This window comes from Anguilla rostrata, unplaced genomic scaffold, assembly GCF_018555375.3.
Source record: "Anguilla rostrata isolate EN2019 unplaced genomic scaffold, ASM1855537v3 scaf0955, whole genome shotgun sequence".
Classification (NCBI taxonomy): Eukaryota; Metazoa; Chordata; class Actinopteri; order Anguilliformes; family Anguillidae; genus Anguilla; species Anguilla rostrata.
The window spans coordinates 1-70,620 of NW_026986318.1; the positions used below are offsets into that span (position 1 = coordinate 1).

A 70,620-nucleotide genomic window follows, 5' to 3' on the forward strand; every position below is an offset into this window, starting at 1 on the left:
ATCCTGTGTCATGCTAACAGCCATTGTAAAGGCTATGTTAGAAAAACACAGACAATATTTTGAGACACAGCTCAAGGCTTGCCCGTTTGCAAGCCAAAGTTAAACTAGCCCAAACCGCTGCCTCACTGCACCAGGCCAGACAGGATCAGCTCAAGGCTAAAATGGCGGAGCTGGAGGATGGGAGCAGGTGGTGCAACCTTCACATTGTTAACCTACCAGAGAATTCCGAAGAATCCGACCCGGTTGGTTTTCTTACCAATTCCCTCAAAGAGTGATTCCCCTCTCTGGCTGACTGGACTATACAAGTAATGAGGGCTCACCGTTTCTATGGCGGCTGATCAAAAACAACAGACAGGCCTGGAACATTGATTAATAATCTGCTGGGGTACACGGATCGACAGCATATTTCACAAGCCGCCAGGAAATCACCAGTGAAGTTTAACGGGATAGTAATAAGCTTTTATCCTGACTTCAGCGATTACACAGCACAGCGGCACAGAGCCTTCTCTTCTCTGCTGGCAGTAACCTGTGATCGTGGTCTCCATACGCTCCTAATATACCCAGCCACGCTCAAGCTCACTCACAATGGTGCACAGCACCCTCAAGTATCCAGCTTAGGCAAGTCAGTTCATCAAATGTCTTTCCTGCTAGAGCTGCTCCAGTCAACTGTAAGAGCTGGTATAGTGAAGCGGAAAGATATGGGAGCAACAACAGCTCAGCAGCGAAGCGGTACGCCACACAAGCTCACAAAATGGGGTGCTGAAGCTTGTAGCGTGTAAAAATCATCTTTCCATGGTTGCAATACTCACTACAGAGTTCCAAACTACCTCTGGAAACAACATCAGAACAAAAACTGCTCGTCAAGAGCTTCATTAAATGGGTTTCCATGGCCAAGCAGCGGTACACAAGCCTAAGATCATGATGTGCAATGCCAAGCGTCAGCTGGAGTGGTGTAAAACACACTGCCATTAGACTCTGGAGCAGTGGAAATGAATTCTCTGGAGTGATGAATCACACTTCTCTACCTGGCAGTCTGACGGACGAATCTGGGCTTGGTGGAATGCATAGTTCCAACTGTATAGTATGAAGGAGGAGGAATCATGGTCTGGGGCTGTTTTTCATGGTTTGGGCTAGACCCCTTAGTTCCTCTGAAGGGAAATCTTACAGCATAATGCTACAGCATATAATGCCATTCAAGAAAATTGTGTGCTTCAACTTTGTGGCAACAGCTTGGGGAAAGCCCTTTCCTGTTTCAGCATGACACTGTTCCAGTGCACAAAGCAAGGCACATAAAGAAATGGTTTGCTGAGTTTGGTGGGGAAGAGTTTGTCTGGCTGGCACAGAGCCCTGACCTCCACTCCATCAAACACCTTTGAGTGAATTAGAAAGCCTTATGCCCAACATCAGCACCCAACCTCACTAATGCTCTTGCAGCTGAATGGAAGCAAATCCCCGCAGCCATGTTCCAAAATCTACTAGAAAGCCTTCCCAGAAGAGTGGAGGCAGTTACAGAAGCAAAGGGGGGTCCAACTCCATATTAATGCCCATGGTTTTGGAATGAGATGTTGAACAAGGGTGTGATGTTCAGGTGTCCACACACTTTTTGAAATGTAGTGTATGAGCATACCCCAGTCAATACGCTGATCTGCAAACTCGTATTCACACAATCATTGAGGTTACAGGCTTTGAAAATGCAATCAGCAAATTTGTTTTCTTCCTTGTGACAAAATTCAGACATACACAACCATACTCAGGAATTATTTTTTGTTAAGGTCACACAGTACACAGCACTACTCACCCCAGTATCCGCAGTTTACAGTTTGGACTCATCAGTCCAGCACAGAGGAGCTCCACTCCTGAATCTCCCAGGTCATTGTAGCTGAAGTCCAGATCTCTCAGGGGTGAGTTTGATGACTGGAGAGCTGAGGCCACAATATCACAGGACTTATCTGTGAGTTTACAGCTGTTCAGTCTGCAAAGAATAGTTCATATATTATATTATAATTATATTAGGTATACATAAAACAAATGGTAAATGATACAAATGATAATGTTCAGTGATGAAGAGTGAAATTAAGGATTTTAAAGTTGATGATGCACTGAGGAAGATGTCTGTGCTACACTCTCCAGCTGCAGCACTTTGGACCTGAGAATCAGAAGTCCTGTTGAACTGAGCTCTGGCAGTTCTACAGATGTAATTCTGACCCAAATGGCCCCTTTTCTTATTCTGAAAATTCATAGAATTGAGGCTAAGTGCTCATCTACCTTTTCTATGATCTTTTCTCTGGGCTTATCCTATTCCAAAAGTGTGGCTGTCATCTTTCAGAGTGGTCAGTCAGTTAGTTTGCAATGTTGTGGGATGTTTGACACAGCTACCACCAAAAGTAATGATGTAAAAGAGAACACACATCATTCAGAGTGGACAGTGTGTTTGCTTCTTTACTTTAGGTTTTCTGTGACAAACTTCCCACAGCACTGCAACCTAACACACAGCTAAAGGCCGAGTCACTTTAAATAAGATTATCCATACATCCATCCATCCATCTAGGCACTGAGCAGACACTCATCCAGATGCATTTTTTATACACATAGCAACTACATTGCATCCATTTATACAGCTGGATATATACTGAAGCAATGCAGGTTTCCCACCCAGGAATAGAGCCTGTGACCTTTAGGTTACAAGACCAGTTCCATAGCTATTATACTACACTGCCACCCTATCACAGTAGACACTTACAGGAGAACATGCAACAGATACAGAACTGTTAGACTTAGTCATAAGGGCACACCAGTCATACAAAGCCCCTTATTTACTGCCAGCTGGGCTGCTAGTTCTCCTGCGCCTGTAGGGGCAGTATAGCTACCATGCAGCACCCCTGTCATTATAGGAGGGGGGTCTGTTGGTGATGGTGGTAGGTACTAGAGTTCTGGTCAGGTCAGACTTTATTTTGTCAAATGTATAATAGTGTGGATTGTGGGAAATGTTCTCTGGATAGCATTTAAGGGGAAGCTCAAGCAATTTACGTGCATGTACACATACGTGCAACACATGGCACACTTATACACTGACTAGGGTGTGCATCTCTGCAAGAACCAATCACTGTATTGGTGCCATAAATAAACTTCTCTTTCATCATCTTGTGTTGAAAATCCAACTATGGGGAATGACAGCCGGTCATGACCTCTGCAGAGTGTCTCATCATTGCACCAAGTCTGGCTCTGACAGACAGGCGTGTGTCCAATGCTAAAGGAGGCTACCGCCCTCCTGGAAGAGCACACTGCTTATTCCTGTATTTTAATGTGAGGACACAGCAGTACTGCTACAGACAAGGGCTACAGACATTAGCCAAGTGCTACAGACTCCAGTTCAAAGTGAAACCCCCCATTTCAACAGAGTCATTTACTCTCAAACCCGAGAGAGCACTGCCCATGTTTAAGAAGAAGAAATGTCTTGCCTCTTACAAAAAGGGGCGATACGTTTGATTCCCAAAAAATGAACCCAACAAAACCTTTATTATCCTTAATTCCAGGTCCCAAAGAAGGACGGTTCTCTACTTCCTATCTTTAATCTCAGTGTTAAACATTTGAGGAAATATAATTTCAAAATGTTAACAACATGTTCAATGTCAGGACGACTGGTTTTAATTAGGGATGAAAATTTTGTGCAATTCTTTTAATCGATTGTCGGCACCCATTCATTTAATGATAAACTGATTCGCTTCTACATGGCCTATAAAAAGAATGACTCAAAACAGACTTACCAATTAATGAGCTGTAACTATCAGACAGGTTTTATTAAGACATGCTCAAACAATCATTTAAACAGGATTGTGTATTAAGGCCAAAACTACAAGGAGCAAAATCATAAAAACACAGATTCACAGACTGAGAAATCTGTTCAGGAGAGGAGGGACCGCTAAGGGCTGGCTGAACTGCCACTGTGATGGTGACAAAAGATATTTCTTATTAATTCTGCTTATTAATGCAAATGATTTATACTGCTTATTAATGCTGATTATTCATACTGCTTATTAATGCTGCTCATTTATGCTGCTTATTAAAGCTGCTTATTTATGGTGCTTATTAATTCTGCTTATTAATGCTTAACTTTGTAATAAACTAATAGGCTTAACTTAATACTAAAGCATTTTTGTTAAGGAGTATGAGCATGTCTACATGCTTTGGGGTCAGTCTGGTGTGCATTCTGCTGAAGGTGAGACCAGCAGTTGAGAAGACGCAGACGCGCTCAGATGGCACTGATGTTCCAGGAATGGACCAATAACGTTTCACTAATGCTGCCAGTCAAGGGAACCGTGACTCTCTAATTTAACATTTTACAAACGTCTCTTTAATTTGAAATCTAATCACCAACATTAGGTTATTCATTTAAATAGTTTATTGAAAGTTTACTATTTAATCTATAGAAATATAGTCAATCAACATTCTTATTAAGAATTAACACTTAATTGATTAACATAACATCCCAGTTTCACATCAATGAATCTGAAAGATTCCTTCTTCCACGTAGGCATTTATCCCCCTCACAAAACATTTCTCCACTTCGCCCATCGTGGTGTTTGCTTCAAATACACAGTTCCACCCTTCGGCTTTTCCCTGAGTCCACGAGTGTTCTGTCCTTGTGTCGTCGCTTCTGCCGTACCCCGTGATTCAGATAAGCGTATATTCACTTGATTTGTTTCTGCTGTTGCTAGTTAGAGAACATAGTTGTGTGTAATTTAGATAATCTTTTTTTAAACTTGTCTTAACTGTTGCTAGTCAGGAAACATAGTTGTGCGTTAGCTGAGAATCTGTGTAGTTGACTCTCTGTTGTTAGTTAAACGCGTTAGTAAAACTGTGTGTGGGGGTTGGTGTTGGTGTTAAATTGCCTGGTATTGTTGAGCTAATTTCGAGTAGCTTCATCTGGTGCTTATCTGCCCTAATGAAGGTAATGCAAGCACTTAATTGTCACCCGATATTTATAGCTCCAGCGGAGGCATAGGCAGCCTCGTCGTCAGTTTATCATGTTTATAAACCCCATTCCCTTGTGCGCGCTGCCTCGCCCCAAATGGTCTACTCACCGCAGGCGCAATTTATCTAACCTGATCTACCCACCCTTATCCACACCTCAGGAATTCACTGTCACAGGTGGACTATGGAACTGCCAGTCAGCTGTCCAGAAAGCTGACTTCATTACTGCCTTTGCCAAGACAAAGTCTCTTGACTTCTTGGCTCTCACAGAAACTTGGATCACTCCCGACAACACCGCCACCCCAGTTGCACTGTCTGCGGGATACTCCTTCTCGCACACTCCCAGGGCCTCTGGCCAAGGCGGGGGTACCGGTTTGCTCATTTCCTTGGCCTGGAAGTTCTGTGTCCTCCCCAGTCCTAACCCTACTTCCTCCTCCTTTGAATCTCATGCGATTACTGTAACTCATCCCTCAAAATTTCACATTATAGTTCTGTACCGTCCTCCAGGTCCACTCGGCTCTTTCTTAGACGAGCTGGACACTCTCCTGAGCTCCCTCCCTGAGGATGGCACTCCTCCTTTTCTATTGGGAGACTTCAACCTCCCACCAGAGACCTCCCAACTGTCCAGGGTTGCCTCACTCCTCCAGTCTTTCGCCCTATCCCTGTCCTCTCCCCCCCCCCACACACAAGGCTGGTAACCAACTAGACCTTGTATTCACCAGAAGCTGCTCCATTCCCCAACTTACAGTGACTCCCCCCCATGTCTCAGACTACTTCTTTCTTTCTTTCTCCCTCTCCTATTTACTCCCCCTCAATTCATCCAACAGCTCACCCACAGTAACTTTCAGGGGAAATCTCTCTACTCTGTCACAATCCTCCCTCATCTCCACTGCTCTGTCTACACCCCCCCCCCGCGTCTTTCTCTAACCTGCCAGTTGATCTTGCCACCTCCACCCTCAACTCCTGCCTCTCCCAGTCCCTCGACTCACTTTGTCCCCTTGTCTCCAAACCAGCACGCTCCTCACCCCCCTGCCCATGGCTGACTGAGTCACTACGCTCCAGCAGAACATCACTGCGGGCTGCAGAGAGGAAGTGGAGGAAATCCCGATCCTCTGATGACCTGACCGCATACCATACCCTGCTGGCAACTTTCACATCTGCCCTCACGGCTGCGAAAGCCTCTTTTTACCAATCCAAGATCAGTGCATGTCTCTCTAATCCACGCAAACTATTCTCCACCTTCTCTTCCCTCCTCATTCCTCCTCCACCCCCACCTCCCTCTTCCCTCTCCGCAGATGACTTTCTGGCCGCCTTTGAAGGAAAGGTGGCTACAATCCGGAACTCCTTCGCCCATCCAGTGAGCCCCCCAATCCCCCGGGACAAACCCACAGCCACACTGACCTCCTTTGAGATGCTGGAGGATTCCGATGTTCTACAACTCATCACCTCTCATCGTGCAACCACCTGTCCACTTGACCCCATCCCTTCTACAGTTCTCCAATCCATTTCCAGCGAGTTCCTTCCCTATCTGTCCTCCATTGTTAATTCCTCTCTTTCCTCTGGTCATGTTCCCTCTGATTTTAAGATGGCTCGTGTTACCCCACTTCTCAAAAAACCCACCTCAGACCCCTCGCTTCCTATCTTGCAGATAGGTCCTACCAGGTCACCTGGAAGGGGTCTGCCTCTGCTTCTCATCCCCTTGTTACTGGAGTGCCGCAGGGATCTGTACTGGGTCCTCTGCTGTTCTCCTTATACACCAGATCTCTTGGTTCAGTTATCAATTCACATGGCTTCTCCTACCATTGTTATGCAGATGACACACAACTCTTCTTCTCTTTCCCCCCCTCGGCCACACAGGTCAATGATAAGATATCTTCCTGCCTGGCTGACATCTCCACCTGGATGGCCAGCCACCATCTGAAGCTCAACCTCAACAAAACTGAGCTGCTCTTCTTCCCGTGCCTGAGGCTAGTGCGAGCAGCAACGCTGTCTGGAGAGTCTCTCCAGACAGCGTTGCTGCTCGCACTAGCCTCAGCAAAATGAGTCAGTGACCTCCATACGCTCTCAGTGCATCTCTCATGCACAATATTCTCCCCCAGGATGGAAAGGCTTTTTCTTAAGCTCAATACAGCCTTTATGCCTAAAAGCATCACTCCTCTCACATGTGAGGAGTTGGAGCTTGCTGCTTTTCACCCACCACCTTTCTCCTCTGAAGAGGAGCATAGGCTGCATATGCTGTGTCCTGTGTGTGTTCTCCACACGTTTATGGCAAACAAGACTAAGGCTTTTAGAAAGAGCGACCAGATCTTAAGTCACATGGGCCTCTGCCTGCAAAAGGAAAGCATCTCTATGCAGCGGCTGTCCCATTGGCTTGTGGAAGCTACTGTTATGGCATATGATTCAAAGAGGATAACACCCCCCTTGGGCCTGAGGGCTCAATCTACGAGGGGCATGGCTGCATTGTGGGCCCAATTCCATGGGGTCTCTGTGGAGGGGTGGGCGTGGTTTGAGCGTCGGCTGCAGAGAGAGAGTGTGAGAGGAGCGGCTCTCGGATCCTTCGTCACGACTGTCAGCTGGAGGTAATCAGCGCCGATAATTGTTAATTGTTTAATTGCGCTGATTGCCTCTGATTGCTTTCAACAGTGAGCCTGGGGTTTTTAAAAGGAAGACCGGAAGCTGGAGAGAGGAGGGCTGATGACAAGACGGCTGCGGAACCGTCGTGTTTGCGTAAATATTTTCTGTAAAAACGCATCTGTAAATAAAAGAGCACGGCAGTGCTGATTAAGGAAACAACTGTCTCCCGTGAGTGTGTGTTTAAACAGGAGGGGTGGCACTCACTTGCCACAGTCTCCTTGCAGGAAATTTATTCAGCCGCAGGCTGGGTTTCTCCAGATACTGTTGTTAGGTTCCACTGTCTGAGGCCGGTAGCCCACTCAGTTCTGGGGGTGAGCTCTGTGTGAGGTGCACACATCTCCCCTCATCTGCTATGGGTTTTAGTACCCATAGGACCCAGGATCCACCAAGACTGCCCTGCTTGCCACGCATGAGAAGTGAATATGAAGAGTAGTAGCACTGCTGTCACGGTTGAGGAGGGTGGGACGCAATTGCGGACCGAGGGGATCTAAAAGTTAACCCGGAGGGATAACCACCAAATCGCTGAGCGATAGAAAGGGAAGGGGAAAAACCAAATAAAGAGCGAAGTAATCGCTCTGTCCACTCACTGAAACTTCTGTCAGCGGGCTCAGAAAACTAAAAGAAATGAAACACCGCCGCAGCGTAGCTGCCCAAAAAGAAAACCCCCACTAGAAAAACAGAGTGGGGTCACTTACAAAAGAAAAAGGATATTCGCAGCCGGGCGGGTAGAAAACAAAAAGAAAACTAAAGAGACGAGGGCAAAATGTCCTCCACAGCGCAGAGAGATAAACAACTCGAGAAGAAACTAAACGGTGATCAAATCTGGCAGATAGGATCAACACGGTAACTTCTGCCGATTCTCACACCCCTACACACTAAGAGTCTGACAAACAATGAGTCTGCGCCGAACCCCAGAAATCAGGGGCTACATATAGGCCTCCTACACCTGACCCTCATCAGGGACAATTAGCTCAGACAAATGCCTGTGAGGTGCCTTCACCTCACCATAGTACTCACACACCTGCCCCTCGTCAGGGTAAATTAACTCGCAGAAATCAGAGAGAGAGGTGCCACCACCTCACAACTGCAGTGTCCCATATGTTCTTCCAGGAGGGCAGTAGTCTCCTGTAACACTGAATGCGATACTGGCTGTCAGAGCCACACTTGGTACAATTGGATGACCGGATGTAATTCCCCATACGTGGATCTCTCTACTCTGTTTCAGAGAACCGGGGTAGCGACAGTAACTTAAGGTTTTGGGGTAACACCCTTACTGAGGTACTCACCGGGCATATTGTTAGATTCACTAGCAGGATATGCAGCTCTTCATGGATGGCTGCTAGGGTCAGTCAAATGTTATTTAATAGAATAATACAGAAGTCATGCCTTGTGATATTTATATAGTCTCGCTACCCAAATGGGGTAAATCTTAATTAGGTTAATCCCAGGGGTTGGTTGTAGATTCCTGGATGAGCAGGACATGTACCTCCTAGGATTGAAGATCTTAATGTCAGAGAACACTTTGATGAATGCCTGGCAGCAGTAGCTAGTCTCTCTCCCCAGGAGCCAAATACAGGGTAATATAAAAAACTGAATATTTGGATTTGACTTCTCCTTAGAATTAAAACACTTGTTTATGACAGAAGGGATCCTTATGTACGTTGTACCCCATTTCTGTGAAATTGTACTGCAGCATTTTTTAATAATTGCACTTCAAACCTTCTATGTAATCCAATGGAGGCCAACTGAAAAAAGTGAAATTTGGTACTGGAATTTTTCCTCAGAATTACATAGTTAGGAGTGCGATTATTTGAAATTTAAAGCGGTGGGAACCTAATCTGGGAAGGAACTGGACCTGTCGTTGAGGACCGGACTGAACTGGACATTCTGATTCGGGTCCGGGTCTGTGTCCGCAACTGGAACGAGTTTCAGACTAGTCACCACAGCTCTACGTGTCTTCCTACCCCTAAAGCCTTTGTATTGCAATAACAAACTTGCCTGAGTAATAAATAAACCTACAGAATTAAAAGAAACTGTTTTAAACTAGCTGGTCAGAATCTTACATCTGAGAAACGCTATAAGCTATGGGTAGCCAACTCTCTTATTTGCATGGTGCAAATAAACGTGAACAAAAGAGGCCATCAGTATATTATTTCCCAAAAAAGATCACCCATCGCAGAGTGGGCTTGCCAAACTGTCCCCTAAATGTATGTAAGGGATTTAAACATTCATGGGGGAAGTTTTACAGTGAAGATATATGGAAGTCAGGGTTTCCCCCAGAAAAGTTGTTAGGCCCGGTGGCAAGTATCTTTTGACGAGGGCCCGTGTCTTTTTTGATGGGGGCCCGGCGAGGGCCAGCGACAGACTGATGGCAGCATTAAGGTAGGGCCCTACAGTTTCTGTGATAACAGAATCACGGACGGAATCGCGGCATTGAGAATGTAAAAAAGCTATAACACAGATTCCATAGGGTCCTACATTAAGTCAGTGCTAAAAGCTGACTGGAGATTTGAAAATAAATTTGTTATAAATAAGTCATTTATTCAACACACATTTTCAAAAATCAACAAAAACAACTATTTACAGCATAGCATAGTCTTACAAAGAATCCGACAACAATGTACAGACTTGGAATGCTGTGTTTTCAACAACAACAAAATAAATTAAATAAAAATAAATAATATCAAAGTTTTTGCACTCTACAAAAAACTTAAAAAAAGTCCTGATTGGCTACTGAATCTTACAACAAAGCCTTGGGATGCTGGGCACATTTAAATAGGGATGGGAATCGAGAACCGGTTCCAAGTTTTCGATGTTTTTATGACAGCTGCGGATTGCAAAACAATGACGTAACGCCTTGGGGAAGGCACGCACACAGGCAGCCTCTCTCAGGTGTTTGTTTTGAATGGCAGCTGTCACAACAAATTTGATCCGGGCTGCCAGCCTTGATACATTCTGTTGCGATAAAGAAGTCACTTGGCCCTGTGTTTTGTAATCTTACCATTTTACAATGTCATGCAAACTTTGTGTCAGATCAATGAGTCAAATATTTCGAATTGCCTCATGGAACACATTGAAATTCATGTACAAAACTGCTGCTGAGTAACTACAGGAGGCATATTTCTCCAGAAAACATGTTTATACTTGCTTCTGAACTTAATTTGAGTACATGTACAAGTTATTGTATATTTGCTACGTACAATAAATACTGCATGTAAAATACATGTTGTACATACATACATAGAGAACTTCTTTATCCCCATGGGGACATTTCCCTTGCAGCATGTTACATTCACATTTACGAACACACACTTATACCAAGAAACATACTATCATTCACGCAACAGAAAGGCTGGGCAGCGAAATACACACATACCAATACAAATTGGACATATACACGCCTATTCAATCAATCTTGACTGTGAGAGAATCATCCACACATATGTTTGGCCTGTCCATGTACTGCATGCTTATACACACAGGGCCAAGTGACTTGAAAGGATTGAGGAAATATTGGGTAGCATTGCTTTGAAATACATTTTCTGGAATTTCGGTGAGGCAAGATAGCCTATATTGTTTGTAGTACCGTAACTTGGCGCCATTTTGATATCAATACTTTTAATGGCAGGCCTGGACTGGTCTTGTATGTGTGAGTAACTTGGCATTTATGTTACATTACATTACATTACAGGCATTTGGCAGACGCTCTTATCCAGAGCGACGTACAACAAAGTGAACAAGTATGACGAAAACCCTAGAGAGAAGTACCGGTCCAAGTACAGGGAACAACCGCATAGTTCAACTTGGACCCTGATGGTTGAACTGATTAACACTAACAACGAGAACGGCAACAACGCAATCTATGGAAAAATAAAAATAAAAATAAATAAAAATACAAGTAGTCGTTAAGACAGTGTGTTGAAAACGTGTTTTTTATGAGATATCATTTCTTTTTGCAAAGCGTTTTATTATGAGAGTGAGAAATGCGAAGTGACCCTGTAAGAAAGGGTTGTGGATTATGGCTATCCTTGTGTGAATTTGTACAGTCTGATGACCGTGTACCGTTTAGCAGTTTCGGTTTGCTATATATGTAAAACAGTGGCTGTGACAAAGAGTGCGGTGGTGTAAGTGTAAACGCATCAGAAACGCAGGTGAAATATGGCCAGTGTATGTACCCACGGATTTGACGGCCATCCAACGAGCCTTGATTGAGAAAAGAATCAGCAAACCCGTAGAATTAGAGCTCCCTAGGTCGCAACTTGTGTACCCGGCTGTCCTGCTCCGTTGTCTGTTATTTCGTGGAAATGCACTTTTAGTGTTTGTAAAGTTTATAAGGCATTTTGATAGGCTTATCTGCAGGTGGGAATCCTGTTCGCTGTTTTGCTAAGCTAGAACCGGAAAACTTGACAGTGGAGAATAGGAGTAGACGCATATGTCCCAGCAGGCTTTGCATATGAGAAAATAACAACAGTGTGAGAGAAATTAGGATGAAATTATGAATTGTCGTAGTTGAAACAATACGTTTTTAGCAGAATGGGCATGTAGGTGAAGGTTGACATGGTCACAGACTATAGTGCGAAGTAAATGAAGTGACCATGAGTGAGCTTAGTTTCCTTATCGAACGGTATATATAACAGTCGGTATAAAGCATTAGCCGTTAAAGTGAAGGGTTAAGTAACGTATGAAATCTGTTGCACTAATGTGCTTTTCTCATGTTCAGTAGTAGTACTTATAATTATGAGTGAGTCATGATTTTAAATGTAATATTTAATGGGGAGTTGCAGAACGTACATACGTAGTAATTGTTTGTATGTGGCTAGATAGAGAACAGGGCGAGGTAACATGAATGTAGAAACGTGGCGTTTGCTGATAAGAAGGTTTAGTACGGTAGCCAAGTGAAGAAATATAGTTAGTAGAAATGGCACAGTGGTGAACTGGTGTAACTTTTTAATAAAAGGAATACATTTGCCGTCATGAAATGCATATGGGTGGCCGTGAGTGAGTTTTGGTAAAGCAAATATAAGCGTAAGAAAACGTTAGTGTAAAAGAGGAAATTATCTGCCTGAGGGCGATGCGGGATTCAATCCTTCAACCGGAGGTTTACCAGTCTGTGACTTTGTTAGTGCAGCACCATGACATAGCTATGCAATGCGTGAAATATCATTAGCAGACCTGTCCGTGGTTTTAAATAAGAACACAGGCCAGTAAGCACAGAAGAGCTCCCGTTGAATCCATATGGCTTTGCAATATTGTAGCCGGTTAATAACTGAACGTGCAGACGTTACGTCATAATGCAGTGTATACGCTTGGTGAACGGCGGGTAGATATGGTGCAAAAGCAATAATTGAGAAGTAGTAGACAATTATTAGTGAGGGTAAAAGCAGGTTAAAGAAACATGTGCCTAGGTGGGCTTGAACCTAGGGCCCCATGTTCCCAAGACTGTAACCTTACCCACTAGGCCACAGGCAGATTACCTGTTTGAACTGGAAATGTTTCAGAGTAAAAAAGTATGGGTATTTTGCGTGTGTATGCAAGTTTTTGATTGGGTCGTGTAGGTGAAGATTTGGCTGGTGTCGGTAAAATGTCCAATGGGGAGACATGTTATTAGTGGGATAGGCGGCAGGAAAAATAAGAATGAGAAGAAGAAGAAGAAGAGGAAGAAGAAAGAGAAAGAGAAGAAGAATAAGAAGAAGAAGAAGAAGAAGAAGAAGGAGCAAACGCAAAATCCCCTTAGTTTGGGGCTTTATTGTGTGGACATTTGGCGAAGTTGTTTATGAAATCTGTCTGTTGAAATGGGGTCAGAATGTACAGAATTTAATGTTTTTAAGGGCTGAGTGTCTGTGGCTGTTGTGGTTATTTCTGTGGGGAACCCTGAAAAGTGCCAAACTCTCGGTGCTGTATAGGTATAGGGCATGCCCCCGCCAAGGCGTAACTTGGCGGGATGGCATACCTGCCATCCCAATTACTTTCACTAGGAACTAGAGTCTGAAGTTGGAATCAGTCACTGCATGACTCACTCGTTCACTAGGAACTGAAGTCAGTGAACAAGAGTCTGAAGTTGGAATCAGACGCTGCATGACTCATTACATTACATTACATTCATTTGGCAGACGCTTTTATCCAAAGCGACGTACAAAAAAGTGCATTTCATGGTCGTAGACAACTGCTGAACACAGGTTCAGTAAGGTACAATACTTATTTTGAGCAGCTATTTCTAGCCGAGAACAATGAACACTATTCTGGCCTAACATCTGCAAAGCCAACTAGGCAGAAGAATAAGCTACAGTATTAGGACAAATACAAATTACCAAGAAGTGCAGGGATGGGGCAACATGTAACAAGTGACAGGAAAAGGGGTTTTTATTTATTTATTTATTTATTTTTTATTATTATTATACAGCGTGGTGGTGGTTAGTCTAGGTATAGTCTGAAGAGATGAGTCTTCAGGCCACGGCGGAAGATGGATAGTGAGGGGAAGGTTCGGAGAGGGACGGGGAGTTCGTTCCACCACTGGGGAGCTAGGGTGGAGAAGCTCTGTGATCCCTTTGGGCGGGTAGGAGGGGTTACAAGGCACCATGCTGCAGCAGAGCGGAGTGGTCGAGCAGGCACATAGAATTGAGTCATGTCCTGCAAGTAGATGGGGGCTGTCCTGTTGGCAGCAGTGTTGGCAAGGGTCAGGGCTTTGAACCGGATCCTGGCAGCGACCGGTAGCCAGTGAAGTGATCGCAGCAGAGGAGTGACGTGGGAGAATTTGGGGAGGTTGTAGATGAGTCGGGCAGCGGCATTCTGAATCATTTGTAGTGGCTGTATGGCACAAGCTTGCAGGCTTGCAAGGAGAGAGTTGCAGTAATCAAGGCGAGAGGTCACCGTAGCCTGGACGAGCAGCTGGGTGGAGTGCGTCGTCAGGTATGGTCGAATCCTCCTGATGTGGTACAGGAGGAATCTGCAGGACCGTGATGTTGCCTTGATGTGCTCCTTGAGGTCCAGTTGGTCATCCAGGACCACCCCCAAGCTCTTGGCAGAGTGAGAGGCAGTCACTGTGGTGCCATCAACCGTGATTGAGAGTTCACAAAGCAAGGAAGTCTTGCACGGGAAGAAGAGCAGCTCAGTTTTGTTCAGGTTGAGCTTCAGATGGTGGCTGGCCATCCAGGTGGAGATGTCAGCCAGGCAGGAAGAGATCTTATCATTGACCTGTGTGGCTGAGGGGGGGAAAGAAAAGAAGAGTTGTGTGTCATCTGCATAACAATGATAGGAAAAGCCATGTGAATTAATGACTGAACCAAGAGATCTGGTGTATAAGGAGAACAGTAGAGGACCCAGTACAGATCCCTGCGGCACTCCCGTAACAAGTGGATGAGAAGCAGAGGCAGACCCCTTCCAGGTGACCTGGTAGGTCCTATCTGCAAGATAGGAAGCGAGCCAAGACAGGGCAGTCCCAGCAATTCCCATCCCAGCCAAGGTGGAGAGGAGTATTTTATGGTTGACCGTGTCAAAAGCTGCAGACAGGTCAAGAAGGATCAGGGCAGAGGAGAGGCGTGAGGCTCTTGCAGTGGCAAGTGCCTCCGTCACAGCTAGGAGCGCAGTCTCTGTTGAGTGCCCGGATCGGAAGCCAGACTGGTGAGGGTCTAGCAGGTTGTTCTGATGGAGAAAAGAGGTTAATTGTTTAAGAACTGCTCGTTCAAGGGTTTTGGACAGAAAACTCTCGTTCTCGTTTGTGGAAGTCCATCCATCCATTATCTATACCTGCTTATCCTAGTCAGGGTCACAAGGCGAGAGGCAGGAATACACCCTGGACAGGTCGCCTGTCATGGTCCTGTGTTTCCTGTCTGCGTTTTCCTTGTTAGGCCGCCAGATGGCGGCACTTCTGTGTTGTGTCCTGCTCCCCCTGTGTTAATTGTATGATTGTTTCCAATTGTTCAATCATTGTTTTCAATTGTCTCGTTTTCCCTTCCCTCTCTGTGGCCTGATTGTTCATGGTGCCCTCCTGTGTCTCGTCAGCGTGTGTTCTATTTAAGTTTCCCCCTCCCTTGACTCAGGTGCTGGATCCTTGTGGTTATGTGGTAAAGTCTGGTTGTTGCGCGCCCTGTTCATGTCCCTACTCCATGTGCTCCTGCTATGTCCTGGTTTCCTAGTGTTTTTGTATTTTCTTGATTTCCTTTGTTCCTGCGTTTGTAGTTTTCCTTCGTTGTAGAAGGTCGCCCTGCGAGGCTTTTTGTTCCCTGTTGTTCCCTTTGTGTCAAGTAAAGTCTTTTTGTTCTTCATTTGGAGTTTTGCATTTTTTTCCACCCTCTGCGTTTGGGTCCTACCCCCCACGCATCGCAACATCGCCAAACTATCACAAGGCACACACAACATTCACTCACCATTCACACGCAGTCGGAGTACCCGGAGGAAACCCACATGAACGCGGGAGAACATGCAAACTTCACACGGAAAGGCCCAGGCCAGGATTCAAACCCAGGACCTTCTTGCTGTGAGGCGACAGTGCTACCAGCAGAATAAAATGTCATTTTATTCACAATCCTTTCAGAAACACCACAATCCTGCAACACACACATGTGTGTGATGAAGGAGTAAAACTCACCTTCATTAAAAGGTCAGTGTGTGAAAGAGTGTGGGGTAAATGTATGGATTTCATTATTAAGTTCATAGCAGGTAAATGGAGATGGATGAAGACTGCAATGTGTGACAGGCCTGAAACATTTTACTACGCAGGTCAATGTTTTACCATATCAATCAGACAGTCTGTATCCAGTTCTCACCGGTGACCTATTACAACAGGGACAGGGATTGTTTGACATTAGTACTTTCTTTTATTGATCTATTATCCCTTGTAGTTAGTTTGTTTTAAAAACGATTACTTTCAGAAAGGTCTTGAAAATGAATGGGAGTGAATTGGGAGCTGGACAACCAGGAGGAACGGCGATGCCGTTAACGGTTAACAGGGACAGCATATGTTGCTAGTATTCACACTATCCAAATACAATGGGGTAAGCTCCACAAAATTACTTGTGAAATATCCATTTAATTATCCTAGTACCTAATTCATTTCATATGAGGATTGTGGGTATGCATCAGAAGTTCTTTGTGTGTTCTTTTTCTTTATTTATCAATCTGTTGGGGATAATCACGTGACCTACTGGGAAGATGGCTGCCTAGTGATTTTACTCCTTGCCCTCTCTCCTCTTCATTTAACTGTTTTCATTACAACTTAACTGTTCACTCCCAGTAGAGTTTATTGGTGCTGTTGACCAATATATAAAATATGTCCATTTCTTCAAAAACAAAGACTCTTTCAGGCAAGACTCACCTGGAAAGGGACATGATGAGGAATCGTGCTATCAGCCATTGTAGAGGCTGTGTTAGAAAAACACAGAATATTTTGAGACACAGCTCTCCCGGATCAAGGGCGAAACCCGGTTAATACGAGCTGAAATCTCTCAATATTCGCTCGGCATGAAAGAGCTACAGACTGAATTTGGCTGTTTGCAAGCCAAAGTTAAACTAGCCGAAACCGCTGCCTCGCTGCACCAGGCCAAACAGGATCAGCTTGAGGCTAAAATGGCAGAGCTGGAGGACAGGAGCAGGTGATGCAACCTTTGCATTGTTAACCAACCACAGAATTCTGAAGGATCCGACCCAGTTGGTTTTCTTACCAATTCCCTCAAAGAGTGATTTCCCTCTCTGGCTGACAGGACTATAGAAGTAATGAGGGCCCACCGTTTCTATGGCGGCTGGTCAAAAACAGCAGACAGGCCTGGAACATTGATTATTAATCTGCTGGGGTACACGGATCAACAGCATATTTCGCAAGCCGCCCAGAAATCACCAGTGAAGTTTAACGGGATAGTAATTCGTTTTTATCCAGACTTCAGCGATTACACAGCACAGCGGCACAGAGCCTTCTCTTCTCTGCTGGCAGTAACCTGTGATCGCGGTCTCCAGACGTTCCTAATATACCCAGCCACGCTCAAGCTCACTCACAATGATGTACAACACCTTTTCAAGTCTCCAGCTGAGGGAAGTCAGTTCATCAAATGTCTTTTCTGCTAGAGCTGCTCCAGTCAACTGTAAGAGCTGGTATAGTGAAGCGGAAAGGTATGGGAGCAACAACAGCTCAGCAGCGAAGCGGTAGGCCACACAAGCTCACAAAATGGGGTGCTGAAGCTTGTAGCGTGTAAAAATCATCTTTCCATGGTTGCAATACTCACTACAGAGTTCCAAACTACCTCTGGAAACAACATCAGAACAAGAACTGCTCGTCAAGAGCTTCATGAAATGGGTTTCCATGGCCAAGCAGCGGTACACAAGCCTAAGATCATGAGGTGCAATGCCAAGCGTCAGCTGGAGTGGTGTAAAACACACTGCCATTGGACTCTGGAGCAGTGGAAATGTATTCTCTGGAGTGATGAATCACAGTTCTCTACCTGGCAGTCTGACGGACGAATCTGGGCTTGGTGGAATGCATAGTGCCAACTGTAAAGTACAGAGGAGGAGGAATCATGGTCTGGGGCTGTTTTTCATGGTTTGGGCTGGACCCCTTAGTTCCTCTGAAGGGAAATCTTAATGCTACAGCATATAATGCCATTCAAGAAAATTGTGTGCTTCAACTTTGTGGCAACAGCTTGGGGAAAGCCCTTTCCTGTTTCAGCATGACACTGTTCCAGTGCACAAAGCAAGGCACATAAAGAAATGGTTTGCTGAGTTTGGTGGGGAAGAGTTTGTCTGGCTGGCACAGAGCCCTGACCTCCACTCCATCAAACACCTTTGAGTGAATTAGAAAGCCTTATGCCCAACATAAGTACCCAACCTCACTAATGCTCTTGCAGCTGAATGGAAGCAAATCCCCGCAGCCATGTTCCAAAATCTACTAGAAATCCTTCCCAGAAGAGTGGAGGCAGTTACAGAAGCCAAAGGGGAGTCCAACTCCACATTACAGTTTTTGTTTTGTTACAATGTTTACACACTAAAACTGGAACTATGCACACGATGGTGAAAACTTGAAGCTCATGTGTCACAACAAAGACTATTTCTGCAAAACTCTAAGCAAAATTCCTTTGTTTTCACTCAAATAGCAATTCTAAATCACATTATTGCACAACTCTACACACAAAATCTCATCATTTAGCACAATTTTCATAATCAAGCCTTGTTTGTTCACATGGAAAACACTGGTCTTCAAATGCCAAACTCTTAGCATCAGTTGGTCTCACTCATGCCACACCTGCTCAAACTCAATTGGCTAAACTTTTCAATTATCTAATTATCTGTCAGAGCATAAAAGAGACCTCAGGTGACCTTTACTGTGTTGGAAAACAATGGAGCAACACACAGCACAGAGAGGTAGAGGTAGAGGTAGAGGTAGAGGAGGAGGAGGAGGAGGAGGAGGAGGAGGAGGAGGAGGAGGAGGAGGTGTACGTGTACGTGTATGTGTACGTGTACGTGTACGTGTATGAGATGGACAAAGAAGAGGGAGACGAGCTAATATTCCAAATGAAATACGTGCAACTTTGGTTGATCGCGTATTTGTTTTTTTACAGCAAGTCTACAAACTATGATTTTTGTTTTTGCAGTCTGCTGAACATAGATTTATTTTACAGTAACAAATACAGATTTGCTTTGTTACCTTTTTGAATTTGTTCATTGATTTCATATATGATAACAGATCATTACATCCATTGTCCAGACTGACACAGTCTAAGCATGTTCTAGTTTGGAGAAGACTCAAATGTTATCTATTTTGGCAAAACTCATAATTGCACTGATAAGGAAAATGAAAAAACACTTCTAACAATGTTCAGTATGACTCATGATGGAACCTGGGTTGTGAGTGCAGCCCAACTGGACCTCATTGGCAGTAAATGGGCATTGTATCATACACAATAACAACAACACTCAAAGTGATAACAGTTCACACACTTTGCTGTACTGTACTGAATTAGAATTAGGTTTACCTAGCAAATGCACTATTTATATGATGATATATTTACTGTACTATATCATGGAAACAGTCTTTATATTTACTGTAAAATTGCAGCCTATTTTGGGACCCCTGAAAAAGAAAACAAAAACTTCAAAAAAGGAGAAAAAATAAGCAATTTTTACAGAATTTTATACACTTGAATATGTAACATGACCTCATGAGGCCAAAACATATACATAGTATTTTGATAGTTGCGTTTTTAGGTTTGTCACAACAGTGTGGAATCAATGCTCAATAAGACCTATTCATATGAGGCCTGTGTGAATCATTTTGATGGAAAAAATCAGTTTTGAGAAGAGAGAACATGGTTTTGAATGCATTTTGCAAGAGATTTGTGTAGATTTGGCAAAAGGTTAACTGTTGCTGTGCTTTGTGTGTAGAGTTCTGAGAAACTGAGTTATAGTTTCAGAAAATGTGTTTACACAATTGAGAAATACTATAATGCCCATGGTTTTGGAATGAGATGTTCAACAAGGGTGTAATGTTCAGGTGTCCACACACTTTTGGAAATGTAATGTATGAGCATACCCCAGTCAATACGCTGATCTGCAAACTCGTATTCACACAATCATTGAGGTTACAGGCTTTGAAAATGCAATCAGTAAATTTGTTTTCTTCCTTGTGACAAAATTCAGACATACACAACCATTTTTTGTTAAGGTCACACAGTACACAGCACTACTCACCCCAGTCTCTGCAGTTTACAGTTTTGACTCATCAGTCCAGCACAGAGCAGCTCCACTCCTGAATCTCCCAGGTTATTGTAGCTGAGGTCCAAATCTTTCAGGGGTGAGTCTGATGACTGGAGAGCTGAGGCCACAATATTACAGGACTTCTCTGTGAGTTTACAGCTGTTCAGTCTGCAAAGAAGAGTTCATATATTATATTATAATTATATTAGGTATACATAAAACAAATGGTAAATGATACAAATGATAATGTTCAGTGATGAAGAGTGAAATTGAGGATTTTAAGATTGATGATGATGCACTGAGGAAGATGTCTGTTCTACACTGTCCAGCTGCAGCACTTTAGACCTGAGAATCAGACGTCCTGCTGGACTGAACTCTGACAGTTCTACAGATGTAATTCTGACCCAAATGGCCCCTTTTCTTATTCTGAAAATTCTTAGAATTGGGGCTAAGTGCTCATCTACCTTTTCTATGATCTTTTCTCTGGGCTTATCCTATTCCAAAAGTGTGGCTGTCATCTTTCAGAGTGGTCAGTCAGTTAGTTTGCAATGCTGTGGGATGTTTGACACAGCTACCACCAAAAGTAATGATGTAAAAGAGAACACACATCTTTCAGAGTGGATAGTGTGTTTGCTTCTTTACTTTTGGTTTTCGGTGACAAACTTCCCACAGCACTGCAACCTAACACACAGCTAAAGGCCGAGTCACTTTAAATAAGATTATCCATACATCCATCCATCCATCCATCTAGGCATTGAGCAGACACTCATCCAGATGCATTTTTTATACACAGCATCTACATTGCATCTATTTATACAGCTGGATATATACTGAAGCAATGCAGGTTAAGTACCTTGTTCAAGGGTACAATGGCAGTTTCCCACCCAGGAATAGAGCCTGTGACCTTTAGGTTACAAGACCAGTTCCATAGCTATTATACTACACTGCCACCCTATCACAGTAGACATTTACAGGAGAACATGCAACATATACAGAACTGATAGACTTAGTCATAAGGGCACACCAGTCATACAAAGCCCCTTATTTACTGCCAGCTGGGCTGCTAGTTCTCCTGTGCGTGTAGGGGCGGTATAACTACCATGTTGCACCCCTGTCATTGTAGGAGGGGGGTCTGTTGGTGATGGTGGTAGGTACTAGAGTTCTGGTCAGGTCAGACTTTATTTTGTCAAATGTATAATAGTGTGGATTGTGGGAAATGTTCTCTGGATAGCATTTAAGGGAAGCTCAAGCAATTTATGTGCAAAGTACATGGCACACTTATACACTGACTAGGGTGTGCATCTCTGCAAGAACCAATCACTGTATGGGTGCCATAAATAAACTTCTCTTTCATCATCTTGTGTTGAAAATCCAACTATGGGGAATGACAGCCGGTCATGACCTCTGCAGAGTGTCTCATCATTGCACCAATTCTGGCTCTGACAGACAGGCGCGTGTCCAATGCTAAAGGAGGCTACCGCCCTCCTGGAAGAGCACATAGGACACAGCAGCACTACTACAGACAACGGCTACAGACAATAGCTGAGTGCTACAGACTCCAGTTCAAAGTGAAAGCCCCCATTTCAACAGAGTCATTTACTCTCAAACCCAAGAGAGCACTGCCCATGTTTAAGAGGAAGAAATTTCTTGCCTCTTACAAAAAGGGGCGATATGTGTGATTCCCAAAGAACGAACCCAACAAAACTTTTATTATCCTTAATTCCAGGTCCCAAAGAAGGACGGTTCTCTACTTCCTATCTTTAATCTCAGTGTTAAACATTTGAGGAAATATAATTTCAAAATGTTAACAACATGTTCAATGTCAGAACGACTGGTTTTAATTAGAAATGCAAATTTTGAGCAATTCTTTTAATCGATTGTCGGCACCCATTAATTTAATGATAAACTGATTAGCTTAAAATCGTCTACATGGCCTATAAAAAGAATGACTCAAAACAGACTTACCAATTAATGAGCTGTATCTATCAGAGAGGTTTTATTAAGATATGATCAAACAATCATTTAAACAGGATTGTGTATTAAGGCCAAAACTACAAGAAGCAAAATGATAAAAACACAGATTCACAGACTGAGAAATCTGTTCAGGAGAGGAGGGACCGCTAAGGGCTGGCTGAACTGCCACTGTGATGGTGACAAAAGATATTTCTTATTAATTCTGCTTATTAATGCAAATGATTTATACTGCTTATTAATGCTGCTTATTCATACTGCTTATTTATGGTGCTTATTAATGCTTAACTTTGTAATAAACTAATAGGCTTAACTTAATACTTAAGCATTTTTGTTAAGGAATATGAGCATGTCTACGTGCTTTGGGGTCAGTCTGGTGTACAGTCTGCTGAAGGTGAGACCAGCAGCTGAGAAGACGCGCTCAGATGGCACTGATGTTCCAGGAATGGACCAATAACATTTCACTAATGCTGCCAGTCGAGGGAACCATGAATTTATAATTGAAAATTTTAAAAATGTCTCTTTAATTTAAAATCTAATCACCAACATTAGGTTATTCATTGAAATGGTTTAATGAAATTAAACAGTTAAATCTATAGAAATGAATCAATCAACATTCATCTTAATGATAAACAGTTAATCGATTAACTTAATATCCCTAGATCACATCAATGAATCTGAAAGATGCCTTCATCCACGTAAGCATTTATCCCCTCAGATGAAATTTCTCCGCTTTGCCCATCGTGGTGTTTGCTACCCTTCGGCCTTTCCCTGAGTCCACGGGTGTTCTGTATTTGTGTAGAGGTGGGTCTGGCTCCATTGAGACTAATGGGGATCAGAATTACTGACGTATTTAGATGACTGGCTGATATTTGACAGGCAGAGTTGTTCTGGACACTGAGTTCATACATATCTGTTGTCTCTAAGTTTCAGAGTAAACCTCCCCAAGAGCAATCTCTCCCCATCCTGGAGTGTAACATTCTTGGGAGTGGATTTAAACTCTGTCTCGCTGTGAGCTCACCTATCAGTGGACTGCATTTAATCTCTCAGACTTGTACCTCTCTCAGTTCACACCGGGCTTGAGAGTACAGTATCACACATGCCCCAGACTGCAGGGGCGGATGGTGTCAGCCTCTCAGGATTTACCACTGGGGCTGATAAGAATGAGGGGCTTCATGAGGTGGATTTCATCCCTCCACCACAGCCTCCAGCAATGATCTCCATCGCCGTCTCACGGTGACACACTCTGAGTCACTGGGAAAACAGACTTTTACACTCAGGGAGCCCCTCTCAGGATCATTCTCATGTGGAAAGTCATGAGGTCAGACACATCCCTCTCTGGGGTGGGCACTCAGGGGGGTCACATGATGAATGGGACGTGGCCAATCCAGCTGCGCTCAGCTCATATCAATTATCTGGAGCTATTAACTATATGGACAGCTCTCAGATACTTTCTTCCCTGTCTGATATCATGTGCTCGTACGCTGCAATAATGACTGCGGTAGCATGTGTAAATCACCATGGTGGCATGTGCTCCCTCCAGCTCCATGGTCTAGCCCACAGACTGTTGGTCTGGAGCAGCCGTCACTTTCTGTGGTTACGCGTGAGCCATGTTCAGATATTCTGAACGCAGGCGCGGATCTTCTGTCAAGGGGAAACCCACTGTACGAGGAATGGCATCTACATCCCCAGACTGTGGAAATGCTATGGCACAGATTTGGCCGTGCATTACATTACATTACATTACAGGCATTTAGCAGACGCTCTTATCCAGAGCGACTTACACAACTTTTTACATAGCACTTTACATTGTATCCATTTATACAGCAGGATATATACTGAAGCAATGCAGGTTAAGTACCTTGCTCAAGGGTACAACGTGCAGCTGTAGATCTCTTCACAGGCATTTGCCCCCCTCACTCTCATCTCTCCCACTCCAGCCAGAGTGAGAGCAGAGCTTCACACTGATCCTAATTGCACGCAGGTGGCAAAATCACCGTGGCTGGCAGAGATTATCCCTCTCCTTTATGTACAGCCATGCGCGCTCCCGCTACGCACGGACCTCCTGTCTCAGGTGAACAGGGAAATACACCACCCCTGTCCTGAGCGAGTAGCTATATGGGCTTGGCCCGTGAAAGGCATAAACCTCAACACATTAGGGCTTCCCCTCGCGTGACTGCAACCGTCCAGAGCACAAGAGTGCCCTCTACCAGGTCACTTTATGACAATAAGTGTCAGGTGTTTTAAAGATGGTGTGCCTCTCGTGAGTCAGTGCCTTACCAGTGCTCTGTTTCTGACATGCTGTGCTTTTCACAGAACCTTATGGATAAAGAGAAATCCTTTCCTACCATTAAGATCTACCTGAAAGCTATCACTGCTTGTCATGCTGGTTTCAGAGACTGTTCAGTGGGGCAGCACCCCCTCATTCACAGGTTCATGAAGGGGGCTCACTGTTCTCTGCCTGTTGCTAAAAAGCTAATTCCCCCTTGGGATTTATCACTGGAGCTGGAGGCTCTGTCTCCAAGGCCGTTTGAGTCTATAAATAAAATTGTTGTCTCTCCAGACAGCGTTGCTGATTGCACTAGCCTCAGCTAAGTGAGTCAGTGACCTCCATGCGCTCTCAGTGCAACTCTCGTGCACAATATTCTCCCCTAAGATGCACAGGCTTTTTCTAAAGCTCAATCCAGCCTTTATGCCTAAAAGCTTCCTAGCTTTCACATGTGAGGTGTTGGAGCTTTCCGCTTTTCACCTACCACCTTTCTCCTCTGAAGAGCAGCATAGGCTGCATATGCTGTGTTCTCTGCACGTATATGACAAAGACTAAGGCTTTTAGAAAGAACGACCATCTCTTAGTCACCTGGACCCCTGCCTGCAAAGGAAAAGTATCTCTAAGCAGCGGCTGTCCCATTGGCTTGTGGAAGCTCTTGTTATGGCATATGATTCAAAGAGGATAACACCCCCCTTGGGGCTGAGGGCTCATTCAATGAGGGGCATGGCTGCATAGTGGGCCCTATTCATGGGGTCTCCTTACAGGATATTTATTCAGCCGCAGGCTTGGTTTCTCCAGATACTGTTGCTAGGTTCCACTGCCTGAGGCCGGTAGTCCATTCAGTTGTGGGGGTGAGCTCTGTGTGAGGCGCACACATCTCCCCTCATCTGCTATGGGTTTTAGCGCTTCACATTGTTTCTGGGTCCTGGCTATAGCTTTGGGCAGTAGAAGGTCTTCAGTACTTCCCTACTTGGATGTGCCAGACACCACCCTCCCCTCAGGGGAGAAGACACCATTTGCTGGCCTGACAGCATCTCAGCTGTGAGCGTAAGGCATTCTGGGAGCTGTCTATATCTCCCCATAGGTGTATCTCAAACACGAGATGATGAAAGAGAACTTTAGGTTACTGTTGTAACCCTGGTGGAGAGATCCACCAAGACTGCCCTGCTTGCCGCGCATGAGAAGTGAATATGAAGAGTAGTAGCACTGCAGTGTCCCATATGTTCTTCCAGGAGGGCAGTAGTCTCCTGTAGCACTGAATGTGCTACTGGCTGTCAGAACCATACTTGGTGAAATTGGATTACCGGATGTCGTTTCCCATACGTGGATCTCACTATTCTGTGTTTCGGAGAACCGGGGTAACGACAGTAACTTAAGTTTTGGGGTAACACCCTTACTGAGGTACTCACTGGGCATATTGTTAGTTTCACTAGCAGGATATGCAGCTCATGGGTCAGTCAAATGTTATTTAATAGAATAATACATAAGTCATGCCTTGTGATATTTATATAGTCTCGCTACCCAAATGGGGTAAATCTTAATTAGCTTAATCCCAGGTGTTGGTTTTAGATTCCTGGATGAGCATGACATTTACCTCCCAGGATTGAAGATCTTAATGTCAGAGAACACTTAGATGAATGCCTGGCAGCAGTAGCTAGTCTCTCTCTCCAGGATACAGGGTCAAGCTGCCCATCATTTCATATGAGCACACCTCAGTCAATAATCTTATGTGCAAACTCACATTCACACAAACATTTAGGTTACAGGCTCTGAAAATGAATGGAGTCAGGAAATTAGTCTTCCCTGTTACAAAATTCAAATCCTTACATTGCTATAATCAGTAATTCTATTTAGTTAATGTCACACAGTACAGAGCGCTACTCACCCTAGTCTCTGTAGTTTACAGTTTGGACTCCTCAGTCCAGCACAGAGCAGCTCCACTCCTGAATCTCCCAGGTTATTGTAGCTGAGGTCCAGATCTCTCAGGGGTGAGTTTGATGACTGGAGAGCTGAGGCCACAATATTACAAGACTTCTCTGTGAGGTTACAGCTGTTCAGTCTGCAAAGAAGAGTTAATATATTAAAGTAAAGAAGAATTATTGGCACTCTTCATTAAAATGAGCATAAATGATTGTTTAAAAGAAACATTTTAAAACAATGACTTTAATTTTCTGCTCAAACATTTGTAGAAACTGCTTACTTTCACTTTAATAAAACATAATTCTTATAAAAAAAATTTTTTTTGAGAAAATAATATTTTTCTCAAAAACATAGGGGTCAAAATTATTGGCACCCTGAAAGAATATTTAAAATAAAACCAAACAAAGTGGCATCTAATGAAATTTTATTTTAAAAAATGGATCTCAGTCCCCCAGAACTGTTTTCTGCCTTTCACCATTTCTGGTTTCACTGGGGTACAAATATGAGGTTGCACAATCCCTTTGTCATCCATCACTATGGGCTAAGGGATCAGCTGAGCCCCTGTGCTGAGGCCGTCTCAGGACCCCCTGGTGCTGCACACTGTTAAGGGATCAGCTGAGCCCCTGTGCTGAGGCCGTCTCAGGACCCCCTGGTGCTGCACACTGTTAAGGGATCAGCTGAGCCCCTGTGCTGAGGCCGTCTCAGGACCCCCTGGTGCTGCACACTGTTAAGGGATCAGCTGAGCCCCTGTGCTGAGGCCGTCTCAGGACCCCCTGGTGCTGCACACTGCTAAGGGATCAGTGGGCAGGGAGTGGGGGAGCCCCGATACTCCCAGGGAGAGTAGGGCAGCAGTGCAGTACTGTATGACAGAGGAACATCTACACATTGTGTTTATACATTAAAATACAGGAATAAGCAGTGAGCAGGCTGTACGGACCCAGCGGCAGTTTATATTGAGATTAAAGCTCAGACAGCAGTGTATTTAAAACTCCAGGAGTCACTGTCGGGCAAGCAACAATTAAGTAAAAATATGTTTATTTTCTGAATCCAGTGCTTCGGTCAATGCCCTTGTTAAAATGTTCAGCACTCTGAATACTGAACACAAGTGGTATTGCGTGCTAAAACCCCTCACTTAACCTACATATAAAATATATTTTACGTGATTTAATTTATTGTATTATTTATAAGTATTATTGAAAATGACAATTATGAATTCAATCATTGATAGGTCAGTCAACAGTAACCTGGTGGATTCAACTGACAAACCAAAACAAACTCTGTATCAGGTCTACTTCTAAGTTACAAAACAAAACAGAAGACATCAAACAAGATTCTAAATTTAGATTACCAGAAAAGAAAGACTGAAGAACCAGACCTTATCAAAGTATTCCCCTCTTCCAGTGCCACTTATAAATAATAGCTCAGGAGGTAAGACTGATTGTCTGGCAGTCGGAGGGTTGCCAGTTCAAACCCCGCCCTGGGCGTGTCGAAGTGTCCTTGAGCAAGACACCTAACCCCTAACTGCTCTGGCGAATGAGAGGCATCAATTGTAAAGCGCTTTGGATAAAAGCGCTATATAAATGCAGTCCATTTACCATTTACCATATATATTCAAAGACTTTGGGGGATTATTTTAAAACGTCACTAAATCAGTTTTTTTTTAGCTCAGGAAGCTCCCACTTTATATTAGGGTAAATACTGTATATTTATTTGGAGATTTTCATGTCAATTATTTGTGCTGTTATGTTTATTGGAAATGACACTCACTTATTCACTCACTTCTACACTAGCTTCTACACTGCTGCCACTTTTCTTGAAAAAGAGCTAAATCTTGTCTGCTTCACCCAAAAAATTTTAAGGGACATAAATTCACATAAAAAGACTATATCCACAATGCTAATTAATTTAGAGAACATAGATAATAAAGCCACAGATGAAAGGAACCTGCCAACATGGTAACATTTGTATTTTCAAACACAATGCATAGGAAGCAGCATGAGTACAGATGAGACTGTGCTGACATCACATAGCAGCATCTGCTCCATTGCCAATAAAAGCTCAGACTGAGCAGTAGTAACCTATTTTCCAAACTGCTCAGCCTCCTTGAAAGATCCATCATCACCACTAGCCTAAATACATATAACCTGTAACCACACCTACACACAATTAAATCTGCATATATTTCCATGAAGGAAAAATAGCCTATCACTATAAATCTCACCAAAGATAAACTACCTCTTGCACTATCAACCTCCTGACTGAGGACAGGGCTGGGGCTTTCTGTCGTTTTTTTTTTTTTTTTAAAGAATGACGAGATTTTCCTCTGCATCTTGACCTGGAGATATCAAACGGAATTCAGTGTTTTGCTAACTATAACCTGTGATAGTGGTGGTAAAAAATCAGCTCACTGCCATGAGATTCACACAGCTGTCCTTTACCAATATTAAATAGCATGCTATGCTATCACAAATCACGACTAGCTAGCGAGCCAGAAGGCTAAACAACCGGATTGAGGGATGGCTACTAACTTTAGCTGGTACTAACAAGCAAATCTTGCAAAGCAAACTATGCCTATATTTCTCAAATTCAATTAAGTGCATATAACTAACTGCATTTCATTTTCACACATTTGAAAAAGGGATTGATGCTCTACTAACCACTTCAGCAACACACCGTTAAGCTGTAGCCTACATCTCCTCCAGCATTGATGCGCAACAGAGTGTTGTCTGTGTGTGTACCTGCTGTTGCGAACCGATTTCATCCTGCAACTTTTGGAGAAACTAATACCATAGGGAAAGGGGGTGTGTGACTTTCTGTGGTATGATCTATGACATAATCAGAAGAATACATTTGACTCGTAATATAAAATGATCATATTATACATATTATAAAAAATAACAGTAATGAAATAAAATAAAAATATTAAAAATCCAGATATCAAAAATCTGGTGGGGCACGTGCCCCCCCAGCTTGAATGGGCATGACGCGTCTGCCTGCATGCATCCACGCACACACCCGCCCCCAAACACGTGACCTCCATGGCCAATATCAGCCTCAAAATGTGTGGCTGCTAGAGGTTGGGCACAGCTTTGTGGACCGTCAGATGGTACATGCACAAGTTAGACAGCAGTTCATGATAAACTTTTCCTTGAAGTTTTATGGTGTTACGTAAATTTTCCACCAAGTTTTGCCATGTTAGGTGAATCCGTGTAGATTTTATGCACCTTTTTGTGATAGGCCACTCCTGCTGCCATGCCCCCTTTTGCCAATTGGCATGAACAGTTGATGAGCTCTTCTTTGGCTCATGACCAACTTTTCCACAAAATCTTGTGCAAATCTGTGAATCCATTCGGGAGCTATGCACCTTTTTGTGATAGGCCACGCCCATCGCCACGCCCCCTCTTGGTCAATCAGCCTGAAAAGTTACTCAGCTCTATCTTTGGTCATGGCCAACCTCCATGCCAAATTTCAGCCTCCTGGGGCGAAAACTGTTGCCGCTACGTAACTGTATAAATAAACTTGTCCTCCATCAACTGGGGGAGTTGGTGGGCCAATTGAAAAATAATGAATAAATAAATAAATAAATAAATAAATAACATAAAAAAAAGAATTATAGCAGTGAAGACATATTGCAACACCCATGCAGCCAACAACACACATCATCTTTTAGCACTGAGAAGCTTAATTGTCATCACCATGAATGAGTGTTTATAGCAGGTAAGCCTACATTGAGGGACCTGAATCTTTTCTCTACTCACATATTTCACACTCCACATACTATTGGAATCCAAAGATAAAAAGTTCACAGGGATTAAAATGCTTTAGAATGAAAGTTGGGGCTTCAGGTGTGTGTTGTACTCCATGCAACATTTTCCTGTTTGGTGGGCATTCTTCATGTACTCCTGTTCAGATTCATGGGCAAATCAATCAGTCACATAATCATAAGAAATGCATTTTTGAATTAGAGAATAATTATTTTGATGGAGCATAAATTTTGTCAGCTATAGTTATAATCAGTTACAATAGTAAGAGCTTGGAAAAAAAAGAGCTCTCAATGCATTTTACAGCTCTCTAGCTAAGTAGCCTGGTATGCTGTTGGTAACGCTACCATCCTGAAGTTGACTCCTGATTCAAAATTTCTGGTCCACCTTAAATAGGTGCGTTTGAATAATCCCACTTCTAACCTTCCAAGGAGCCCAATACAGGCTAATATAAAAAATAGAATTTTTGGATTTGACTTCTCCTTAGAATTAAAACACTTGTTTATGACAGAAGGGATCCTTATGTACGTTGTACCCCATTTCTGTGAAATTTCACCGCAGCATTTTTGAATAATCGCACTTCAAAATTTCTATGTAATCCAATGGAGGCCAATTGAAAAAAGTGAAATTTGGTACTGGAATTTTTCCTCAGAATTACATAATTCAGAGAGGGATTATTTGAAATTTAAAGCGGTGGGGACCTAATCCAAGAAGGAACTGGACCGTTGAGGACCGGACCGAACTGGACATTCTGATTCGGGTCCGGGTCTGGGTCCGGAACTCGAAGGAGTTTAAGACTAGTCACCGCAGCTCTACATGTCCTCCAACCCCTAAAGCCTTTGTATTGCAATAACAAACTTGCCTGAGTAATAAATAGACCTACAGAATTAAAAGAAATTGTCTTAAACTAGCTGGTCAGCCCACTTACATCTGAGAAACGCTATAAGCTATGGGTAGCCAACTCTCTTATTTGCATGGTGTAAAAAACCATGAACAAAAGAAGCCATCAGTATATTATTTCCCAAAAAAGATCACACATCGCAGAGTGGGCTTGCCAGACTGTTCCCTAAATGTATGTAGGGGATTTAAACATTTATGGGGGAAGTTTTACAGTAAAGATGTATGGAAGTCAATGACAGAGGGGGATTTTAAATGAGATATGGGGTAATATTTGTGAGGAATCTGAATGGGAGTTGATTGAAGATTTTGAGGACTTATTTTTAGGAGTAACTGATTCAGGCATCTGGTAACACTGAAGCGGAGATGTAAACTAGGTTCAGTCTCAATTCAAGCAAAGAAAACACAGTCATTTCCTTTATTCAAATATAATATGTTAGGCTATAAGAACTCATCACCACTTTGTTGATAATTTGAGAGGTCAACATTGTTTTGACATTGGTGCAGCTAGCTTGATGAATAGTGTATGATGCAGGAAACTGGCACAATGCAGTTAGTCAACACAAATCCAAATATAGGCAAGGCAAGTAAGATCAACATCCCCGCTGCAGTTATGCAAGGCATGGCATTCAGTAGAATTACAGGTCATAAAATTAGGACAGGCACTGACTAAGAAGATAAAGAGTGCAAAACCTTTCAGCAAGGTGAAGATTATCTGAACTATGTTTAATTTTCTGAACCCAGCTGTTTTAACAGTTAACACCCTGGTTTGGCATCCGGCACTCTGAATACCGAACACAGTGCATCAACAGCTAAAACACTTCACTTATCCAACATGTAAAATATATTTATTGGATTTCATTTGGTAATTATTATCAAACATATCAAATCTAAAGACAAGGTTCAACTACCTTAAAACAATTAACAAAGGTTATAGACATGGACAGTCACACAAGGAATGATTGAATGAAGATACCAAACCACAGTGTGTTTGTCCCAAAGTAATCTAAGCATGTGCCAAGACCTACATTTAAAAACAAAAAGGCAGCAGAATATTTTTTTTAAAAACCAGAGATATAAATGTAGACACCAGACCTAGATGTTAGAATGCCAACTACAAAAAAGCCACATATTTTATCTAGTGGGAGGGGAGGGGGGAGGGGAATGGACACCCCCTCAGACATACACACACACACACACACACATGCAGACCCACACTCACGCACACAGACACAAACATTCACACCTCCAATGGCTACCCCCAAGTTTGTGCTCTCTTATCTCTAGGCTATCCTGGCCGACTGTTTTGAAGCTTCCAATGGCTCAGAACAGCCAAATGGTGAATTAGACTAACTGAAATGTAAAATCAGTTAGTACACACCCCACCCTGGGCATGTCGAAGTGTCCTTGAGCAAGACACCTAACCTCTAACTGCTCTGGCGAATGAGAGGCATCAATTGTAAAGCGCTTTGGATAAAAGCGCTATATAAATGCAGTCCATTTACCATTTACACACACACATAATTTGGCTAGCTGTTTTACAACTTGTTTGATCCACTATATCCAATATCTGCACGGATATCAGCATCAGCTCTTCTGTTGTTTGCAAATTATTTAGTCGTCAACCTCGTGCCACTTATTTGTGAGCCAGCTTTAAATGCTAATTGAGTGAATTGCACAGAAACATGCCCATATTGGGATGGCAGGTATGCCATCCCGCCAAGTTACGCCTTGACGGGGGCATGCCCCATACCTATACAGCACCGAGAGTTTGGCACTTTTCAGGGTTCCCCACAGAAATAACCACAACAGCCACAGACACTCAGGCCTTAAAAACATTAAATTCTGTACATTCTGACCCCATTTCAACAGACAGATTTCATAAACAACTTCACATGTCCACACAATAAAGCCCCAAACTAAGGGGATTTTGCGTTTTATCCTTCTTCTTCTTCTCTTTCTTCTTCTTCTCACTAATAATTGTCTACTACTTCTCAATTATTGTTTTGCACCATATCTACCCGCCGTTCACCGAACGTATACACTGAATTATGACGTACCGTCTGCACGTTCAGTTATTAACCGGCTACAATATTGCAAAGCCATATGGATTCAACGGGAGCTCTTCTGTGCTTACCGGCCTGTGTTCTTCTTTAAAACCACGGACAGGTTTGCTAATGATATTTCACGCATTGCATAGCTATGTCATGGTGCTGCACTAATAAAGTCACAGACTGCTAAACCTCCGGTTGAAGGATTGAATCCCACCTCGTCCTCAGGCAGATAATTTCCTCTTTTACACTAACGTTTTCTTACGCTTATATATGCTTTACCAAAACTCACTCACGGCCACCCATATGCATTTCATGACGGCAAATGTATTCCTTTTATTAAAAAGTTACACCAGTTCACCGCTGTGCCATTTCTACTAACTATATTTCTTCACTTGGCTACCGTACAAAACCTTCTTATCAGCAAACGCCACATTTCTACATTCATGGTACCTCGCCCTGTTCTCTATCTAGCCACATACAAACAATTGCTACGTATGTACGTTCTGCAACTCCCCATTAAAAAATCACATTTAAAATCATGATTCACTCATAATTATAACTACTAGTACTGAACATGAGAAAAATGCATCAGCACAATAGATTTCACACGTTACTTAACCCTCCACTTTAACATTAATGTGTTATAGCGACTGTTATATATACCGTTCGATAAGGAACATAAGCTCACTCATGGTCACTCCATTTACTTTGCACTATACTCCGTGATCATGTCAACCTTCACCTACATGCCCATTCTGCTAAAAACATATTGTTTCAATCATATTTCATCATTTCGTCCTAATTTCTCTCACACTGTTGTTATTTTCTCATATGCAAAGCCTGCTGGGACATATGCATCTGCTCCTATTCTCCACTATCAAGTTTTCCGGTTCTAGCTTAGCAAAACAGCGAAGAGGATTCCCACCTGCAGATAAGCCTATCAAAATGCCTTATAAACTTTACAAACACTAAAAGTGCATCTCCACGAAATAACAGACAACGGAGCAGGACAGAAGGGTACACAAGTTGCGACCTAGGGAGCTCTAATTCTACGGACTTGCCGATTCTTTTGTCAATCAAGGCTCATTGGATAGCCGTCAAATCCGTGAGTACATACACTGGCCATATTTCACCTGCGTTTCTGACCCGCTTACACTTATACGCCACCGCACCCTTTGTCACAGCCACTGTTTTACATATATAGCAAACTGAAACTGCTACACGGTACACGCTCATCAGACTGTACAAATTCACACAAGGATAGCCATAATCCACAACCCTTTCTTACAGGGTCACTTCGCATTTCTCACTCTCATAATAAAACGCTTTGCAAAAAGAAATGATATCTCATCAAAAACACGTTTTCAACGTACAAAAATGCCAAGTTACTCAAAAGTATTGATATCAAAATGACGCCAAGTTACGGTACTACAAACAATATAGGCTAACTTGCCTGACCGAAATTACATAAGATGTATTTCAAAGTAGTGCTACCCAATATTTCCTCAATTCTTTCAAGTCACTTGGCCCTGTGTTTTGTAATCTTACCATTTTACAATGTCATGCAAACTTTGTGTCAAATCAAAGAGTCAAATATTTCGAAATTGCCTCATGGAACACATTGAAATTCATGTACAAAACTGCTGCTGAGTAACTACAGGAAGCATATTTCTCCAGAAAACATGTTTATACTTGCTTCTGAACTGAATTTGAGTACATGTACAAGTTATTGTATATTTGTACATACATACATAGAGAACTTCTTTATCCCCATGGGGACATTTCCCTCGCAGCATGTTACATTCACATTTACGAACACACACTTATACTAAGAAACATACTAACATTCACGCAACAGAAAGGCTGGGCAGCGAAATACATAAGCCGCGTTTCCACCAAAAGTACCCGGAACTTTTAGTCCCGGAACTACTTTAGGAACTACTTTTCAAGGAACTAAAAGGTTCCTTCAGCCCATGGTTGTCTGCGTTTCCACCGCGGTCTAAAGTCCCGCGAAGATTAGGCAAATTAGCCCACTGACGTATGAAAAAGCGATGTTGTCGTCGGTCCATCTGTCCTATGATTTCTTCTGTAACCCCATATTACCACCAAAGTAGCCTACATTGTTTTCTAATAACCGGGACAGCCCGGAGGGGTTTATTCCACTTATATACAACGGGTTACCAACAATGACTATATATGGTTACTTTTGTATTTATTGATTTTTATCGATTTAATCACCTGGAATTGAAATATTCTTCTGCAGCCGTTTGGGCATATTTTACCATTGTCAAGCAAAACTGTCGTTGGTAGTTGAACTTGGACCATTGTTATGCAACAAAAAGTCAGATTGTAACTGTTTTATATATCCTCTCAAACACATTCATTATGTTTTTATGTGAACATTCACTTTCATGTCTTGACATCCAAGGTGACAGAATGCATTCACATTTCCAATATAACTGGCAACAACAGCAGAAAACATGCACATGTTGTAAAAAAATTGCTGTTTGATTACTTTCTCATTGTCAATTCCATATAGGCTAATCGCAAAATGACAAGAATAGAACGAAAACTCGGACTTGCGTGAAAATTTAAATTAGCAGTGTTACAGCCACCGTTTGCTTTCCTTCGAAGTTACTGCTAGCCGAGCAGCGAAGTGTGCCCTCCAGATGGGAACCATGCACCATAAATTAGTCCGTAGTCTTCCTGGTCTTTTTGTGGAATTAAAGAATGGCAGAGTAAAATTACGGCAGTCTGAAAAAGCTAAAGGGACGATTACTAGAATTAACCTGTTATTTTTCCCTGACAAAAAGTGCGGAAGGTGATTTCCAGTTTGCTTTTACTGTATCACCAATGTGAATTACGCAGAACTACCGTGTACCTCACATAACTGTATCAAACGTTTAGAGTCAATTACAACGGGCTAAGAAAGAAAATCCGGAAGAAAATATTCAGCAACCGAATTAATCCGTTTGAATGTTTTGGTACATAATATTCTGTCCCAGCACGAATGCTTAGCATTTTATAAAACAGAAGAGCACACGTTATAATTCCAAGACGTTGGCAGGCTATAACCAAAACTAGGCTACTGAGCCGCATAACATACAAGTTTGATTTGAAGTTATTATGAAAATAAATTGGTTTGCGGCTGCATATTTTTAAACATGGCGGTTGAAAATAAAACACTGCAAATAGTCGACCAATCAGAAATTTTCAGCGCTTGCGCCCCACCCCAAAGGTTCCGGTACTTTTGGAAAGTACTACCCCCCGAGCAGGAACTTTTTTAGGGGTAAAATAAAGCCCCCGGAACTAAATTTAGACCCTAGTTCCTGCGGTGGAAACGCACTGAGTTCCTCAAAAGGTTAATTGTGCATAGACCAGGGATAGAAGGAATGGGACTTAAACAACATTTGTTCTTAGTATTAAAACCTACAATTAGTAATGAATTATGCATAGACCAGGAAGAGAAGGGGAACCCCCCTCTTTCAAACACATGGCTGGGATTCAAACAATATTTGTTCATAATTTACTAAAACTTACAATTAAAAGCAAGGATTTTTTTTTTCTTCACAAACACAGCCATAACTAGAACTTCACCAAACTGAGTTTGTGAAGAAAAGGTGTAAAGTGCATTTACTAGTCCAAGTTAAGGACAAATGTTGATTGAAAAATTGGCTATAAAGTGATGACTTTTTAACAGGGATTTTGGTGGCCCTAAGCAAATGTGTTCGAACGGAGAGGGGGTGGGGGGGTGCTGTTGGATGCTGTCCAGTGGGAGGGGGGGGGGGTCACTTGGTAAGATCTTTCTTACATTACATTGCTATGAAATGTTCTGTTGCCATTCCATTTAAAATTTATACCCATAGTTCTGCGATAACGGATGAATAACGTGTTAGTTACCTTAGATAAACATTGGATCGTTTGGCCCCCCCTCGTGGTCGTGTGGCCCCCCTAGCGGTTGTGGCCCTAAACAACCGCATAGAGTGTTTATGCCACGGGCCAGCTCTGCTTTTGAAGCAAACATGAGCCTTTGGTCTTGTCTCAGCTTTGTCTTTCTTCTCAGCAGTGTGTCTTTGGCTTTAATCAGTTTTAATGTGGGAGAGACAAGCTGTGGTTTTGGTTTGTCTTTCATTCGTTTCTTTCATGATTATCTTTTACTTAATTTCCAGGACTGTCTAATTTTGTTTTTGTTCCTGTAGTTGAGCCTGTGTTATAAAATTTTATGTTTAATTGGGCCCTATTTTCTCAGTCAAGGCACAACTGTAAAACACTAACAGCGATGAAAGGCGCTGGTGAATTTGGGTATTTCAGTCCTTTCTTGACTCCAGGCACTACCGCAACTGTGGCACAGTTGTAAAAGAGGTTCAATAAGAATAAATGGTTCTGTGGGTGTGGTTGGGTTTGGTTTCATTATTGCCAATCAGATCACCCCATTTATTTCCCTTTAGGAAACACAGCCAAATGCTAGTGTCACCATAGCTGAAGAGCAAGCGTGTTGTGATCATCTCTACTGAAGGGAGGCGAGTTTTCTCTAGCATAACTAGAAGTCTGTACAACACTAAATTCCTAGGCCTTGCAGCAGGGCCCCTCCGTCTCCAGGCACCAGACCTCCCAAGGACAACAAGAAGTTAGAAATATTACAAGTATGTGTGTGTCTGTGTGTTTTTTCTCTCTGTCTCTTGTGTATTTCTAGAAGTCCAAACTGGTGAGCTTGGCCTTCCTCCTTATTCACCCCCTGCCATCCTGCCATGCTGCCCAGGACTCTGAAAGCAACCGATCGATAAAAACCAAACTATTTCTGATATAAAGCTTGTTTATGTAACACTGAAGACTAAGGTCACCGTGTGCTTATTCAGTATTCATGCTATATTACTAGACACAGCCAATCATTTATTTTGATAAATCTTACAATATGCATATGTATTAACCATGTACCAATCAGAATTGTGTATCTTATTGTTAAAACACTTTTTGCTTATAAGGTTTCGGATTCTTTCTGCGGAAATGCTGGTTATCCTAAGGGGAGAATTTTCTCTGCCCAACGTTATAAATAATTACAACCATTATGAGGACCTCTACAAATCAATGAAGATGAAACTGAATAGTTTAGATTCATTACTTTGTTAATATTTAAACAAAAACAGTTTATTTTTATTCATCTGTTCATATGCCAGTGCTAAGAGGTATAATAAACGGTTCTGTTGCCAAGAACAGTTCCGCAGGGAGAATATTCCCAGAGACAGCCTCCAGTCGGCCTCTCCATCCTGCTGCTGCTGCTACTGTTTCAGCTAGGCAGGCATCGCGCTTGTGCACCAGAGGACAGGAAAGAATCTAATTTGAATTTCTGTATTCAGTTTGAATTTACTATAGTTTTTTTTGCTACTTTGCTGTCAATTGTTGTTTCATACCACTATTTAAAATGAACAAAGAAAATTATCTACGTCAACTAAGTGTCATTCATTTCAGACATGCACTTGATAAGATGAATCAACACTCACTAGTGAAACGGCTCCACAGCCAACCAGTCCCTGCTCTCTCGACGACGCGCGCAGACTTCCCTGCGGCGTGCGTGCGCAGACCTTCCCTGCGGCGTGCGTGCGCAGACCTTCCCTGTGGCGTGCGTGCGCAGACTTCCCTGTGGCATGCGTGCGCAGACCTTCCTGCGGCGTGCGTGCGCAGACCTTCCCTGCGGCATGCGTGTGCAGACCTTCCCTGCGGTGTGCGTGCGCAGACTTCCCTGCGGCAACGACGCGCACAGACTTTCCTGCGGCGTGCGTGCGCAGACCTTCCTTGGACATTCGGTCATTTACAGTTTTTGTTTGTATAAAAAAAGAAAAGAAAAAAACAAAAGGACCAATGTACCTTTATAGTTTTTCTTCTTCTTTTTTTTTGTCTTATGGGTGGGGGTGTTACGTCCCCAGCCTCTGCTTGCCTGAGTAGTGCAGGTGGAGGTAATAGCCAATTGCTTAATTGCTTGATTGCCTCCACCTGCCTGTGGCCCAATATAAGCCCTGCATTATGAGGCTGGGGAGATTCTTCTTTGGGGTTTCTTTTGTGTGGTTTGGTAGGTTTTTGTGAAGCCCCATTATTTTGTTATTTTTTGTGAGTTTTTGTTTGTGTTTTAGATTTAATAAATGTCTGAGTTTGTGTTTTTAGATCAGTTTCAGTCTTGTTTTTGGTACTTTGGACTCTGTTGTTGCGGCCCTGCGAGCCGGCCGTAACATGCACTCTTTGCTCTGTAATATCTGTAGCAATCGTCACATGCGACTCTGCTTCTCTCTGTATGAAAGTCCTGTAATGTGTCCTCTGTGAGGTCTATGTCACATCCATGGTGTATGGCTATGTAGTGTAGAACACAGCACACCACAAAGAATGCACTGACTTTCTGAGGGCTGTACAGTAATGTACCACCCAATCCATCCAAAATTCTAAAATGCATTTTCAACATTCCAAAGGTCCACTCAATCATTGACCCAGCCCAGCCAAACACATGATTAAAAGCAAGTTTCCAGTGCATTCTGGGCTCATTGTAAACACTATCTGAGGGGTGTAAAGCCGGTCTCCCTCCTACCTCATTCAAGTAGCTTACACAGTTAACTCCACTGCCTCAATAGCCAGCATTGGACTGCATAACTGAATACAGCTTTCCTTTAAAATAGTTAAACTGAAATAAACAAAATATTTCTTGTATCTGTGTTATATGTTTATGGATTCATATGTGTGGCACGGTTATAATGCCAAAATAGCACGTTAAAACCTGGTATGGGTTGGTTTGACTGCAAACGCATTATTCAACACCAAACTCACATAGTGAAAGTTTCTATTGACACATCCCTGATTGCACCAACAAACCCATGTTGACACAAGCAGATTAACCGCAGACCATAAAACTAACAACCCTGGTGAAAGTGAAAAATATGACACTAGCAATTCCAACTGTGTTTGTGCCTATGCTGTCACCAAAATAGGGCCCCTTTTCTTAATACTGTAACTTAATATAGCATCTCTTCATTTTAATCTGCTTGAATTGTATGTTCTGACAAAGGTTGATCCATCAGATTACTCTGCCTATCAATTAACTCCTTAATTATTTCATAATTGCTATCATTGCAAATAATATATAGTAAATGTATTCAGTTAATAAATAGTAATAGTAAATCTCATCTCATAAAAAACACGTTTTCAACGTACAAAAATGCCAAGTTACTCAAAAGTATTGATATCAAAATGACGCCAAGTTATGGTACTACAAACAATATAGGCTATCTTGCCTCACCGAAATTACATAAGATGTATTTCAAAGCAATGCTACCCAATATTTCCTCAATTCTTTCAAGTCACTTGGCCCTGTGTGTATAAGCATGCACTACATGGACAGGCCAAACATATGCGTGGATGGCTCTCTCACAGTCAAGATTGATTGAATCTGCAGGTGGGAATCCTGTTCGCTGTTTTGCTAAGCTAGAACCGGAAAACTTGATAGTGGAGAATAGGAGCATATGTCCCAGCAGGCTTTGCATATGAGAAAATAACAACAGTGTGAGAGAAATTATGACGAAATGATGAAATTGCGTAATTGAAACAATATGTTTTTAGTAGAATGGGTATGTAGGTAAAGGTTGAGATGATCACAGACTATAGTGCGGAGTAAATAAAGAGACCATGAGCGAGCTTAGTTTCATTATGAAACGGTATATATAGAGTGGAAGGTTAAGTAACGTATGAAATTTATTGCACTGATGTGCTTTTCTCATGGTCAGTAGTAGCAGTTATAATTATGAGTGAGTCATGATTTTAAATGTAATGTTTCAATGGGGAGTTGCAGAACGTACATACGTAGTAATTGTTTGTATGTGGCTAGATAGAGAACAGGGCGAGGTAACATGAATGTAGAAACGTGGCGTTTGCTGATAAGAAGGTTTTGTACGGTAGCCAAGTGAGGAAATATAGTTAGTAGAAATGGTACAGTGGTGAACCGGTGTAACTTTTTAATAAAGGAATATGTTTGCCGTCATGAAATGCATATGGGTGGCCGTGAGTGAGTTTTGGTAAAGCAAACATAAAAGTGTAAGAAAGCGTTAGTGTAAAGGAGGAAATTATCTGCCTGAGGGCGAGGCGGGATTCAATCCTTCAACCGGAGGTTTACCAGTCTGTGACTTTGTTAGTGCAGCACCATGATATAGCTATGCAATGCGTGAAATATCATTAGCAAACCTGTCCGTGGTTTTAAAGAAGAACACAGGCCAGTAAGCACAGAAGAGCTCCCGTTGAATCCATATGGCTTTGCAACATTGTAGCCGGTTAATAACGGACCGTGCAGACGGTACGTCATAATGCAGTGTATACGTTTGGTGAACTGCGGGTAGATATGGTGCAAAAGCAACAATTGAGAAGTAGTAGACAATTATTAGTGAGGGTAAAAGCAGGTTAAAGAAACATGTCCCTAGCTGGGTTTGAACCTCCAACCCCGTGGTCCCAAGACTGTAACCTTACCCACTAGGTCACAGGCAGATTAGCTGTTTGAAATGGAAATGTTTCAGAGTAAGAAGGTATGGGTATTTTGCATGTGTATGCAAGTTTTTGATTGGGTCGTGAGGGTGAGGATTTGGCTTATGTCGGTAAAATGTCCAATGGGGAGACATGTTGTTAGTGGGATAGGTGGCAGGAAAAATAAGAATGAGAAGAAGAAGAATAAGAAGAAGAAGAAGAAAGAGAAGAAGAAGAAGGAGAAAACGCAAAATCCCCTTAGTTTGGGGCTTTATTATGTGGACATGTGAAAGTTGTTTATGAAATCTGTCTGTTGAAATGAGGTCAGAATGTACAGAATTTAATGTTTTAAGGGCTGAGTGTCTGTGGCTGTTGTGGTTATTTCTGTGGGGAACCCTGAAAAGTGCCAAACTCTCGGTGCTGTATAGGTATGGGGCATGCCCCCGCCAAGGCGTAACTTGGCGGGATGGCATACCTGCCATCCCAATAAAAAACACGTTTTCAACGTACAAAAATGCCAAGTTACTCAAAAGTATTGATATCAAAATGACGCCAAGTTACGGTACTACAAACAATATAGGCAAACAATAAATGACCGAAATTACATAAGATGTATTTCAAAGCAATGCTACCCAATATTTCCTCAATTCTTTCAAGTCACTTGGCCCTGTGTGTATGAGCATGAACTGCAAATAAAATACATGGTAAGTGCTGAGGTTTAGCATTTGATGCTGCTCATGTTCTCGATATAAACATTAAGAGGGCACGAGTTAAAACATCTTGATTCAGAAATCTTTTTTTTTAACCAAATTTTCTGTTGCCCGGCTATTTTATTGCAATTTATTCTAACTAGAAATATAAAGTGTGAAGATAGACTGTCAATCATCTACATTATTAATGACATAATACTCACATGGCCTTCCTGCAGTTCCTGACTACTGGGAGCAGTCTCTGATGACCTGCTGCTGATGTGTTGTAGGTCTTCAAGTCAAACTCATCCAGGACCTCCTCTGACGTCAGTAACACAAAGGCCAGAGCTGAACATTGGTGTGGTTCCAGCTTTTCATCAGAAAGTTTTCCTGATCTCAGGGAATTCTGGATTTCCTGCACTAGAGAGCTGTCATTCATTTCATTGAGACAGTGGAACAGATTGATTGTCCTCTCTGCTGAAGATTCCTCTCTGATCCTCTCCTTAATGTGCTGAACAGTTTTTTTAATGCTCTGTGATCTGCTTTCTGTCTGTGTCTGTGGGTCTGGTACAGGTGATCTGCTTCCTGTCTGTGTCAGTAGACCTCCTAAGAGAGTCTGAATGTAGTCCAGAGAGAGGCCAAGAAGGAATCGGAGGAAAAGGTCCAGGTGTCCATTCTTACTCTTTAAGGCCTGATCCACTGCACTCCTGTGTAACTCAGACAGCTGCACTCTGTCACTGTGAGGTTTTGATTCTTCTGCTCTGAGTACATTTCTGTTCTTATTTACACAAGAATGAAACACAAACAAGGCAGCCAGATACTCCTGAATGCTCAGATGCACAAAGCAGTAGACCTTCTCCTGATCCAAGCCACACTCCTCTTTAAAGATCTCTGTGCACACCCCAGAGTACACTGAAGCTTCACTGACATCAATGCCACTCTCTCTCAGGTCCTCTTCGTAGAATATCAGATTGCCCTTTTCCAGCTGTCGAAAAGCCAGCTTCCCCAGTTTCAGGATGATTTCTGTATCTGATGCTGACATCTTCTTTGAGTCTGTCTCATCAATGCCATGATACTTCTGATTCTTCACATTAGTCTGAATTAGCAGGAAGTGTGTGTACATTTCAGTCAGAGTTTTGGGCAGATCTCCACTCTTTGCTTTACCCAACATTGTCTCCAGAACAGTAGCAGAAATCCAGCAGAAGACTGGTATGTGACACATGATGTAGAGACTCCTGGATGACTTTATGTGTGAGATAATTCTGCTGACCTGGTTCTGATCTCTGATTCTCTTCCTGAAGTACTTCTCCTTCTGTGGGTCATTGAACCCTCGTACCTCTGTCACTCGATGGACACACTCAAGAGGTATCTGATTAGCTGCTGCTGGTCGAGAGGTGATCCAGAGTAGAGCATTGGGAAGCAGATTCCCCTTAATGAGGTTGGTCAGCAGCACATCCACTGATGATGACTCTGTTATATCACAGCAGTCCTTATTACTTTGGAAATATAGAGGAAGTCGACACTCATCCAGACCATCAAAGATAAACAAAACTTTGACTTCATCACCTTCAACGCTTTTGATCTCTTTTAGTTGTGGAAAGTAGTGCTGCAGAAGTTGCATCAGACTGAATGGTCTGTCCTTCTTAAAATTCAGATCTCGGAAAGGAAGAGTGAAGATGAAATCAACGTCCTGATTGGCTTTTCCTTCTGCCCAGTCCAGAATGAACTTCTGCACAGAGACAGTTTTCCCAATGCCAGCGATGCCCTTTGTAAGCACAGTTCTGATGGGTTTCTCTTGTCCAGGTAAAGGCTTAAAGATGTCATTGCAGAGGATTGCAGTCTCCTGCGTGGTTTGACTCTTGGATGCTGTCTCAATCTGTCTGACCTCATGTTCATTATTGAACCCCCCACTTCCCCCCTCTGTGATGTAGAGCTCTGTATAGATCTCATTTAGGAGGGTTGGGTGCCCCTGCTGTGCTAAAGCTTCAGAGATGCATTCAAACTTCTTCTTCAGATGAGTTTTCAGTACCTGCTGGGCTCTTTTTATGGATTCATCTGAAGAGAGGAAATATGAGAAATAATCATTTTAAAAATGTGATTAACATTTACTCTCAATAACAGATTTTAAGAAAAAACAGCCAATGAAAATATTAATGCATTCAGTTTGCACAGTATTTCACATATAATTGTGTTACATACCTCAAACAGTATGTGACACACCTCTCACACAGCATTACACACCGCTCTCACAGTGTTACACACCTCTCACACAGCATTACACACCGCTCTCACAGTGTGTTACACACCTCACACACAGCATTACACACTGCTCTCACAGTGTGTTGCACACCTCACTCAGTGTGTTACACACCTCACACACAGCATTACACACCGCTCTCACAGTGTGTTACACACCTCACACACAGCATTGCACACCTCTCACAGTGTTTCACACCTCACTCAGTGTGTTACACACCTCTCTCACAGTGTTACACACCGCTCTCACAGTGTGTTACACACCTCTCACAGTGTTACCCACCTCTCACATAGTATTACACACCACTCTCACAGTGTTACACACCTCACTCAGTGTGTTACACACCTCTCGCACAGCATTACACACCTCTCACACAGCATTACACACCGCTCTCACAGTGTGTTACACACCTCACACACAGCATTGCACACCTCTCACAGTGTTTCACACCTCACTCAGTGTGTTACACACCTCTCACACAGTATTACACACCACTCTCACAGTGTTACACACCTCACTCAGTGTGTTACACACCTCTCGCACAGCATTACACACCTCTCACACAGCATTACACACCGCTCTCACAGTGTGTTACACACCTCACTCAGCGTGTTACACACCTCTCGCACAGCATTACACACCACTCTCACAGTGTTACACACCTCACCCAGTGTGTTACACACCTCTCACACAGCATTACACACCACTCTCACAGTGTTACACACCTCACTCAGTTGGTTACACACCTCACACAGCATTATATACCGCTCTCACAGTGTGTTACACACCTCACTCAGAGTGTTACACACCTCTCGCACAGTGTTACACACTTCTCTCACAGTGTTACACACCTCACTCAGTGTGTTACACACCTCTCACACAGCATTACACACCGCTCTCACACAGCATTACACACTTCTCTCACAGTGTTATACACCTCACACAGCATTACACACCTCTCTCACAATGTTACACACCTCTCACACAGCATTACACACCGCTCTCACACAGCATTACACACTTCTCTCACAGTGTTATACACCTCACACAGCATTACACACCTCTCGCACTGTGTTACACACCTCTCACACAGCATTACACACCTCACACAGCACCACACACCTCTCTCAGTGTTACACACCTCTCTCACAGTGTAACACCTCTCATACAGCATTACAGACCTCTCTCACAGTGTTACATAACTCGTAATTATAATCCATCATAAATACAACAAATCAGCAAGAAAGTACATACTGTTGCATTTGTACAATAAAGATCAAGGAAAAAACTGAAAATGGGTTCAAATGTCCTTCTACACTTCATTTCTCAGGTTTATGTTGTGGATGTGTCCTTGTGGTAATGTCTTTAAAGGTCACAGGGTCATTTTAAAATCCAATATTTTTATCCTGAGTGTTCTTTAGCCCTGGATACAACCTCAGGGCAGTCTGTCTAATTGGACAGTGGTTTAGTCACTTGCTTTTGAGCACAAGGTTCCTGCTTTGAATCCCCTTCAGGTACATTTAATCTCATGCACATTTTCTTACCCCCATAATCACTGCTTGATGCTATAGTTTCATTGAAATGCCTTTGTGTGCACATTGGTTGTGACATTTTCTATATGTAATATTGTGCATGTAAAACACTATAGTGAAAGTGTGAATGCTATAACTAATTTCAGCATTTGAATGGACACACATTAGCAATGAGAGAAAGCTCTTACTGTGCTGCTCATCTCTCTCCAGTGAGTCAGTGAGATCCTTCTGCTTCATGTTCCTCAGGATGTGGAGTGTGATCTTCAGAGACCTCTCACTGCCACAGGTCTCCAGCATCTTCTCAACTATGTACAGGGCCTCAGGATCCCCCTGCTCTCTCTCAGAGCATTCTGGGTAATCAGCAATTTGATGACTCTTGAACAATTCCTTCATCTTCATGAACTTATCCACCACATAAGGATCTTCAGACAGACTCTGACAGCATTCTGGGCAATCCTGACTCAGATGGCTTTGAAACAGCTTCAACTTCTCATTCTTCAGCTTCATCAGAGTGTGCAGGAGAGACTGAAACAAACACATGAAGAGGTGTGCTGTATCAGAGTGAAATAAACACATGAAGAGGTGTGCTGTATCAGTGTGTGAAATAAACACATGAAGAGGTGTGCTGTATCAGTGTGAAATAAACAGGAAGAGGTGTGCTGTATTCAGAAAACCTGAAATACAGAACACATGAAAAAGTGTGGTTTGTGACGAGGATGTTTATAATAAATCAAACTAGTTGACCATTAATAATATTATTATCAAATAATAATTAGATAAATGTTCCAAAAATCCCGGCCGGACCCACCCAACACACATGATGACTGGCTCCAGCCCCCACACAAACCTGACCAGATGGATGGATGGATGGATGGATGGAATTTTGTCTTGTTTTTTTTCCCTGACAAACACCTTTATTATTTAGGTTGGCCCAGTGTAAAGTACTCAGTTTCATGAACTTGGTTATTTTGTTTTTGTATTTGAATGGAGTATAAGATGTAGAAAAAATAATATTTTGTTGGCTGAATACCTCAATATTAATTTAAGTCAATATTGTCAAATAAAGTTAATACAACGTATTTATCTTTGCTCAGCCAACATAACAGAATTGTCACCAGATCAAAGATTTTGTAATCCAAAGAATGTTGAAAGTACAGCAAGCTTAAAAGTGCTAATGGAAACAGCTACTTAAAATTTTAGATGGGAGAACCAAACATTATGTTCGAAGGACGTAAGCTTTCCAGGCTTTATAATACCATGCTTCAGTACTTGAGGACTTAATGGACGTAACAATGCTCAAAATGGTATTACGACATCGCCTCTTTATTACAGTTCCTGAACTAAATGCTCAAGTAAACACACCAGGATCCTTTTTTTGTGGCAAGTGTTTGACAGCTAGAAAAGAGTCATATACTTCCAGGCACCAAACGTGCAGCAGTGCTAAACGCTCATATTAGAAGTCCAGCTTTTGCCCCTGATTGATTTATGTGGTTATGTGGGATACTACTTGTGATAAATCAAGAATTTCCATAGAATAATGCAGTTTCTCTGTGCAATACATTTAGTAAATGTCAGTTTGGAGTCTTCCTCTGCTGCCATTTGTGGGACTTGCTAAAGGAATCTGGACTTTCTGTGAGGCAGGGAGGATCAGGCAGCACTCCAGAACTGGATTAGACGTTAAGTTGTGTCTTTTGAGGGGTTAAATGCAGCACATTAGCATTAGCACTAACGCTTCTTTTGCACAGCCAGGAGCTTCACTTACTGTTTCCACTAAAGATTCCCTTCTTCCCAAACATTTCCAATTTTTAAATCAAGGGAAAACATTTATACCATTTGGTGATTTGGCACTCTCTGGTGATCTTACACACGCAAAGTGGCGGTAACCCAAACACAAGTGTCTTTGCTACATTCAGACTGACACAGTCATTTTCCTGTCCGGAGCTGGCGCTGTTTAAATAGCAAATGAATTTGCTCCCATCTGGGCGAGTTGGTCTTAAGATCAGGTGTGGTCAGGCGCATCGCAATTTTGATCCAGCTGAAAGTGACGAACTAAAAACCGCATTGCTACTTTAAGGGCTCAATATTAATACAGAAATGTGCACCTACATAAACGCCATTTACCCTCCTGCCTGTTACGCTCACAGGGGCGCATAAACACATCAAGATTCATGTGAGTTATTGTGTATATCAAAAATACACAATAATAAATATAACGTCATAATAGATCAATATTGATCTGAATTAGACAATCGCAGTAATGAGAAATGAAAACTGGCCATAATATATGTGAACCATAGGGGAGCCCACTCCATCAACATCCAGGAGATGTGCCATATGATCCATGCATTTCGTTGGCAGATTATCCTGGATAAAGACATGACTCCTTTATATTGGCCACGTCATCTCGTCTTCTGGGGAATCCCCCTCCTGGAGGGGTGGCTGTTAGGGGACAATGGCTATCCGTTAAAGACAGCTGAAGATAATATAATAGAGTGCTGTGAATAGTCATTCAATCTAAAAAATCACAAAACCATGCACTGATAGCCCAATAGAGAGGACGTTTGGAATGTGAAAATACACTTCAGATGTTTGCATAAGTCAGGTGGAACTTTACAATACAGCCCTCAGAAGGCCTGAATATTCTTTGTGTGTGTTGTGTGTTGCATAACGTTGCCAAAGTCATGGATGTCTCAGACATAAATGAGGACACATTAAGGACTTTGAAGGCTGAAACTGAACTGCATGTGCTGAGCATATTAATGAACGAGATACCCCAGCAGCACGGGCGAGGAGGAATCAGCTGGCAGAAGAGCTGCTTCATCTACAGCCTGTAAGCAGACAAAATGTTCATTTGATCTAAAAACGTCACAAAGTTTGCCAGTGAAAACTGCATTTATTTGCCATTTTAACGATGTCATGCATTTTTGCAATTAATTTCAAATATGGTCTCTGGATTCACTGGGCACATGGTTGTGTTTTTTAGATTGTTCCGAATCTTGTACGATTCAAAACAAGTGACTCAATTCGCAATTAACATGTTGTCTCCTTTTATTATGACATAAATTCGAGATTATGGACTTAGGACATCTGATTAGTCAGAGGTAAATCTATCTTTTTAAATCCACCATTATATCATCAATCCACCAAGGTGCAAGTGCAGGTGGCTTTCAGAATCTGAGATGTGAGATGATATGCTGATTGGTTTATCACATGCTTATACCCAAGACACACCTATAAATTAAGACAGTAAGTTCAGCCCATTGGAACCTTGTGCCTTACATTGTGCTCAAATAATCCACTGTTAAACGAGTATAAGTGGGTTTGGACACAACCTAAATATATGTGTGCCACGTGCTTTAGACTAGGCACTAAGATCATTAAAATAGAGCATTTTTTATTACATTTTTTAAATAGTAATAATTTACCAAGTAAAAAGCTGGTTTATTGTGTTCATATGATATTCCAATTTGGATGGTCATGAATAATATAAAAAAAGATGCAATACGTTATTAAAGTTAAGGGCAATGTTAAGGGCACATTACCCTTGCACTACATTATATTGGCATTATATTTACTCAAATTAATTTACTGCACCAAGAAAACACATAACCCATTAAAAACTAGAAAAAAATAACTCATACCTTTTTTGAGGAAGATAATTTCTCTGAACTCTTCTCTTCGAAAGAGCTGGACTCCAGTGACTGCTGGATCCTGTGAACAAAACAGGGAGACAGAGCTTCCAGTTAAACTCATCCTGCAACTGTGGCTCTAACTCAAAGCACATGGAGACAGAGCTTCCAGTTAAACTCATCCTCTTACTGCAGCTCTAACTCACAGCACATGGAGACAGAGCTTGCAGTTAAACTCATCCTCTTACTGCAGCTCTAACTCACAGCACATGGAGACAGAGCTTCCAGTTAAACTAATCCTCTTACTGCAGCTCTAACCCAAATCACATGGAGACAGAGCTTCCAGTTAAACTCATCCTCTTACAGTAGCTTTATCCAGAGTATCCCAGAAGAATCTGTTTTACACAATGTGTACTGAACCATTTGCGCAGTTTCTCTCTTGTACACCCAGCAGAGTTAGAAATGAATCAGCGCTGCGCACAGAATGCGCAAAGAAAGTTCTGTCAGGAAACTCAAAAATCGCAGCTGATCAATCGCTTGGCTCCATTAACCGCATACCCGCGCGTTTCCACAATCATCCGATTGCATACAGACAACACTCTTCTCTTACCCATCCAATCACAGGCACACATCACCAATGGGGCGACTTATTAAACCACCAATCAGACCTCTCAGTGCTGCTGCTTGCCTGCGCTGCTTTTGCCTGCTTCACTGCTGCTGCTCAGAACTGCACTCACCCTCCACCACCCCAGCACCTACTGTTTGGATCTGCTCCTAGATACTGGGGGGTTTACTGGTATTCCTCCTGTTTAGTAGGGGAGATGTATAGTACTCCCTGTTAGATAGGGTAATGCACCTTGGTGCGTGCACTAATACCTGAAGCAGATCCATTCACTGCCAAACCCAAAATATGTATTTACATATCCATGTAAATATTTTAGTACGTACGTAGCCCCTGAAGAGATGTGGGTGAGAACATTTTTTTTAAATATTACTGCGTTCCCTCGCAAAAAAATGTAAAAAATTAAAATAAAGATAAAAGATGTTAGCTGTTAGACTATTGTGAATACATATAGCCTACACTCCATTCCTCTGACACACACATAATAAATAATTAGATAATATGCATTTATATTGGTTAGTGAGGGCTAGTTAGACCATTCTGAATACGTATAGCCTTGCGACACTCAGTAAGTCTTCTGTCACACACAGTACATAAATACATTATGTGTTTATTTACTCGTGTGTGTTAGTTAGTGAGAGGGACAGCTAGCTAGACTACTGTGAATAGCCTACTTGCAGTCATTCCTCTGTCACAAACTGTTGCTTGCTAGCTATATCTTATGCTCAGCAATTTGTGCACAGGAGCAAATATTAATACATATGCCTAGCATCGATAGCTATACAGCTGTCGGGGTAGCAGGGTTGATGACTGGGTTGCCAGACTGGGGAACACTCCCCTAAATGTAGGGGATTAAAAACATTATTTGGGGAAGTATTACTAAAAATGTGTTTGGGTCAATGACAGATGGGGGATTTTAAAAGGAGGTATGGGGGGAAATTGTGAGAAATGTGTATGGGAGTCAGTTGAAGATGGGGATTTTTGAGGAGTCTGGATGTTGAACTACCAGTTGCTTCCTGGAATTATCAGTTTTGCGATTCGACCTGCTTGTGTTTTACTGTGAACTTGGCTTTAAATATAAAGATGTCAGCTGGCTAGACTAATCGTTCAGCTTTACTTTGAACATTCCATTGAACAAGTAACAGTAAACAGATGTGCTAGCTACATCATACGGCCTCATAGAATTGCGATTAATAAAGGCTAACATCACACTAGCCCTTGCTTCGTGTAAGTCCGATCACCACTGCAGTGAAGTTAACAGTCAACTGGCTACGATTCCTGCGAGAAATGTGTAGTCACGCTGAAGTGCACACGTGTCGTCCACGATCTAAAGCTCCATTTTGCACTGCCTAAAGCTACTCTTAGGAACTAACATTGGGAAATGAACATGATCCAGTGCTCAAACATTTGGAACATTTGCTTAGCTTTTAATTCATTATTCAGCTGGGGGATTGCAACATTAGCCACTTAGCATGCCAAGAACTAGATAACATTAGCTGGCCTAGTTAAGAACCCATCTGATTAAGAACGTATCGCTTGCTGGCTAGCCAATAACCAACCCATTAGCAGTTGCTAGGCTTCCTGTTGTAGTATCTGTTGGATGAATGAGGATAATGGTTGTTTCATTAAACGTTTATTGACACAAACTGGGATTCATCATTGTATGTACAGAGGTTACGCATGAGACATGACTAATGTAAGAGACTGACAAGTGACACTACACTATATTGGTTTGTTTACTTTACTGCCCTGCGTATGAACACGCATATAAAATAGTCCATTTATATGACACCTGGCTGTCTACTGCTGGTAGATTGACAGAAGTGCTATGGAGCATTTAGATCTTTAAACAAATGGGTACTTAACTATGTAGTTAGTGCCCTAAGTGGCTAATGTCGCAATCGCTAGCTGAATAATGAATAAAGTTAAGCAAACGTTGAGTTGCTTGATCAAAATAACGACGCTTCCTTCCTTGTCATCATAAGAGGACAGCCTGAGGGCAGTTCATCAACCCTGCCAATCCTGACAGAAGCTCTAGCCAGACAGACAGCCAGATACGAAGATATAGAGATCTACAGTTGAGGCCAAAAGTTTACATGCACCCAGGCTAATTATATTCAAACTCAGTTTTTCACAACTCTGCACATGTCATGTTACCATACATTTATTTTGGCAAGTCAATTAGGGTATCTACATTGTTCACATCAGAAGTCATTTTAAAACAATGGATTAGAGACAGATTTATTTCAGCTTTAATTCACGATATCCGAAATCCAGAGGGTCAAAAGTTTACATACACCAAGTGCATTGTCACTTTGAACAGTCTGGAAGATTCCAGAAATTGATGTCATGACTTTGTAGAAGCTTCTGATTAGCCAATTGTCATAATTATGAGTTACTTGGGAGTTATTTGGCACCTGAGGCCGTATTCAAGGGCCTACCTTTAGAGCCACTGCCTTTCTGCCCTTGATACCATGGGAAAATCCAAACAACTCAGCCAAGACCTCCACAAGCCTGGTTCCTCTTTAGGAGAAATTTCCAAACAACTGAAGGTACCACGAGCATCTGTACAATCAATTGTATGCAAATATAAAAAATCTTGGGAACACACAGACACTGCATCATTCAGGAAAGAGGCACAAATTAACTACCAGGACTGAACAAACTTTGGTCCGAAAGATTAAACTGAACCACAAGACAACAACAACGGAACTGGTGAAGGAGTTGGAGGCATCAGGCACCAAAGTATCTACATCCACCATTAAGAGAATCCTACATCGCCACGACCTGATAGGCTGTTGCACAAGGAAGAATGCCCCTACTCAAGGACTAGCATAAAAAAGCCGGAATGAAGTTTGCAGATGATCACAATGATGAAGACTTAGCCTTTTGGAGGAATGTTCCCTGGTCAGATGAACAAAAATTGAACTGTTTGGCCATAACTATCAGCGCTATGTATAGAAGAAAAAGGCTGTGGCATTTAATCCAAAGAACACCATCCCAACTGTTAAGCATGGGGGTGGCAGCATCATGTTGTGGGGGTGTTTTGCTGGAAAAGGGACTGGTGCACTTCAGAAAATAGATGGTATCATGAGGAATGAGGATTATCTAGAAATACTGAAGCAACACCTCAAGACATCAGCTAGAAAGTTAAAACTTTGTTGCAACTGGGTCTTCCAGCAGGACAATGATCCTATCCTAATGGCTTAAAAACACAAAGTGAAAGTATTGGAGTGGGCATCACAAAGCCCTGACCTGAATCCCATAGTAAATTTGTGGACTGAACTGAAAAAGCGTGTCTGAGCAAGGAGGCCCACAAACCTGACTGAGTTACACCAGTTCTGTCAGGAGGAATGGGCAAAAATTCCAGCAACGTATTGTGAGAAGCTTGTGGTAGGCTACCCCAAGCGTTTGATTCAAGTTAAGCAATTAAAAGGCAATGCCACCAAATACTACCAAAGTGTATGTAAAACATTTGACCCACTGAAAATCTGTTTGAATGTCTTTAGCCTAGGTGTATGTAAACCTTTGGTCTGAACTGTATGTAAGAGTTTCTGTAATCCAAAATGCCTCGACTCATATTCAAGACTGCTAGCTAGGTCAGGTGCCATTTTCAACAAGAAAGTCTTTCTACATGAAATATGATGTGGCAGGGCTCGGTTTGAGGGTGAGCCTCATCACTGCTGTGTTGAAATAGAACCAGGTAACACATCTAAGGTAATGGAAATACCGATAGCAGAGGCACTTGACCTGTACGTTGATGGATCTTCTTTTTATGTTGACAGGAAAGGACACACGAGGTGGGCAGTGTGCACACAGGACAGGGCATTGATAAGACACGGGCAGCTAACAGGACAGTCTGCACAAGTGGCAGAATTGTATGCGATAGCAGAGGCATGTGACGCAATGATAGGGTATGACATAAACACTTACACTGATTCACGCTATGCGTTTGGGGTAGTACACGATTATGTGGGTCTGTGGGCGAATAGGGGGTACCTGACTAGCATAGGATCCCCAATTCAAAATGGGGGAGTAGTGGAGAGACTACATAAAACTAGTACTGGCACCAAAGTGAGTAGCAGTAATAAATGTAAAGCCACACACCAAAGGTACAGACCCGCACACAGAAGGGAATAGGTGCGCTGATGAACGAGCTAAAAGAGCAGCCACAGAGGGAGCGATAACACCGGCCTTGGTCGCAGTACAGGAAAAGCAAGCAAACAAAATTAAACCAAAATAAGACATTTTTGAGTAAGAGCAGCTTCAGCATCTAGCACCACGAGCAGAGAAGTGGTTATGAATGGAAAATTGGAGGAGGCTTGGGGATGACAATTGACATGGAGTGAAACCATGACCTGTGGACATTTACGGTTTTAAGCATGCGCACATGGTCCAATGCATTTAAAGCCCTGTTCGTGTTCTTTTTAATTGCGCGCAACGTAACAACCATATAAAGTAACGTGAAGGAAGGAGGGGAAAATGTACTTACCATTGTTTGTGTGTGTTCTGAAGGTGAATTGTACATGAATGAGAACGAGAAAATATGGCAAAAACGGAAAAGAAACAATGTTCGTTTTACCGCGAATTTAAAATACTTTTTTTTTAAAAACGACCGCAATTTCTGTAAAATGAAATTGGTAGCGGTACCTATGTTTGTCGTAAATTTTTGGGGGGATAAGTTAAATTATTGAAGGTAAAATGTAACATTCATGTTAAACATTGTTTTGTTTTGCATTATATGAAAAGTTAGCAAACACAAACCAAACATACAGCCCGTTTTTCTAGAAGCCTTCCAAGGAAGCGCGAGCCATACCATAGGGCTTTTTCATAGGGGTGTTTGGGACGCGTCATGTGTGAAATCCCAACGGGGGAGTATGTATTAGATTAGATTAGATTCAACTTTATTGTCATTGCACAGAGTACACGTACTGAGACAACGAAATGCAGTTAGCATCTAACAAGAAGTGCAAAAGAAGCAGTAAAGTGCAGTAAGGTGTATGTACATAAGTGAATAAATATGAATACAATATGATAAATATGAATACAATACAATGTGGTATAAACACTATAGACAGTTATAAACAGTATAGACAGTGGATCGGTATAAATATGATAAATATATTATTAGCAAGGTGCGGCAGTGCAAGGTTCAGTCATTGGAGTAAGTTGAGTGGGGGGGGGGGGGCTGTCACCGTGGTGCAGAGTTCAGCAAGGTGACAGATGAGGGGAAAAAGCTGTTCCTGAACCTGCTGGTCCTAGAACGGAGGCTCCTGTAGCGCCTCCCAGAGGGAAGGAGGGCAAACAGTCTGTGGCTGGGGTGAGAGGTGTCCCTGGCGATGCTGCGTGCCTTCCGCAGACACCGCTTGTGCTGGACAGTCTGAATTGCTGGGATTGGAGTGCTGGTGATGCGTTGGGCGGATTTTACCACCCTCTGAAGTGCTTTCCAGTCCGAGGCAGAACAGCTGCCGTACCAAACTGTGATGCAGTCAGTGAGGATGCTTTCAATTGTGCAGCGGTAGAAGTTCACCAGAATCTGAGGAGACAGATGGGCTTTCCTCAGTCTCCTCAGGAAGAAGAGTCGCTGGTGAGCCTTCTTGACCAGGGTCGAAGTGTTGAGGGCCCAACCTCCGTCCCGTCGATGCAGATAGGGGGTGTGCGTGCCTCCTTTGGTCTTTCTGAAGTCCACAATGGACTCCTTAGTCTTCTTGGTGTTGAGGGCCAGGTTGTTGTCGGCGCACCACGCCGCCAGGTGCTGGACCTCCTCCTTGTAGGCTGTCTCATCATTGTTATTTATGAGACCAACCACCGTTGTGTCATCTGCACACTTGATAATGGTATTGGAGCCATGTACAGGAGCGTAGTCATGGGTGAAGAGGGAGTATAGGAGAGGACTCAGCACACAGCCTTGTGGGATGCCGGTGCTCAGGATGAGGGTTGAGGAGGTGAGGTTGTCTAACCTAACATACTGAGGTCTGTTGGTTAGGAAGTCTAATATCCAGTTGCAGAGGGAGGGGTTGATACCAAGGTGACCAAGTTTAGTGATCAGTTTGGAGGGGATGATGGTGTTGAATGCTGAACTAAAGTCAATGAACAGCATTCTTACATAGGTGTTGTTGTTGTCCAAGTGGGAGAGGGCGGAGTGTAGCGCTGTGGAGATGGCGTCCTCCGTACTCCTGTTCTGATGGTAGGCAAATTGGAAGGGGTCCAGTGTGGGTGGTAGGCAGGATTGGAGATGAGCCAGGACAAGCCTCTCGAAGCACTTCATGATGGTGGAGGTGAGTGCAACAGGGCGGAAGTCATTTAGGCTTGCTGCAGAGGAGTGTTTCGGCACCGGCACGATGGAGGTGGATTTGAAGCACGTGGGGACAACTGCTTGGGCCAGTGACAGGTTGAAGATGTCAGTCAGGACCTCAGTCAGCTGCCCAGCGTAGGCCCTGAGCACGCGTCCGGGGATGCCATGAGGGTCAGCAGCCTTGCGTGCATTGATCCTGCTCAGTGCTGCACACACGTCGGTGGGGGCGAGTGTAAGGGGCTGGTGGTCTGCAGGGAGTACAGCCTTGATGGCCGCCTCCTGGTTGTCCCTGTCAAAGCGAGCGTAGAAGTTATTAAGCTTGTCAGGGAGGGAGGTGTCGCTGGTTGGGGGGGAGGTGTAGGTGGGTTTGTAGTCCGTGATGGCCTGGATGCTCTGCCACATGCGTCGGGGGTCAGAGTTGTCTCAAGGATATGTGTGGTATTGCTTATTGTCATAAATGTGGTTATTAGAAACATAACAAAATGGTGCATCACCCCTGTTGCAATGAGAAATGTTACTGGTGTATTAGTGTGGAAAAATTCAAGGGTGTGGGTTCATACTGGTATGGGCTGGGAGACTGCATTAAGTTACAATGAGATATATGGGGAAAACTGGGTAAAGACAGAAGCGGGACGGTAGGAAGATGGCTGCCCCTCAGTGGAAGCAATTCATAAATTCGCTATCCACTCACAAGGAGAGCTGACCATCAGATGTTTATCTCCAGGGAAGCCAGGCTCCCGTCCGAAATTGTATGCCGGCCCCAAGTTTGGTCTGGTCCCCGAAGGAGAGCCCCTCCCAGCCCTAGTAGGAGTATCAGTCCAACACTCCCCTTTGTTGATTCTGTATATGATCATGTAGAAAAATCAATTCAGATGTTAAGTGTCTGATATGTTGCAAAAGTTATCTGCCTGTTACAATCCTGCAGCACACAGAGAACACAGGCACTTGGTGTCTGATGCTGCTGAATGAGGAGCGGTCACAGGGTCAGCAGCAAGCACAATTTCTATGGCCATAAATTCTAACAATGGGGACTGGGCTGAAAATTTGGTGGCAGATGGTACGGTGTTGGTGGCAACTTGGTGGGAATTCTTTCAAACCAGACTACACGCCATCTAGCTTCTGCTACACAGGATACTGGAGAAGCTGTGTCTGTTATGCTCCATCATGTGTTAGAAAGTAACCAATTGTTTGACAAAGCACTGCTCGGGGAGAACGTTTGCACCCGCAGAGAGGAGGTGTGTTATCGGCCCAGAATGCAGTTCAGCAGGGCGTGGCAGCCCTGATAGGAGACCGGCTCGCATCCCGGGTGCCGGGCTGGGCGAGAGCTGCAGTCATAGCTAACCAGAAAATGGCACCATGGGTGACGGCCAAGGAGGGGTCCCTTTCGGTAATAGGGCTCTGCCAGGAGGACAACACAACGTTCAGTATGTCATCAGTGACGGCCATAAACAGGTAGCTTTCTCCCAGGAGCAGTTTTCCACAGTAGGGGGATGAGTGCTTTGCAACACTCCCAGAGAATCAGGACAAGCCCTGTCATCATCACTGGGACCTGATGTAAAAGTTCAAGTATTATCAATATTGAATGGAGCCATAGCAGTGCGGGCAAACTCCACAGTTTGGTGTGGGGCGACCCCCTCGCGGGGCCTTCGCAGCGACTTTGCATGACGCCTGAAACTTCTTACTGCATTAACCCTTCTGGCACTTCTGTTTCTATAGGATCTATCCCAGTAGCTCCTGACGTAACCACCAGCACCACCATGCCTAGCCATGTCCATTGGGAAATAGATCCTGACAATTCTTTTAATAAAGCTCTCTCTGCTATAGAGGCTAAAATAAAATAAAAACGATAGAGGAATCTGGGGCAAAAATATAACGGTTCCGTTGCAACTCGAAAGTCAGTCAAGGCCACTCTGAGGGCCGATGAGGAGTATCATGATGCTACCGGAAAAGTGGTTGCTGTGTCCCAGTGGCGATGGGACTCTGAACTATCTGGGAGTGGGATTCCGGGGGGGTATGTGTGGGTAATATTTTCCCAATGCATGGGGTTTGAAAATAATAATTTCTGTTGTGCTTATTGTGGTATATTACACCCTCCAGAAAGGAATTAGAGAAGTAAGAGATGAACTCTTGTTAACCAAATTAGGTAAGGCTTTTAGGACCAGATAGATCCTGTCCTCTGTCCTTTATGTGTGGGTGGGTGAGGGAAAGAGTTTCTCATCACCAATTCAAAATAGGGGACTGATGAGTTCGGAGTGTTTCTCCTCTCTGCAATTAGCGACGCCATATGGTATCAGGCAACATTAAGGGAATAGGTTGTTTAGGGACAAAACAGATGCCATTAGGGAACAAAGAGATTCCTTGCAGATAGGATGGACATGCGTACCCAGTCAAGGCCCCAGAGGGTATTTAACCTATTTAGACCTAAGGCAAATAACAAATAATGCATTTCGCCTGCCCAACATGCATTTCAATGAATCACGATGCATTTCATCGGTGACGTGTCTTGAAAACGATGACAGCATCTAAAACGCACATTGCATCCGGTTCTAAAGGGAGAAGCAGGCAAACGTCGCGCCCGGAGTGTTGGAGGACAGGCCTTATGGCGGTGTAAAACCAATCATGTCGACCAAAAATGAAGACGCAAAAGGAAGATTTGTCTTCTAGACAGGTGGAGAAAAGGATGCCAGTATTTACAGTGAACAAAAGTGAAACAATAATAAAAACAACAAACAAAAAGACTTGCAAAACAAAAAGAAAATAACATGTATCTATGTTTTTAAGGTTCAATAATAATAATAATAATAATAATAATAATAATAATAATAATACTACTTCGCACTGACTCGGACCAGTCTGCACCCAACAACCAACCAACCACAAATGATGGTGGTAGCTGCACTTAAATAGCTTCTCCACCCTTGGACCCTACCAATTACCAAGAAATAAATTGGGATGGCAGGTATGCCATCCCGCCAAGTTACGCCTTGGCGGGGGCATGCCCCATACCTATACAGCACCGAGAGTTTGGCACTTTTCAGGGTTCCCCACAGAAATAACCACAACAGCCACAGACACTCAGCCCTTAAAAACATTAAATTCTGTACATTCTGACCCCATTTCAACAAACAGAATTCATAAACAACTTCACATGTCCACACAATAAAGCTCCAAACTAAGGGGATTTTGCGTTTTCTCCTTCTTCTTCTTCTTCTTCTCTTTCTTCTTCTCTTTCTACTTCTTCTTCTTCTTCTTCTTCTCATTCTTATTTTTCCTGCCGCCTATCCCACTAACAACATGTCTCAATATTGGACATTTCACTGACACCAGCCAAATCTTCACCTACATGACCCAATCAAAAACGCGCATACACACGCAAAATACCCATACCTTTTTACTCTGAAACATTTCCAGTTTAAACAGTTAGTCCGCCTGTGGCCTAGTGGGCAAGGTTACAGTCTTGAGAACACGGAGTCGTAGGTTCAAGCCCAGCTAGGAATGTGTTTCTTTAACCTGCTTCGACCCTCACTAATTATTGTCTACTACTTATCAATTATTGCTTTTGCACCATATCTACCCGCCGTTCACCGTTCAGTTATTAACCGGCTACAATATTGCTAAGCCATATGGATTCAACGGGAGCTCTTCTGTGCTTACTGGCCTGTGTTCTTTAAAACCACCGGCAGGTTTGCTAATGATATGTCACGCATTGCATAGCTATGGCATGGTGCTGCACTAACGAAGTCACAGACTGGTAAACCTCCGGTTGAAGGCTTGAATCCCGACTCGCCCTCAGGCAGATCATTTCCTCTTTTACACTAACGTTTTCTTACGGTTATATTTGCTTTACCAAAACTCACTCACGGCCACCCATATGCATTTCATGACGGCAAATGTATTCCTTTTATTAAAAAGTTACACCAGTTCACCGCTGTGCCATTTCTACTAACTATATTTCTTCACTTGGCTACCGTACAAAACCTTCTTATCAGCAAACGCCACGTTTCTACATTCATGTTACCTCGCCCTGTTCTCTATCTAGCCACATAGGCTACAAACAATTACTACGTATGTATGTTTTGCAACTCCGCAATCTAAACAACTAGTCCACCTGTGGCCTAGTGGGCAAGGTTACAGTCTTGGGAACACGGGGTCGTAAATTCAAGCCCAGTTAGGAACACGTTTCTTTAACCTGCTTCGACCCTCACTAATAATTGTCTACTACTTATCAATTATTGCTTTTGCACCATATCTACCCGCAGTTCACCGTTCAGTTATTAACCGGCAACAATATTGCTAAGCCATATGCATTATGACTTACCGTCTGTACGTTCAGTTATTAACTGGCTACAATATTGCTAATCCATATGGATTCAACGGGAGCTCTTCTGTGCTTACTGGCCTGTGTTCTTCTTTAAAACCACCGGCAGGTTTGCTAATGATATTTCACGCATTGCATAGCTATGACATGGTGCTGCACTAACGAAGTCACAGACTGGTAAACCTCCCGGCTTTAAGGCTTGAATCCCGACTCGCCTCAGGCAGATCATTTCCCCTTTTACACTAACATTTTCTTACGCTTATATTTGCTTTACCAAAACTCACTCACGGCCACCCATATGCATTTCATGACGCAAATGTATTCCTTTTATTAAAAAGTTACACCAGTTCACCGCTGTGCCATTTCTACTAACTATATTTCTTCACTTGGCTACCGTACAAAACATTCATATCAGCAAACGCCACGTTTCTACATTCATGTTACCTCGCCCTGTTCTCTATCTAGCCACATAGGCTACAAACAATTACTACGTATGTACGTTCTGCAACTCCGCTTTAAAACATTACATTTAAAATCATGATTCACTCATAAGTATAACTACTAGCACTGAACATGAGAAAAACACATTCGTGCTATAGATTGCACATGTTATTTAACCCTCCACTTAAGCAAGTAATGTTAAATACACTGTTATATACCGTTTGATAAGGAAACTAAGCTCGCTCATGGTCACTTCATTTACTTCGCACTATAGTCTGTGATCATGTCAACCTTCACCTACATGCCCATTCTGCTAAAAAACATATTGTTTCAACTATGCAATTTCATCATTTCGCCTAATTTATCTCACACTTGTTATTTTGTCATATGCAAAGCCTGCTGGGACATATGCGTCTGCTCCTATTCTCCACTATCAACTTTTCCGGTTCTACCTTAACAAAACAGCAAAGAGGATTCCTACCTGCAGATAAGCCTATCAAAATGCCTTATAAACCTTACAAACACTAAACTGCATCTTCACGAAATAACAGACAACGGAGCAGGACAGAAGGGTACACAAGTTGCAACCTAGGCAGCTCTAATTCTACGGGCTTGCTGATTCTTTGTCAATCAAGGCTCGTTGGATGCCCGTCAAATCCGTGAGTAGCCTACATAGCTACACTGGCCATATTTCACCTTTTCTGATGCGTTTACAATTACGCCACCGCACTATTTGTCACAGCCACTGTTTTACATATATAGCAAACCGAAACTGCTAAACGTACACGCTCATCAGACTATACAAATTCACACAGTGATAGCCATAATCCACAGCCGTTTCTTACAGGGTCACTTCGCATTTCTCACTCTCGTAATAAAACGCTTTGCAAAAAGAAATGATATCTCATAAAAAACACGTTTTCAACGTACAAAAATGCCAAGTTACTCAAAAGTATTGATATCAAAATGACGCCAAGTTACGGTACTACAAACAATATAGGCTATCTTGCCTCACCGAAATTTAATAACATGTATTCCAAAGCAATGCTACCCAATATTTCCTCAATTCTTTCAAGTCACTTGGCCCTGTGTTTTGTAATCTTACCATATTACAATGTCATGCAAACGTTGTGTCAGATCAAAGTGTCAAATATTTCGTATTGCCTCATGGAACACATTGAAATTCATGTAGAAAACTGCTGGTCAGTCACTACAGGAAGCATATTTCTCCAGAAAACATATGTTTATACTTGCTTCTGAACTGAATTTGACTAAATGTACAAGTGATTGTATATTTGCAACGTACAATAAATACATGTAAAATACATATTGTACATACATACATAGAGAACTTATTTATCCCCATGGGGACATTTGCCTCGCAGCATGTTACATTCACATTTACGACATTTATACCAAGAAACATACAATCATTCACGCAACAGAAAGGCTGACCACCAAAATACATACATACCAATACAAATTGGACATATAGATGCCTATTCAATCAATCATGACTGTGAGAAAGCCATCCACACATATGTTTGGCCTGTCCATGTACTGCACGCTTATATACACACAGGGCCAAGTGACTTGAAAGAATTGAGGAAATATTGGGTAGCATTGCTTTGGAATACATGTTATTAAATTTCGGTGAGGCAAGATAGCCTATATTGTTTGTAGTACCGTAACTTGGCGTCATTTTGATATCAATACTTTTGAGTAACTTGGCATTTTTGTACGTTGAAAACGTGTTTTTTTATGAGATACAGTTCTACAACAGCTTAAAATTACCCATAACAAATATCATCAATAATTAACACATTTAGATAATCAATACACTTCATTGAAATACCTCAGGTACACCATAAACCACATTATTTACCATGAACTACACAACCCCAGGAATAATAGATCGTCCCAATCAAACTGGCGGCAACTAAAAACTACAACAAACTACAAAAGCCTATAGGAAGTTGTGCCGCGTCCTCTTGCCCCAGCGTGATGATGCAACCAGGAAGCATGCTACACCACACGGAAAGAACTCCTCTGATTAATATCTAAAGTTTGTAATGTTACCAACATTTCAAACATGATCTAAATTCCAGCATAATGATAACACGAAATTCCAATACACCTAGTTCTAAACATGATTTATATGAGCACATCGTATTAACGTTAAACGCACAAACACATAGCGATACATGATTCAAGCAGCACAATGGTAGTGTGAAACCATAGACCTATCCGCTGCATTGGCCTTTAGATCGTATGTCAACATCGCTGCCATACTGGACCAGGCAAGAGTGGCCTGAAAACAAATAGCCTACAAGTGAACTGTGGTTTTTCTGGATAAAAAGTACTATAGCGTTTACATTTCTCATAGATTTAATTTAGTCGTTTTTATATTTAAGGGTTTATGATCTATGTGGAGTAGAAAAAAAGTTTTGAAAAAAAAAAAGTTTTTTTCCCTACTCTACGTAGACCATAAACCATTTTGATGGTGTATTGCTGAAGCTAATGATTATATCAAAATCAATAAAAAAATTTGATCGCAAAAAAAAAATTCCATTTGTACTGTACTTACTCTGCAGTCACTTTTGGTATACCCAATAATTGCATCTTTATGGCTCTTTTGTCAATGTAAAAGTTTCTGTAATCCGAAATGCCCCTGCTCATATTCAAACCGTTAGCCAGTTCAGGCGCCATTTTCAACTCAATCTGTCAAGCATCCACCTGAAACTTGGCCGGCATATCTGACCACCCAATGCTGTCTTTACATATACTATTTTGTTCAGCAGGCATTTGGTTATCTGAACAGCAATAGGTTTACTTTTAAATCAGTCAAGTTACAGAATGAATTAAACAAGACTGTCACCTGCCCATGTTTGGGGCGCAGACACTATCACCTTATTTAAAGCTAGGCTCAAAACGTACCTTTTTAGTCTCTCCTATATTTGAGGGGCAGGAGTGGGTGGTGGGCATAGCTATAGAGTCTCTGGTGGACTGAGCGATTAGTGCTGTCACTGGATCATCATTGGTAGTGCTGTGTTAAGCTGAACCGGTCATGGTCTGGTGATGACTGTATCAGGCCTGCCCTCATGGCTGCGTTGGCCCCTTCCTTTTTTCGCTTAGCTATGCTGCCATAGCCTTATTCTGCTAGGGTTTTCCTTATCGCACGCAGGCACCTCTGTCTCTCAGCTCTGCTTGCTAATCTACCATTTGAACCCCCTAACAATTTTTTTTTCGTCATCCTCGGCTCTGGGCACCTGCCCGCAGCTCTAGCCCAAGTTTGCTGAGCATCCAGTATTACAATAACCAGTGCAGTTAGTATTTGCATTGCCCATTTTCTCAGAACAAAATAACTTTTCGCAGAACGTGCTGGATTGGTAAGGATGCCTACCATTAGCTAGCGACAATTAAACATTTTCAAGCTAAGACATGTGGAATCAAAGCCTGTCTTTATTTGGGTGTAATGTCCAGAGTTTGAGACTGCTATAGAGTGTAATGTTAGTGTACAGTAGCTCAGTGTTACAATGCTATAACAAGTTGAATCATTTTCAGGTTTAATTATACGGTGGGAGCGCCTAGTTTATGTTGCTTTCTTTCATTTTGTTGGGTACTGCATGGGACAATCTGCTCTAACCTGCTCTAACCAAGCTAGCGATGAGAAACGGTTTACATATGACCTGTCTTACAAGTATGAATGTTAATGAGTGCAGGATACACGCCCATGTCTGCTAAACAGGTCGCAACAATCTAATCGTGTCTATTACAATTCAATGGTTCTGTTATGTCCCAGTGTGCTATAGGTTATTATTATTTTAAAGGCTGTTGCTGTTTTGGGGGTTTTCGCTGGGTACTGCTGTGTTTGTTTGTGTTCCCCTATACAGGTGGAGGTGAGCATGCATCCTGTTGCCGGGCGACCTGACTTGGAGAATGCTGTAGGAAAGGACGCACCGATGACTGTCGCGGAGAAACCGATTTGGAGGATGCGTGGAGACGGGGACGCCGCTGCCGTCGCATGGAGACCGGACCAGACGCGGCCGTAGCTGGGGACACCGGGGACCGTTGAGGAGCAACGCGTAGGAGAATGATGCTGACCTATAGAACAGCTGGATGCCGTCATCCTAAAGAGAACCGACAATCCACCAGCCGCTGGAAGCCACGACGGTTTTCGCTCTTCTCCGAAGATTCCCTCTACCCTCTCAGAACCTCTAAGTTAGATTAGACGCACGCTGTATCCGGCAGTACAGAAGCTAGCAGCGTGGGACATTAAAACATCACGGGACCCCTGCCGTTGCACTTGGGGGGGAGGACCGGCCTCAAGGGGGACTCGGACCGCTGTACTGGCTGCCCGGTCAGGCTCTGCAAAATGCGCATCTATGACTATTCAATTAGAGACTGACACTGCTAGTTTAGGAAACTGTTCTCAGCTCTGTATTAATAAATAATCATTTTCTCTATTTAAACATCTACGCGCCGATTGCATCTTGGTGTTGTGGTTGTGGTGGTTTAATGTTACGACCAATTCTGCCCTCTATGTTATTGCAACACTGCTGGGATTTTGGGTCGTAACAGGTTCTAATTCGGTTAAAACCATGAAAGAAGCATTAAGAATAAAATCTGTCATCACTTCTGGGGAATATAACCACAATCCAATTTCCTGGACCTTTAAGAGTAGTGCAAATCAGGGGGAAATCGCCTTTTTTAAATGCTTGGGGTTAAGGGGTTAAATAGTAGTGTCAATTTAAAGCCCATTTAATTCCCTTTGATCACCTGAACTCTCCTTTGAAAGTGAGTGGAGGACCACTGAAGGATCACTCTTCAGGAACCACAGTTTGGGGTGCAGGTGACCCTGCTCTTTCTACCTGGCCCCTGTGAACAAAACAGGAACAGAGATTCCAGTTAAACTCATCCTCTTACGCAGCTCTAACTCACAGCACATGGAGACAGAGCTTCAGTTAAACTCTTTCTCTTACTGCAGCCTAACTCATATCACATTAAATACTGATTCATGCATTTATACCTCTTCCTCTCACTGCTGGGGTCCTCCTTTGGTTTTGGCTCCTCTAAAGGAATTTGTTTTAGAAACAGCACCCCCATCTAAGGAGACAGGAACACCCAGACCAGACTGGACCACAAGTGGCTTCCAACCCAATTGTCTGCAACACAAAACATGAGCCAACACTGAGCACTCGCTTGGACACACAGAAAACACACACACACAAATATAGCGTGTTTGGGAGAATGCGATTTAAATGGGCCTGAACATGTACTATACAGACATCTCAAAAGGAGTGGTATTACCCTGATATGAAAGCTTGCGGCGTGTGTCAAAAAACCCGAGTGCACAAAAAACAGTGTCCCGAGGCTTGATTAGTTTCTGCCATAAACACGTGATCAATGACTCCGAACTTCATTCGGTACACCAACATGTGACTGCTTTGGAAACTGCCAAGGAAGCAAAGCTTTGGCGCAGGTTTCATGGGGAGCAAGCAGTTTGTGTCAGTTGTGAGCTAGTGAGTCACAGTGACTGCTTTAAGAACCGGACATTGTGCAGAGATGGAACCAGCCGGAACAGAGAGCAGTTCTGGTTCCGTCTGCATTTGGGATTTTAAAAGATATCACAACTAAGCTTTGTCCTCAGGGGAAAATAGGTTAAAAATGACATTTTTCTATATTTTTGTGTTATTGGATGGCAGGTATCCATCCCCCCAAATTACCCTGGCGGGGCATGCCTACCTATACAGCACCGAGAGTTTGCACTTTAGGGTTCCCCACAGAAATAACCACAAAAGCCACAGACACTCAGCCCTTAAAAACATTAAATTCGTACATTCTGACCCCATTTCAACAAACAGAATTTAAAAATTTCACATGTCCACACAATAAAGCCCAAACTAAGGGGATTTTGCTTTTTCTCCTTCTTCTTTTTCTTCTTCTTCTTCTTCTTCTTTTCTTCTTTTTTCTTTCTACTTCTTCTTCTTCTTCTTCTCATTCTATTTTTCCTGCCGCCTATCCCACTAACAACATGTCTCCCATGGCATTTCACGACACCAGCCAAATCTTCACCTCATACCCAATCAAAACGGCAAAACACGCAAATACCCATACTTTTACTCGAAACATTTCCAGTTTAAACAGTTAGTCTGCCTGTGGCCTAGGGCAAGGGTTTCAGTCTTGAGAAACGGGGTTGGTAGGTTCAAGCCCACTAGGAATGGTTTCTTTAACCTGCTTGACCCTCACTAATTATTTCTACTACTTATCAATTTTTGCTTTTGCACCATATCTACCCGCCGTTCACCGTTCATTATTAACGGCACAATATTTCTAACCTATGGATTTTAACGAGCTCTTCTGTGCTTAATGGCCTGTGTTTTTCTTTAAAACCACCGGGGTTTCTAAGAATGTCACGCATTCATAGCTTCCTGGTGCGGGACTAGAAGTACAGACTGGAAACCTCCGGTTGAAGGCTGGAATCCCGACTCGCCCTCAGGCAGATCATTTCCTCTTTTACACTACCGTTTTCTTACGGTTATATTGCTTTACCAAAACCACACGGCCCCCCCCATAGCATTTCATACGGCAATGTATTCCTTTTATTAAAAAATTAAACCATTCCCGCTGTGCCATTTTACTAACTATATTTCTTCACTTGGCTACCACAAAACCTTCTTATTTAGCAACGCACGTTTCTACATTCATGTTTTCCTCGCCCTGTTCTCTATCTAGCCACATAGGCTACAAACAATTTATACGTAGTTGTTTTGCAACTCCAAACTAAACAACTAGTCCACCTGTGGCCAGTGGGCAGGTTACGTCTTGGGAACACCGGGGTGTAGGTTCAGCCCGTTGGAACACGTTTCTTTAACCTTCGAACCCTCCTAATAATTGTCTACTACTTATCAATATTGCTTTTGCACCATATCTACCCCAGTTCACCGTTCAGTTATTAACCGGCAACAATATTGCTAAACCATATGCATTAGACTTACCGTCTGTACGTTCAGTTATTAACTGGCTACAATTTGCTAACCATATGGGTTACGGGAGCTCTTCTGTCTTACCTGGCCGTGTTCTTCTTTAAAACCCCGGAGGTTTCTAATGAATTTCAGCATTGCATAGCTAGACATGGTGCTGCACTAAGTCACAGGGCTGGTAAACCTCCCCCTTTAAGGCTGAATCCCACTCGCCTCAGGCAGATCATTTCCCCTTTTACACTAACATTTTTTTTACGCTTATATTGCTTTCCAAAAAACCTCCCCCCCAAAAGCATTTATGCGCAAAAAACCTTTTATTAAAATTCACCATTACCGCGTGCCATTTTTATAACTTTTTTCTTACTTGGCTCCTACAAAAAATTTATACAGAAAGCCACGTTTTTACATTTTTTTTCCCGCCCCTTTTTCCCATCACCCCTAGGCACAAAAATTTCCCCCCTATTTTTTCTGCAAACCCCCCCTTTAAAAAACTTTTTAAAATCTGATTCCTCAAAATTTTTACACACAAAATGAAAAACCATTTGTATAATTTCCAGTTATTTTAAAACCCCCCACTTAACAAGAATTTAAACCCCGTTTTACCTTTTAAAGGAAAAAGCTTCCCCCGGCCCTTATTTCTTTTTTAAAAATCTGTGATCATTCAAACCTTTTCCACGCCCATTCTGCTAAAAAAAATATTTTTCAACTATCTTTTACATTTTAAATTTTTTTCACCTTTTTTTTGTTAAGGTAAAACCCGGGAAAAAGTTGATGGGAAAAAGGGGAGCAAGCATAGTCCCAGCACTTTGCAATAAAAAAACAAGGTGAGAAAAATTGGGCGAAATGATAAATTGCAAGTTAAACAAATGTTTTTAGCAAAAATGGGGATGAGGGGAAGGTTGACATGATACAACTATTCGAAGTAAAAGAAGTACCATGAGCGAGAGTTTTTACAAAGGTTATAAAGTTTATTTAACATTTTTGTTTTTTGGGAGGGGAAAAACATTGGGGAATCTAAAGCACAATGTGTTTTCTCAGTTTAGGGGGGAGAGTTAACTTTTTGAGTGAATCATGATTTTAAAGAATGTTTTAAAAGCGGGGAGTTTCAGAACGTACATAGGTAAATTTTTTGTAGCCTATGGGTAGATAAGAACAGGGGGAGGGGAAAATGAAGGAAACTGGGGTTTTCGATATAAGGTTTTTTACGGGGCCAATGAGAAAAATAGTTTGTAGAAATGGCAAGCGGGAACTGGTTAACTTTTTTAAAAAAAGGAATACTTTCTCATGAAAAGCATAGGGTGGCCGGAGTGATTTTGGGAAAGCAAATAAACGTAAGAAAAATTTGTGTAAAAGGGGAAAAGATCCCTGAGGGGGAGTCCCCGGGTTTAACCAAAACCGGGAGGTTTAAATCTGGGACTTCGTTTGTGCAGCACCATGTCTAGCTAGCAAAGGGAAATACATTTGCAAACCTGCCGGTGGTTTTAAAAAAGAACCAAAACCAAAAACACAAAGAGCTCCGTTTAATCCTAGGGTTACAATTTGTAGGTTAATAATAAAAGTACAACGGGGAAATCAAAAAGCATATGGCTTAAATTTGTCCGGTTAATAACTGAACCCGGGGAACGCGGGTAGATATGGTCAAAAGCAAAATTGTAAATAGTAACAATATTAGGAGGGTCGAAGCTTTAAAAAAAAGTTTCCTACGGGCTTGAACCACACCCCCCGTTCCCAAGACGAACCTGCCCCCTAGGGCCCCAGGGGACTAGTTTTTTGTTGCGGGGTTGCAAAAATACATCGAAATTGTTTTTTCCCCATGGGCTAGATAGAAACAGGGCGAGTAAAAAATGTAAAACGGGCGTTTGTGTAAAAGGTTTTTTACGGGACCAAAAGGAAGAAATATAGTTAGTAGAAATGGCACAGCGGGAATGGTTTTAACTTTTTTAAAAGGAATACATTTCCGTCTGAAATGCATAGGGGGCCGGATGAGTTTTGGAAAACAAATAAACCTAAGAAAAAGTTTTTAAAAGAGGAAAGATCTGCCTGAGGGGGGGGTCGGGTTCAACCTTCAACCGGAGGGTTTCCCTGGACTTGTTTGTGCGCACCCCCGCCATATAGCAAGCTGAAATCATTAGCAAACCGCCGGTGGGGTTTTAAAAAAGAAAACAGGCCATAACACAGAAAGGGTCCCGGGAACCAATGGTTAGCAATATTGTAG

The 70,620-nt window shown here is 42.6% G+C and overlaps 1 protein-coding gene across 4 annotated transcripts; it reads right to left on the bottom strand.

The window, feature by feature from the left end:
• Positions 1 to 1,177: 1,177 nt before the first annotated feature.
• LOC135246862 (NACHT, LRR and PYD domains-containing protein 3-like) lies at positions 1,178 to 49,831 on the bottom strand. 4 transcript variants are annotated; one of them, XM_064320153.1, is made up of 6 exons: positions 49,759 to 49,831; positions 46,306 to 46,642; positions 42,553 to 44,383; positions 26,406 to 26,579; positions 20,275 to 20,448; positions 1,178 to 1,972 (listed from the first exon to the last, which is right to left on the bottom strand). In XM_064320153.1, the coding sequence occupies exons 2-6, from the start codon at positions 46,622 to 46,624 to the stop codon at positions 1,795 to 1,797; spliced, it is 2,676 nt and encodes an 891-aa protein (XP_064176223.1). In that variant the 5' UTR covers positions 46,625 to 46,642; positions 49,759 to 49,831; the 3' UTR covers positions 1,178 to 1,794. The 4 variants fall into 4 exon arrangements, with proteins under 4 accessions (XP_064176223.1, XP_064176225.1, XP_064176224.1 ...); XM_064320155.1 differs by lacking the exon at positions 26,406 to 26,579; XM_064320154.1 differs by lacking the exon at positions 20,275 to 20,448.
• Between the last annotated feature and the right edge of the window lie 20,789 nt (positions 49,832 to 70,620).

Coding starts and splice junctions, on each gene's coding strand:
- LOC135246862 (XM_064320153.1), bottom strand. CDS start 46,624: ATGAAGCTGAAGAATGAGAAGTTGAAGCTGTTTCAAAGCCATCTGAGT. Junction 44,384..46,305: donor GGAGAGAGATGAGCAGCACA/GTAAGAGCTTTC, acceptor TCCTCTCTTCAG/ATGAATCCATAAAAAGAGCC. Junction 20,449..26,405: donor TGTAAACTACAGAGACTAGG/GTGAGTAGCGCT, acceptor TCTTCTTTGCAG/ACTGAACAGCTGTAAACTCA.